At 38.0% G+C, this 72,089-nt stretch overlaps 1 protein-coding gene across 1 annotated transcript; it reads right to left on the bottom strand.

Moving 5' to 3' along the window:
* Nucleotides 1-43,768: 43,768 nt before the first annotated feature.
* Nucleotides 43,769-70,387, bottom strand: prodhb (proline dehydrogenase (oxidase) 1b). Its single transcript, XM_053229193.1, has 14 exons — nt 70,001-70,387; nt 66,399-66,607; nt 60,823-60,857; nt 57,066-57,215; nt 56,537-56,601; nt 56,309-56,425; nt 55,952-56,025; nt 55,275-55,356; nt 52,067-52,159; nt 51,011-51,161; nt 50,410-50,581; nt 50,069-50,167; nt 47,745-47,833; nt 43,769-44,762 (listed from the first exon to the last, which is right to left on the bottom strand). The coding sequence occupies exons 1-14, from the start codon at nt 70,271-70,273 to the stop codon at nt 44,572-44,574; spliced, it is 1,800 nt and encodes a 599-aa protein (XP_053085168.1). The 5' UTR covers nt 70,274-70,387; the 3' UTR covers nt 43,769-44,571.
* Between the last annotated feature and the right edge of the window lie 1,702 nt (nt 70,388-72,089).

Raw genomic sequence — 72,089 nt, 5'->3', positions numbered from 1 at the left:
CACTGCTTCTTCTGATACAGTCTATCAAGTAGTATGAGTAGCACCTGATTTTTTTCCCCATTAGATATGTTCATACTTTTATTCACTTTTGTTCGATGACTGCCTTTTCTTCTACTTGAGGAGGTTTCTTTTTTTTTCAGAAATAACAAAATACACCAAATACTGCTAAATAAGATCAATTAAACACATCTCAATTAATTGGTACATCTTTTTTCTTACTGGGTGATAGCCACTTCTATTCAGTCTGCATAAACAAAGCAACACTATAATTTCCATTTATGAATAAATTTACATAGGCTTAAGTCTGACTCTTTCCTTTAATGCATTCCAGGCATAAATATCTTAGGGCTAAATAAAACCATAGAATATTTCTCCACAATGCTGGAAGTTAGCACAGTGTGTGCTGGGTATGTGACAAACAACAAGCAGGCATCTGTGCAATATAGACCTTAATACGTGTTAGAATCATTTCACAATAAACCATTGATATATATGAGTTAGCATGTTCTCAGTAACAAAAAATAATATATTTATTATCTCCCTTTTTAAAACTTGTACTTATAATATTAATAGTGCTAGTGCCATGTTGTTCTGGATTTTTCCACAATCTAGAACCGCATATGGGCTAAAAAAAATCACCCCAAAGTGCATCCCAAAGTATTATATTCCTCTAATACCTTCAATCTGTGTGCATCTTTTTATTAACTAATGCATGTCAACTAATGCTTTGTTTTTATCCATTTATAACTATGCTCTTATGCTGTGAGATGTCTTTGAGACTAGTGAGTTCCTGTCATCACTTTTTTATAGCAGCTATAAAACATCATTCCCTTACCAGTCTCTTTTTCTCACTTGAAGTTTAATAAGACAAAAGGTTGCTTGTCATGTTACAGAGAAACCACAGATTCCTCCACCCTGAAGAAGTTTCTGTGTCAGAAATCCTAAAGTTACAGCTTTACCTCTGACAGCAATTCTAAGTGCTGACCCTGGAGAATCCTTTCGAGGATGCTAACTAAACGTCTCCTCACAGAAAACTTCACCATATCAATGTTTCAGCATGATTTTTTATTAGTAGTATTTTGTTTTATGGATAAGTATAAGTCTTACCTGATACTATAGAAACAATACCACAGCTGCTGTTAAAGAAAATGAATGAACACTTTCCGACCAATCAGGTTCCAGATTTCAGTAGAAATTAGTAGAAAATATATATATATATATATATATATATATATATATTTTTTTTTTTTTTTTTTTTACACCCTTGATGATAAAATTGTTATGTAGATTGAATGAAAAGTTTTGCCAAGGTTGGAGTGGAAGAACTGCTCTGCGCTGAAGTGGCCTGCACAGAGCCCTGACCTCAACCCCACTGAACACCTTAGGGATGAACTGGAGCACTGACTGCACCCCAGGACTTCTCACCCGACATCAGTGCCTGACCTCACTAATGCTCTTGTGGCTGAATGATCACAAATCCCCACAGCCACGCTCCAAAATCTAGCGGAAAGCTTCCCAGAAGAGCAAAAGGGGACTAAATCTGTAAAGGGATGTTTAACAAGCGCATACGTGTCTGATTGGTCAGGTGTCCACATACTTTTGGCTGCATACTGTATCTTACAGCTGATACTGACACTGTATAAAGAAAAACTAGGCTAACAATGACTTACGGTCTTACAGTAACCAAACAAATGCACTTTCCTTTAATAAAGCACTCACTGAAAGTCTTAGGGATGTGATGGAACTCATTTGTGTCCCTTATTTAATTGCCCATAGTGGCTAAACTGTAATAAAACATTTTTAAAAAACTTGATGTGTATATCATGTAAGTGCACTTATTAAGATATGAAACAAGCTGTCCTTTGCCCTACAGAAGGACAGACATTGGATTTCCATCCAAACTATTAATCTCTAGCATAATAGTATGCATGAGTCAGCATAGGACATGTAATAAGTCATGGCAGGTCACATTGAGCTGTGACAGGTCACCCTAAAGTGCTCTCTCTCACTCTCTCTCTCACTGATGTTCCTTTTTTTAAAAACCTTCATCTTTATGGATTATCTCTGTAAGCTGTTATAGCATCAACATTCTTTAAGGCTGTCGTTCCCCAGGGTCAATCTGATATCAGGCCAGTCGGCTTCTCTCTCTCTATCTCTCCCTCTCGCTGAGCCCGGAAAGAAAAATCTTAACAGTTTCAAACTGTCTCATTTTAAACCCGCCACCCTGGATTTTAACGAGGATAATAAAATCATGACTTATAATTACTCTTTCCCAAGGCTTTATTGAAATAGGAAGAGCCCTTGGCAGGAAGCAAGAGGTTTGTCAAGGTTTTTGCATGTTTTTTCATGCACAGTGCTGTAAAAACAGCCTAATTTGCACTGAAGGTGATGGCAAAAAACCTGAGCACCATCTCTGAAAATAGGCAATTACTGGTGATGGGGAGTGAATTATTCCAAATTTCCATTTATTTTATTTGCCCGGACGCATTTAGGTGAAATGCCTCATTCTGTCATAATAAATTGCATTTGGGAAGGGGGGAGGTGTCTTCTGTTAGCATTAGTACCATGAAGCAATTTACCACACACTGGAAAAAGTAATTATGTGCTGCTTTCGCTCCCAACAGCTAATGGACTGAGCAGATTCATATATGTTCAACGTCTATCCGCAGGCATCAGTCTGGAACCTCTGTACACAGACTATCTGACATCCATTTAAAAAAAATGTTGTTAGCATCTTAGGGACGTGTCTTGGGATTTTGGAAGCCCTTGGGTACACTTTGGATTAGGATTTGGGTTAGGAAAAAATGATTAGGTTTCCAATCAGCCATTCTAGATATCATTAGCTATAGATCTATAGAGCTAGAGTTCTATAGTGAGGACAAAACAGGCACATAAATTGTCACATAGTACTGCAGAGCAGGCAAAAGCTAACTAGTTGACTAGATACTAATCTCAGCCTCAGACACACACCGCCCACAAGCCACAGAGCATCTGATGTGTTGTGTGCACTTTTCTGTCCACAAACTTCATAATCTTAAAGGTTGCACTCTCATTGGCTCTTCACATTTGTGTATGTTGGTTTTCTTTGAAGCAGTTAGCAGTGAGTAAACAAGGGGGGAAACCCTCACTATTTTCACTATTAATCAACATCTTCTTGACCAATCAGCTTTGAGAATTCAACAGCACTGTGGTAAAAAAAAAAAAATCTTTAAAACTCTTGGAGTTTAAATTCTCCTATAGCTATTTTAGGACAGCCACAGAAAGAGAATGACAGCCAGACTTAGCACACAGCTGCACGGCCTGTTGAGTTCCCAAGGCTCTGTGTGAGAGGGGTTACAGATAGTGGGACACACAGTCACGTCTACTCTGACTTGCGAAACGTCCCTGCAATCCATACACAGGATTAGCCATGAGCATCCAGGGATCTGGGTTAATTAAAACTCTTTTGGAGGTGCCAGCCTCTGCAGGCAGCTGAAACACTTCCCACATCTGTTCAGGAAAAGATAAAAATGTACGTGTTGTTTTTCACAAGTCAGGAAACATGGATGGGTGTGTAGGTTAGTTCAGCATAAGAAAGGCTCAGTAATACAGGATGGCATTTATTTGAAGCTCATAGAATTATACTAAGCATATGAGTGCATTGTATAATTATGACTTACAACAGACAGGTATAATTGCAAGCGTTCAGTGTTTACCTACTAAGAAACCTGTTAGAAAAGCCTTGTTTGTTTGAATTATAGTCACAGTGATTCGTATTTCTACATTTGGTTACCATAGTAATGACATAGGTGTGCAAAGGTTGCAGTACAGCTGAGGCAAAAGTCAGCTACTTACTAATCTCCATCCCCAGCCCCAGAATTTTTGATGTGTTTTGTACACTTTTCTGGCCACAAGTCTCAGAATCTTGAAATTTGCAATCGGATTGCCTCTTCCTGTTTACATGGAAGCATTTCTGCGTGCTGGTTTCCAGCAGGAAAACAACTTTCAAACATCACAACACACACCACACAGAGACTCTAGCAAATGATAGAAGTCAGGCTTGAGAGACTAGCTAGCTACCAACATGAAGATTTCACCATGGATTGTATTTTTCATCAAGGCAACACCCAGTTATGGTTCTGAAACAACATAGAGAAAACTGAAAGGATTTTAAATAAAACAACAGCAAAAAGATAAATGTTTTCAAATAAAGAAAGGACATAGACAGCATTTTTGGGCTGCACCATTCCGAAGGCAGCCCTCCAAGGTTCCTAATTCGTACCATGCATCCATTTTGGACCAAACTGTCTCTCCAACTGAGGAGCATGAATCCAAATGGAAATGAATTTCTCATCTTGTAGTCAGCTAACAGAGAATGTTCTGTAACAAATTTGACAGATTGTAAGGCTGTGTCCCTCCAAAAATAACGTTCTTGCAATCTTCCACAAACATGGATGGATGAGGATGGTCTGCTCCATAATGTTATTACAACATCATGATATAAAACATCATGCTAAAAGTCCTACAATCAGAGTTTGCTATTCTAAAGAGAATCAAACAAATTTCCAGTACTTTCAAGATAACCAATGAGCATTATGTGCATTATTTTAGTTCAGTGTTGCTCTGAGAGCTAAATTACAAATCAGGATGCTTATGTGACCATTATGTTTGACCAATCAGTGGTCTGCACTTGGCTGTTTTTTTTTTTTTTTAAATGTCTCCCCTTATGCATATCAGCTTGACCCTATTGGCTGAAGCACCTGGCATACGCAAATGAACTCATGAATATTTATGCACGCAAGTTACGTTGCTTTGGTGCTCAAGCTGTGAGATTGACACATTAGAACTCAAAATATCTCTGAAAACTTTAGAAGTACTTCTGCCTTATCAGCCTTAAGTAGGAGGTAATAACTTAGCATCCAATGTCTAATGTCCTTTACACATTCTTCAACTTTAAGCTGTGCTGTGTCCATGTTGTGAAACCTATAGCTGTGTGTCATTAGCTTAGTAGTGGAAGCTAATACCATGTTTATGAATGATTGTACTTAGAGATAACACACACATTATATATATATATATATATATATATATATATATATATATATATATATATATATATATATATGTATGTATACAGTCAGGTCTGGAAGTATTTGGACAATGACAGAGTTTTTGTGATTTTGTTTTTATACACCACCACAATGGATTTGAAATAAAACAATCAAGATGTGTTCGAAGTATAGAGTTTCAGCTTTATTTTAAGAGGTTCCACAAAAATATGGCATTTACCATTTAGGAATTACAGCCAGTACCTCCATTTTCAGTGGTTCAAAGGTATTTGGACAAAGTGAAATAACTGTAAATATAACCATAATTTTAATACTTGGATCCTTTGCAGTCAGTGACTGCCTGAAGTCTGGAGCCCATGTTCTCAAAACTCAAATTCTGAGTTTCCTCCCTGGAGATGCTTGGCCAGGCCTTCACTGCAGCCGCCTTCAGTTGCTGCTTGTTTGTGGGTCTTTCTGCCTTCAGTCTTGTCTTCAGTAAGTGAAAAGCATGCTCTATTGGGTGGAGATCAGGCAAATCACTTGGCCATTGAAGAATATTCATTTCTTTGCCTTGAGTTTTGAGTTGCTTTCGCAGTATGTTTAGAGTCATTATCCACCCGCATTGAGAAGCAGCGTCCTGTCAGTTTTGTAGCATTCGGCTGAATGTGACCAATGTGACCTATCTTGCTACTTCTGTCAGCAGTCACATCATCAATAAACACCAGTGAGCCCGTTCTATTGGCAGCCATACATGCCCATGCCATAACACTGCCTCCACCATGTTTGACACATTATGTGGTATACTTTGGATCATGAGCTGTTCCTTTCTTTCGCCATACTTTTCTCTTCCCATCATTCTGGTTAATCTTGGTTTCATCAGTCCAAAGAATCTTATTCCAGAACATGGGAGGCTTTTTTAGATGTTTTCTGGCAAAGTCTAATCTGGCTTTCCTGTTCTTGAATGTTACCAGTGGTTTGCACCTTGTTGTAAACCCTCCGTATTTACATTCATTTTACGTTGTTTTTTCAGCCTAATGATGGCCTCCTTCACTTGCATTGAGATCTCCTTGGACTTCATATTGGTAGCTCCAGTCGAACAGCTGCCAAATGCCAACTCAATACCTGATATCAACTCCAGACCTTTTATCTGCTTCATTTGTCTTGAAGTAACAAGGGAATGGACCGCACCTGGTCAATTAACTTCTTGTCAGTCAATTGTCCAAATACCTTTGAGCCCCTGAAAATTGAAGTACTTTGCTTAAAATGGCTGTAATTCCTAAATGATAAATGGCATATTTTTGTGGAACCTCTTAAAATAAAGCTGAAAGTCTACACTTCGATCACATCTTTATCTTTATTGTTTTATTTCAAATCCATTGTGGTGGTGTATAAAGGCAAAATCACAAAAACTCCATCGTTGTCCAAATACTTCAGGACCTGACTGTATATATATATATATATATATATATATATATATATATATATATATATATATATGTGTGTGTGTGTGTGTAAATAATTTACATCTACAAACTGATAGCAATCAGACAAATAAGACCATACCCTTAACTCTAAAAACATTAGTCTATCTAGAAGAATATTATGATCTATGGTATCAAAAGCTGCACAAGTTCAAGCAACAAGAAAGAAAGGAGTCACAACCCTGATGGGAGGCCTGTAGTATATCATTTACCACTTTAACCACTGCTGTCCCAGTTCTGTAATTTAATCGAAAACATCTGATTTATATCATCATTAATTTCTGCTTATTCATTTCCATCTGTTACATTTTTCCATTTTCCTTTTTGCCCCTTCTTAATTTTTTGGGAGGAGCCTTTTTTTTCATCTAAAGACTGCAAACAGAGGCCATCTACCTTGAATCTGCCTAAAACCCTAAAAGCTAACCCTCCCTGGGTCCAGCTACATACACCACCCTCATCGAGATGGCAGAGGAGGAGGAGTAGCAGTTATTTATATAATGAAACATGTCCAGTTTTTTTCTCCTACATATACCTGTATCACCAGTGATCCCTGGTGATCCATCTACTCTGTTTACTCCTCATCTGGTGGCTTGGAGATGCATCAGATTTGTCAAGCAGATGTGTGCTTTTCTCGCTCTGTCTCTTGGTTCTCTGTCTCTTCTCTATTTATTCAGGAGGATTACAGCTGGTTGTCTGAGGAGCAAGTGTAATGGGGGATGCACCATGGCTGACAGGCAGTTTGAGGAGCAAACACACTCATAAGCCCTGCATCCTGGGAACTTACCTCCCTGATTTCTGCAACACACCTAGAGGGAAAGTACATGATGACTAAATCCAAGGTGCATGGTGACACTGCTGATGTCCTTCAAGGCTTGGCAGCAAACATTTAACCTGGGAATCCCAGCATAAGCCACCTGGAGTATTCTTTTTGAGAGTGATGTGGGATCAGATATCTTTTGGCCTGATGTTTTAACAAAGATGTCTTGTTTTGAAACTATTAATATGGAGAGTTTTGAAACAGTGTTAGCTGTTTCTCTTGGGCCGTGGGTTCTTAATTCATTGAATCATTAAGTATGCTTCAAAAAATCTATTACATTAAAAGGACAAATTGTACTGTATAGAATAAACTCCCTCTGTATACTGAGGCTTCTTTCACTTTCTGTGTCTGCAATCTTTCCATTCCATTATATTCCATTACAGATTTATTCCCCCTTTGCTGTTATAACAACCCCCCACTTCTGGGATGGCTTTCCACTAGAATTTGGAGCATGGCTGTGGCGATTTGCCCATTCAGCCACAAGAGCATTAGTGAGGTCAGGCACTGATGTTGGGTGAGGAGGCCTGGGGCACAGTTAGCATTTCATTTCATCCCAAAGAATCAGTGGGGTTGAGGCCAGGGCTGTGTGCAGGCCACACCAGTTGGCAAACCATGTGTATTGTCATGCTGGAACAGGTTTGGGCCTTTTAGTTCCAGTGAAGGGAATCTGTAATGCTACAGCATATAAAGACAGCCTGTGTGCTTCCAACTTTTTGGCAACAGTTTGGGGAAGGCCTATATATGAGTGAGATATACAGGTGTGCACAAACTTTTCACCATATAGTGTATGGCTGATTAAATTTAACTTAATTATGAAAAGTCGGTTCAGGAAAAACAAGTTGTATCCTGTCTTGCTTATGGAATTTCATCCATTTAAGCCATCCATGTGTTCTATTCTGAAGTGGTTTGCCTCCTACCTCAAAGACAATCTTCTGTGAAGATTGGTAATTTCTCATCTTCCTCAGCAGCAATTACCAGTGGTGTACCTCAGGGCCCTATGTAGTTCTCTTTGTGCATGCTTCCCCTTTTGTCTAGTTTTTGTAAATGCAACATTTCCTACCATTTCTGCGCTGATGACACAGTTGTATCTCCCATTGGAACCTGATGAAAATGGCTCTCTGCAAAATCTCTTTGACCGTGTGGCAGATATTTAATGGTGGCTGTGTAAAACTTTCTTCAGTTAATTAATGACAAGACAGAAGTCATTATATTTGGTTATCCAGACTCCACAACATCTGTAGCTGAAAAATTGGGGCCCTTGTCAAGTAAGCTATGTAAGCTATGCAAAAAATCTTGGTGTTATTTTCAACTCTGACCTAAACTTTGACAAGCAAGTAAAATTAATTGTAATAGGAAGCTTTTTTCAATTGAGAACTATTCCCAAATTAAAATGGGTCTTGTCATTTAATGATCTGGAGAACTGTTATTCACGCTTTTATTTCTTTTTTTTTATCTTTTAATGTTTTTATTTCTTCTTTGATTTACCGGTTTAGTTTTATTCTTTTTACTTAAAATTTTTTATCACATTTGATTTATCTTTTATTTCGTTGCTTAGATTTAGCCGAGATGATGTACATCACTTTGGCTGACACTCATTGTCTTTTAAATGTGCTATATAAATAAAGGTGACATCTTGACTTGACATCTTGTAATCTGCTGGAAGGTCATGTAGTCTTAATCAGGAAGAGCTTATCTTTTTGCTAAACCCAACAAAACACAGTAGAGCTGTGAAGATGTCACCAGCTGACCTTTATAGTGCTTTTTATGAGCATTTCATTTTCATAGAGAACTCTTTGTCTTGAATAAAGGCTCAGTGTGAATTCTTTCACTACAGGCTAAATGACTCCATGTGTGTTTGTATATATGTGTGTGTGTTTAAGTGTGACTCACACACATCTGCCTGTCGACTCACAGTTGGAGGCATAATAAGTAAAGCATCATTTCTTGTCCTTGAGGATTACCTTCATCGTACTCACACACACACACACAGAGCAGTGGTATGACCCTAGAGCTACTCACACTTCACACATGATCTCATTGTTATTTTGCATATGAAAAAACACAGACATGCTGTCTGAAATCCCAAACACGCCTACGCACACCAGTGCAAGGGCAAAGCGTGAAGTACACACAAACACACACACACACAAATATCACACTCCCACACATGCTGTGAAATGACTACCAGTGTATTACAGCAGTCCTTAAGCAAAGGTCTGTGAGGAAACTTTCACATGTCAGGCTTTAGCTGATTCACAAGCATCATATGTGCCAATATCACTTTGGCACAAGGCAGGAATACATCCTGGACAAGACACCAGTTCATCACAGGATATCAGTCACTATCCACCAGTCCATCTAACACCATGTTTTTAGGAGGTGGGAGCAAACTGGAGGAACACAGGAAGAACATGTGAAAGTCCACACAGAGAGTAACCTGAGCTCGGGATTGAACCGGGGACCCTGGAGTGTTTACGTTAAGAACGTTAACATAAACATTCCCTTAACGTTATTCTATCAAAATTGTGTGATATTTCTAATATTATTACAGCAGATGTTTTTAGAACATTGCAAGAATGTTATTTTGGAACATTATAGCCTAACAAACTTGTTGAATACTTACTGAACATTCGACTTCAAACTTCGCGATGTAAGTTATAGAGAACGGAATGACAGGAAACGGCATGTAAAAAAAGTGGTAGTCCAAAATGGCCACCCCATAACGTTCCAGCTGTCAGCTACATGGGGAAGATTTGTTCATATTTTAGCCTTTTATGCTTACAGTAATCTATGACTTAACATACTCCACTGGTGCAATTAGACTATCTGGCCAAAAGTTTGTACACACCTGACCATTACACCTATATGTGGTTCCTTCACAAACTGTTACCACAAATTTGGAGCCACACAATTGTATAGAAAGTCTTTGTATGCTGTAGCATTACAATTTCCCTTCACTGGAACTCAGAGGCCCAAACCTGTTCCAGCATGACAAAGCCCCTGTGCACAATGCGAGCTCCATGAAGACATGGTTTGCCAAGGTTAGTGTGGAAGAACGCAAGTGTCTTGCACAGAGCCCTGACCTCAACCCCACTGAACATGTCGATGGCACCCCAGGCCTCCTCCCCTGACATCAGTGCCTGACCTCACTAATGCTTTTGTGGCTGAATGAGCACAAATCCCCACAGGTTATTATAACAGCAAAGAAGGACTAAATATGGAATGGGATGTTCAAAACTCACATATGGGTGTGACGGTCAGGTGACATGACCACGGTCACATTACCAAGAATCCTCCATACTGAAGACCTGTAGTTTAAAAAAAAAAAAAAAAATGTATGTATGTAACTGTGGTTCTATAAACATCTGATAGGAGGGGTGAAATTTACGGTTTTACCTCTGACTGTTATAAAGCACCGACACTGGAGACTCCTTACACAAATGTTATATAAACACCTCTTCACGTGTTTAAACATCACCATATCAACAAATACACACATACTTTAATCTGTTTATGTGGAGCGTCTAACATACAAGTCCCTGTAAAAGTTGTGATTATAGAAACAATAACATATATGATTGCAGCTCCTTCTGCCCAGTGAGATTCGAGAATTCCTGGCTGCAGATAATGATTTTTAGTTTAATGTGAATTTGAATTTGCTATGTTAGCAAAAGAACCCAAAGAAACTGCTTCCAAGTGGAAATAGAAACTCGCATGCCAATATAACCATCAGAAACAATTTATTATTATATAAAATGCTTTAATGAAACCATTACATCCTAATGGGAAAACCATGAATGGAAACTCTTTGACCAAATCCCAAATTTTTGTTTCTCACTCCAGAACTGTAAATAAGTCCACACTCTGCTGCATAATTGCAATTTTGGGCTAAATGAGGTCAGGTTTTAAACAATGCCAAATTTGATCTATTCAGTGTAGAGATGTGAACATAAATGCAGCCTATGCATTTTATAACTAATGTTAAAGTCCACTTTTGGATTTTTGGCTCAAAGCATTTGGCAGCTTTTTGTCAGATGCACAAACTAATTACTACTACTACTACTACTATTATTATTATTATCATTATTATTATTATTATTATTTTACTTAAACTGTGGAAAAAAGGTGGGGAGCTAGGTGGGAACCCAACTTTGTTATTCAGATAATTAGAGCCAGCTGGAATACTTTGGACAGCACTAGCAATTTTTTTTTTTTTAATTATCCATGGCCTCTGAGACGAGAAACACCAATTCACTGCCCAGAGCTGTACTACCTAAATGGAGAAATATTTGAGATATAGTGAAGCATTTCAAACAAAGGTGTGCTGACAGCATCTCCCCAACATCAAGCTGTCATTCATGTAGAATCCAAAAATATCAGGATTTGAGTCCTCGTAAAGGTGCAGCCTAAAGCCGTGATTCAGGTTTGAGCTCCAGTTGCATCACTTGGCATCACTGCCACAGAATAAATTTGGTTGAATTTTAATTGGGCGTGAAAGACCGAAGGATCACTTGTCATGTCCTATCGCTATGTGACTTACCTGCTGTCATTATCACACAAAGACGTGATTATCATGAAATCATGGATGTCCGTTATTGGGCTTAGCGCTGTCTAAGTTAAATTGGCCCATAAAAAGACCAAACATCTTTGCACCAAAAGAAATCTTACATCAACAACAGAGAGCAATCAGAAAATATTTGACTTCTGTAGTATTCAATGCCAGAAAAGTGGCCACTTCATGTGGAATTTTATTGTAAACTTTGTGAACACAGTTCAATGTAGTATTTTTTACAATGCCATACACTGAAGATCTGCTGAATTTCACTATTTAGAGCAGGACACAGTGATAAATTTAAGGAAAAAAACCAATATAACGTGTCTTAGTAAGGTGTTGGATCACCATGAGCCACCAGAACAGCTTTCGCACTGATTCTACAGATCAAGTCTCTTGAACTGTTCTGGGGTGAAACACACAGTCTTCCAAAAGATTTTGCCTCACTTGGTGTTTCAATGATGGTGGTGGAGAGCACTGTCTAACATCACTCCAAATTCTCCCATAGTTGTTAGTCTCCTGACTATGACGGTTGTTGTTGTTCTTCTTTTGGCTGCTCCTGTTAGGGGACACCACAGCAGATCACTGGTCCGCATGTTTTGGCAGTTTTTAAGCCGGATGCCTTTCCTGACACAACCATTCCCAATTTTATCCGGCCTTGGGACCGACACTGGGAGTGCACTGTCATGCCCCTGGTGAATGAGGGCGGTTCCCTGGACGGGAATCGAACCTGGATCATGGCGGTGAGCGTGCCATGGCTTAACCACTAGTCCTCCAGGGACCAGATCTGGTGACTATGAAGGTCATTTACGCAGTTTTCATCAAAGCATTCAGTGAACCTGCTGTGCTCTGTGGATGGGGGTGGAGTAATCCTGGAGGAGACCACAGCCAACAGGATAGAAATGTTTCATAATAGGATAAAGGTGATCACTGAGAAGAACTTTGTATTGATTTACAGCAATGCTTTATTTCTACTTGGACCCAAACCATGCCAGCAAAATAAATAAATGAAACCCACACCAGAAAAACACAGCTACCATTTTACCTTTAATTTGTCATTTGCCATATTTTTTTATTTCTCCCCATGGTACATCTCTTTATTGTGTCTCTCTCAGTATAAGCACTGTCTTCCTGCATGTTACTAAATATGTGTGTTAGCATTTGCTAATATAAGACAGGATATGTATCTTCCATGGTTGGACTATAAACAGGGAACGAAAATGGGCAAAGTGGGAATTTTAAAAGGGTTCCACTCAAATTAAAGGGTTCAGTTCAAATCATTTATTGCTGCTAACTACATAGTGGTGTAACCACAGGGTAATGACTTCTTTTCTTTTTTTCACTTGAGGCCAGTCCCACTCATTTAGAGGCTAATTTGTAGTTGTAACATGTTAATTTAACGCCTGTCGTAATGGAAAAAAATGTACAAAGGAGACAAAAATCCCTCTTTAATCATCCCCAGTTTGGACATGGAAAACCAACAGGCACTGAGTGCATGCTGAGCGTGGATGAGGAGAAAGAACTGCCTCATGAGAGAGTTAAATAAACCATGCAGTAGCAGATTCTACAAGTCTTACACATACATTATTCACAAGTCACACACCCACACACACACACACACACACACACACACACCAAGGACAGCCAGTCTAGCCGGACCATATATTAGAACAACAGTCTAAATGCATGCATCAGTATACATCCATACATCACTGCACTGCAGCAAAACTGCAGCAGAAAGCAGAGAAATACAACACTGTTACATCCGTAGATGGTGTCTAGAAATGTTCTGGGTCTAAATGAAGTTGTTCTTCAGTGTTCTATTCAATAGATTCAAACATATATGATGTAGACCTGACAAAGAACAAGACTGAAAAAATTCAACCCCAGCAGCACAAACCACCCCTAGCAGAAGTTAGGTGAAGGCCAAGGTAAAGGAAAATATTCTTCCTTATCTCATCTGCTGCGCTATGCATGTGATCCAAAGCCGTGGTCTTTGGAAAGAACTATTTTTACCGGCTATATTAACGGATTCTAGACAGAATCTTTCCAGAATCAGGCATACAATGGGAAACAGCGAGAAAACAGTAAAGAGCAAAATCCAGTACAGCGTAGCACAAAAACTGTTGTTTAACTGCAATGCTAACACAAGGCTTCACTGAGCGAAAATGACAACGCTAATCAGACTCAAGTAAGGTTTTTACATGTGACTAGAGAATGCCACAACTCATAGACAAAATGTTGACTATGGCTGCATAAAGTTGCCCTTCTCAGGGTTCAAGTACTCACTTATTTTCCACAGTCTGTTGTAATGCACATGACTAGCTCATCATACTTTTAATTTAAATGATGCTAGCTGTCCATTTTTAGTTTAGTTAATTGGTTTTCCAAGCAAGCATCACATGGGACTGGGCAGCACATGACTTGCGAGCTTTGAGTTGCCCGGTAGACTGACTTGTTCTTCTCTGTGCTGTTGGAAGTAGCATGGTCTTGTAAATTGCATGTTAGCAACCCATGCATTATGCTAATTTTTACAGAATCATGCCAGTTGCCCAGAAGTGGCTGTGTGAATATGGATGTGCATTTGAAGATATGTTCCTTACCAATGTATTTTTCCAAAATGGTGTGCTGGGGAGACAGAGTAAGAGATGATTGCCTGGAAGGAAAAAGGCCAGTTGGCCAATTATGGCTTTGTGTGTGTGTGTGTGTGTGTGTATGAATATGTCCGTGTTCCTTACGAATTAAATTATCCGAGCTGTGTGGATGTACTTGTGTATGTGAGAGCTTGTGACCTTGCTTTTCTGTGACCTTTGGTCTGAACTCAGTTTCTTTATGTGTGTGTGTGCCTGTCTTGTTTTAGTGTGAACTCCCCTCCAGACTTTCTGAATTGATTCTTTGCTCTCTCAGGTCCTCCATGGTGCCAGCTGTGCCGCTCAAGCCACAGGAGCTGAAGCATTATGCTGCTTCTCTATTTTAATTAGCCTCTGTGGGTCATGTCATCACGTTCTCACACACACAAACTGCTTTAACTGCAGTTTAATTCAGATTTATTTTTCATAGTCTCCGTGAACCTGCATGGACACTATCTCTAAGGGCAAAAGAATGATGAATAAATATAACACTGTAGTCTTGCTGCCCTGGTTATCTGTGTATGTGAGTGTGTGAGTGTGTGTGAGTGATGTAGTTTCAGTGAAGTGTGGAAGCTATGTGTGAGCGGTAGCGTCACCTTTTAATTGCACGTTCACACCTTCCTGTTTGCGGTGTATTTAAAGCATCAGCGTCAGCACCCGACACTTCCCCTTTCGCACCCTTCCAGCTCTATTCCACATCATTTTGCTTTCCTCCACTGTGCTGCCGTGTATGTATGTGTGTATGTTCATTTGTATGTATTTGTTTGCAAGCAAGTGGGCCTCCCTTGTTTGATGATACACAGTTAGATCTCCGAGATAAATGAATGAATCAGTGCCATCGACTCACCGCCAAACTATGATTTATGCATCTCTCGGTCCCTAATCAGCTCGGCGCTGCATCTATAAAAAGTCCCAGGCTCCCTTTGTGGAGGCGTAAATCCTTCGGCTTTATGCTTTTTGAGGGCTAGCAGATTGGCAGCTGTTCGATAATCTAAGCATCATTAATCATTAGGCCACACTTGCTCCCAGGGTCCCTGGGAAGACACTGTCACACACCACACCTGGAAAGCTGCCTGGATGTTCTCCGTGGTGCATGTGTGCGCTCATTCTTTCACCATTGGCTGCCTGAAATCATTGGCCGCATTAACACTCCATACAGATTAAAAATGTTCCCCTTCTAAGGTGCCCGCTATCAGGGCATTCATGTTTCCGAAAAGGATCTATGGCAAGTAAAGTGAGGAGCCAAGAATCTCATTCCAGGCAAGAGTCAACCACAAGACTTTGGGAGCCAATACCAAATGAGTCTCCCATTCTCCATTAAAAACTAATCTAAAACTTTAGTGTTGATTCCATCCAGTGAAACAGATTTGAATGAATTTGAAATAAGGCCAGGGTTGCTCTGACAAATGCCTCTGATCACACCACAAACATCAGTAGTCCTGGCAAGTATTTTACTCCAGGGAGAAACCATAAAATGCAAAATTTGTCACAGTAATGGCTTACAATGAAACATTATACTGAACGTCCATTATACATTAAACATTATAATGGCTAAGACATCTAAGGAACACCCTCTCAGTAAAAATTTAGCCCTGCTGCATTGTTAAGCCTAATCCCAAGTAAAATTTGAACTTGAACAAAACAAGGCTGATTTCAAAGTAAGCCAATTACTTTTGCAGCATTTGGCAGATGATGATAGAACGGTCTCCATCAAAACCATATACACATGCTAGTACAAACAGGTCATGGTCTAGGTATTCCACTAAACTAAATACCTGTTAAAGAGGAGTTAGTGCAATGAGGTAATACAGCAACAAAATGGTACAAGTCAAGGTTTTTTATTGGTGCTCGTTTAAATGTTTAATGAAGCAGTGGGTAATTAGTCTTCATTTAAAGACAGCCAGTGACTCAGCTGTTTCGACAGCCAGGGGACGTTCATTCCACCACCTGGGTGCAGGACAGCGAAGAGACTTGATGCATGTCTTCCTTGTCAGCCATGCCAGAGGCTCAAAAGGGAATGTGGTACAGAACGTTTGACAGGTGTCTTAAGCTAGGGGACTGTTTTTGGCTTTGTAGGAGCACATCAGTGTTTTGAATCTGATGCAAGCAGCTACAGAAAGCTAATGGACGAAGAGCAGCAATGGGGTGATGGGACAGAACTTGGAGAATTGAAAACAAGTCATTCTTGGAATTGGCTTCATCAATTCCCAGAATTTGGAATCGGATTTATAGTCAATTGACAAGATTTCTGGAATCAAAGTTTCCGGATGGCAAAGCAAATAAATCAAAGCAATATCATGTCGTCTTCAGGGAATCTTGTGAAACAGCAAGTGAGTCTCATGCAACTCCATGGTTTGAGTCACAATAAGCTAGCAACACTTGCTTAAATATCTGGGCAATCTGCAGGCAGGCTAAACTGCCAGACTACAAGTCAAGCAGACTGTGACCCCTGTGTGTTTTTTTGCTCTGCTAGAGTGTAGAGAATGACTTTGGATATTGAATGTGTTGAAGAATTATAGAAATGCAGAATGTGTTAAGTGGCAAGTCGAAAGAGTGAAGCATCTGCGTACTTTGAAGTAAACTATGCAGGTCTGGATACCAAACAGAGACAAAACAAAATAAATCAGAAAACTTGGGTTTAAATGTCTTTCATGCTCTACCAGGGCAGTAGCTTGCATGTCATCATTTTGCCAAATGGAAGGCATCCCTGGGTCAGCAAAGTTAAATTTGTTGCACTTAGCCTTTGTTTGATCAGCATTCTTTTTTTTAAAAATTTCTTCCACATGACAAACGGCTTAGCATTTATTCTGTCTTCAGGTGCTTCTCGTCTTATTTCCTACTGGGAAAGTCTTAATTACGAGGTTCAAATGCACTGCAAATGCTAGCTAGCCTGATCTGATTTGGTATCTTTCTGACATTCAGGTGTCAAAATGAACATAATGCAACCAATGTATAAACATGTGAGCCAGTGTCTATTTCATAATTAGTGTAAAATTATTTATTTAAATTATTAAAATTATTAAAATAAAGTTATGAGTTGAAGAAGACATTTGTATGTAACTTTTAGGTCAGGATCTTGGATTTACGATAATTTTGGAGTTATGTGTAAGTATAACTTAGCTGATGTTAATGTTGCCTCACAAGAATGTATTCCTGCCTTGCACCTAATATTTCTGGGACAGGCTTAGGGTCCACCACCACCATGACCAGGATACAGCATTTCCTACAAAAATGAATGAAGAATTTTATGCTAAATAGTACAGGCAAAAGAAGTTGTTGTGCTTGGTCAGTCTGTCTGCCCCTTGTGGTGTGTGTGTTTGTCTTTTAAGCAAATAGTGCTGTAATTGGTAGATTGCGTGCGCCTGATGATGGCCTATATAAATGTCCCAGTTGGTGAGTGTTCCTCCATTTGCTGTTGTCCATGGGAAAAACTTTTTTTTTCGGTAGTACACTGGCAGCACTTGTGTTCTTTTTCTTAGTTATGTTTTGTTGTTTTCATTGGTTAGGAAGGAAGGATCCTAGGTCTGGCCTCCAGTTGCTGGGAGGCCTAGACCTTCTTTTTTAATAAGTTTATGATTTGTTGGTAAGTCTACCTGTTGCATTGAGATTGTTTTGTTTGGTTAGTTCTAGATTTGTGAAAAGCTTGAATCTGGTATTTTTTTACCAGACCAAACAACAAAACAACAATACAAAACAACAATAATTAAAAGCCAAATTTTTGGTTTTGCCATCATGTGCCTTTGAAAAACAGATTTTGTGAGATTTACTGAAATGAAATGGCATAAATACAACAAACCATTACAATACACTAATTATTAATGGAACAACAGTCTAAAATGTGTATTCCCCCATGTATGTTGACCAGATTCTATTTCCAGGCTTTCAACTATGCCAAATATTACAATATTTTTAGTCTTGCAGTTTTCACAACATACTGTACCAGCCAAGAATTCAAACAGTAACATTTGCCAGGAACACTCTCTACTTATTCACTGCTCAGCTTCTTAACAGATGGAAACACACTGTTATGCTTTACTTTGTTTTTGTCTCTGTGATCGCGGGTATTGAGTGTGTGTATGTGTGTGTGTGCGTTGTCCTTCCAGTATGTATCCACAAATCTAAAAACTGACAGGAGAATAAAAATGCTCATCTGAAAGACTTTTTAAAAGTGGAAACTTTCTGGAAGAAGAGGCTCCGTCTTCCGCCGTCACTAAACTGTTCGTATTTTCTCACCTCACCAGTACGTGCATTCTCACCAGTCTTGCAATATGATTGTGAGCTCTGAGAGCCTGTCGAGTGTTTGCAAGACATTTTTGCAGCTTCCTTTCATTACATCTGTTCTCTCATTCTTCTTCCTACTGCAAATCACAGGAGAGTGTTCTGCTAATAAAGGCTCAAACACTGTTGCTGGGAAAGGCATCTTTTTAGAAATTATTCTACTTGGCAAAAATGTAACATTTTGTGTCCCTAACCCACTCCACCCCCAGTTTTCTATTGGTCACTTACCAATTCCCACGCACCAGACAGCTACCAGTTAGGGAGGGTGACGGCTAAGACATGCTTCCTTCAAGACATGTGAAGCCAGCCAACTGTATCTTTTTGAACTGTTGCTCATGCTGCATCACAGGGTAGTGTAACACATTCAGAGAAGTGCTATCTACCCTCTTTTACGTACATATGATGCTCACAGATACCCATGATTGGCTAGTGTGACCGTGATTGACAGGAGAGAAAGTATGCCATCCCTCCCACCCCAAGAGCACAGCCAATTTTAGTCCCTTGGCTTCTGGCTGTGGCATGGTCTGGATTCAAACCCACAATGTTCCAACGATGAGTCGAACACACTTCTTTTTTATATGTTGATAGTTTGATTTTTTTTTTTAACTGAAAAAAATATATATATCCTGAATTTAATTGATTATGTGTTCAATCATAATCATAAACATGAGATTATTAACAGAAACAGTGTTGTGTAGAAATAGTACTGGGTTCAGCCGTCTGGGTTGAAAGATTGGCCTGAATGGAAAATTTATGACAGCTGACACTAACCTACATAAATATTTACAAAGGTCTCAACTGTCGGGCTGTTATAAAGGCTGTATTTGTCAGTTTTTATGGCTTAGCATGCCCTGCAGAGTTATCTGCACCCTTCATAAAAATGAGCAAAAATGAGCATTAAACACAAAAATTCTAATTTTCCTCTCAACAATAGGAGAAATGATTCGTTTTCAGTCTAACAAAAATTATTGTTATTAGGACTGATAATATAATATATGGAGGTGAATCAGTGATGCTGACTGTTTTGTGGATGGTGATCCAGTGGTGGTCCAATGGTGGTCCAATGGTGGACCTTGTTGCTTCTGCCAGGAGGTTAAGACTTGGCCAAATATAGAGCTTTCAATAAGATAATAAGCCAAATATATGTTGTGTCATTCAAATTTCATTGAAACTCACAATGTTCCGATGATGGGTCGAACACATTTATTTTTTTTTATATTGATAGTTTGTTTTTTTTTAAATTTCATACATTTAAAAAATGTCCTGAATTTAATTATCCATGTGTTCAATCTAAATTATAAACATGAGATTATAAACATAAACAAAAATCATCATCAGAGTGGTAACAGTAACTCTGCATCACCTCAACATGTCATTGATTATTTTCCTATGACAGCTATGATTATTGCTATGATCATTTCCTATCACAGCACACCCCAAACAAGTGAAAGACTGGAGCAACATATAATACAGAATAGCTTTCCCTTGATTGTTTTTTCAATTAATGAAGACTTTGGGGTAAATTTTAAGACATCCTTTTAGACATGGATCTGTCAATGTTGTTCTATTCAGCTTTAATAACCTCCCACAGCTGGTAGACTGGTTGTGCAGAAGCTGTATTTGATATGATATCATGAAATGGGTCCTAAGTTTTGGCACCACTTTTGTGCCAAAACAAACTTTGGCCCATTTTCCCCCACAGAGTGTCAGGGTCATATTTTATGTAATGAACCCATGTACATAAAGTGTCTAAGCTGAGGAATCCTCACCATATGGCCAGGATATATAAATCAGTGTTGGCTGAAAGAGGTAAAGGTGTTTTAATCAACAACAGATGGTACACCATCAATAGAATCTGGCTCTAGGTGGGAATCCTCATCTCACACAGCTACAGCCAGCATTAACTCCCTTGAGTCCACCACCCACAGCCGGATTTTCAATATCAATGCTCAACATCTAAATACATACAGAAAGCTTTTTTTAGCTGATGAAGGTGCTTTAAAACATTGCTATCTAAAGAAAGCACTCCCAAATTATACTGAATGTATTGTTGTGCTGACAATAGGGAAAAATCTCCAGGAAGACTCCTTGTTTCTATTTTACTATCTGCATTGCTTGCAAGTCTTTTGTAAGTCAGACCCTTTGGCACTCGTGTCAGCACTCGAAGTTCAAGCAAAAAGATATGTTAGAAGAAATAAATTGTGCAATATGGAGTTAGCTGCCAAAATTTGCCCGGAAATCATCTGAGTATGTGTTGAAGCTTTGTGCATGTGATGCGCACAGATGGTTTATAGCAGCAGAGTGAGAATTCACAACGTGACAGGGTGTAAATATCCTCACCAGTTGCAGCTCAGCAGTTAAGCTTCTGTGCTCGTGCCTCAAAGGGTGTGAGTTCAAATCCCAGGATTTAGAACCAACTGTTGGCTCATTGAGCACAGCATTTAACCCTTAAATGCTCAGCTTTGTGCTTGAATTGGATTCTGCCTCACCTGTTATAGTGCATGTCTGGAAATTGCAGTATTCATTGAAAACGCTAGACTTTGAAAATATGTTGTCTTTATGGACGACTTTATGCAACAATCCTTAGAAATGCACAAGAATAATGCTCCATTGTTTGTGAACTGTTGACAGAGCATACTATGATGTGACTCTTCATCATCCAGTAGGAGAAGGTCAGTGCTTCAGTCATTCAGATTGATGTTAAGCAAGATGGAGGACAAACTAATCCTGGTTGTCATCTCAAATCCAGGGCTCTTCAGCCCGACTCTCAAAATCTATAAGGACGAGTCTGGGCTTGGTAAACTGTCTGTGAGTTTGCATGCAGGAATACATCCATTTTACCTTGCAATGGCATTATCTATATCTGTGTCTACTTCGAGCTCCAAATAACTCACAATTTACTATTTTCCCAGAAAGAACAAAGCACAGCCCACTCTTTTGTTTACTACTGGCTCACATTTCCAAAAGTTTGCAAATTAATGAACTTAAATAGATTAAATTAACCACTACCCAGATAGCACTTGCACACACATACATCTAACCAATGTTGGCACAATGTGTCTAAATTATGTCTCAATAATATTGCATGCAGCTTGTTTGCTAATTGGAAAGACTTTGGCACAAAGTTATGGATCACTAATGCATTGTTATTAATATTCCGTTTTTTTACAGCTTGAGACACATTTGGAGCATTCAGTTGCTGGTGGTGAGTCATATTACACCCCAAAAAAGTAGATTATGTCGATTAATCATGAGAGGAAAGTTGTATGAAGGGAACTTGAGCTGAATGTGTTTATCACGTAGCGAGAGTGTGGAGATTAAATAAATCATCACCAAGAAGGGGTGCTATCTTACACCACTGATGGGTTTCAATCACACATTACACTCAAGGATGAAAGTAGCAGATGATCAAAAAACTGACAATGTGCCAACGATTAGCATACGAAGTTGAGCCATAAATTGTGAATGTTGTGCCAATGTTTGTGTGTTAGCTGGATAAATGCAAATTTCTTTCCCACTCACAAATTTCAGTAAATAGTTTTTTCACCAGGCATATATTATTCGAGTTTAGTCTAGTCTAGCTCCTGTTTGGCTCCTTTGGCTCTGGTTTGTTTCATTAGTGTTCATGAGAGCCATTAAAGGTTCATGGGTTAAGATCCTGAATTGCCAGAGACCCACTGCTAAGACCTTTGAGCCAGATCCTTAACACTCAACTCATGGGTGCTGTAAAACAACTGAAGTAATTTTTTAAAAAAATGCCCCCATTTGGGATAAAAACATTAAGGAATTCTAGATAGGGAAGTCTGGACTGACCTTCTCAGCCTGTTGATCCCCACCAGGAAAAGTGGAAGGAGAATGAATGAATAAATGAATATAGAATTACAATGATGAATCTGACAGTGGTGAGATTTACAAGTTAGTTTACAAGTTAGTCTATTTACAATGTTTACTGATAGGCAGTTTCCTAGGTCTTGGCCTACATTCTGTGCTCCTAAGAAAATAAACAGATCATAGCAAGGATGTACATTATTCAGCCTTAACATCCTTGGTTTTCAGCAATCTCAAACTAATCACCACTAATGCAGGCATCATCAATTCCAGTCCTGGAGGGCCAGAGTCCAGTACAGTTTGGTGAATTGCCTGTTCTATGGGACATGCTAAGCCTGGTAATCAACTGAGTTAAATCCAGTGTCTGTAAAAGGGCAAATCAACAAACTATACTGAACTCTGGCCCTACAGGACTGGAATTGATAACTCCTTCATTAATGAAAAAGCGACTCACATCTATTCAGATCTAACCTTCCAAAGAAGTCCAGATCACTGGAATCAGATCTTAATACCAATTCTGAGCAGGGTGACTGAGACACATCTGTATTTAACATTGTCCAGTTGATCACCTGAGACAGATAATACCAGGTCTGAATGGTGTAACTTGACAATAGGTCAATGCTAACCATGGTGCATTTACAGTTTTCTCTGATGTCGCTGTGGCATTGCAATATTTGATAGCTTTATTTTCTAGGTTTAACAGACAATCAGTAACGTGGCCAGTTACTGTAAATTTGTTGACCCAGTTTATGAATTTTATGGCCGATGTATTTAAAATGGACCTGTTAACTGATGGAGGGTAAAATGCATAATTGATCCCAGCTAATAGATTGCTTTCAGTGAAGTATCTGCAGCTGTGAATAGCCCTGGAGTATCTATCTGAGACCAGGAGTCTTCAAATGGTCCAGATGCAAACCCAGGAAACTAATTCTGTAGACCAAACTTAACAATCGAAACATACCTTAGCAGAAACATGAACCATCACGACTTGTGTAGCTGATCCTCTGTTCTGGTTTATCCAATCACATGTATTTATGTAAATTATTTAGCTGAAGGCAGCTAAAGAGTTTTCACAGACGTTCAGAGATTTATTTTACTTACCCTCTCTGATATGGCTGGTTATAAAAAAAAACAAAAAAAAAAAACAGAATGTTTAACGACAAATGGACAGAGAAGTATGTATTTATTCTTTCCATATCAAACTGATATTATATGTCATCTGTTCAGAGTCTGTGCCTCAGTCAAAAGTGGTAACATGAAGCATTACTATGAAAAAAAAATTAACAACTTCAAATTGATGTCTTATTTATAGTTTTGGATAAGCATTAAAAAGTAACTGTCATTATCATTCAATCATGTTTAGCTGGACCTTTAAATGTTTGAGTTGGAAAAATCTGATCTAGACAACCGAAGTGAAAATCCTGATATTTTTCTTGGATTGAATTTTTTTCTTTGTTTCCTAACCAAAGCTAGCAATAATTCTAGGAATAAAAATGAACTAAAAATGACATGAAAATGTTACTTCCCAGAAATCAGCAGGTCTTCTCTTGTCTGAAGGCATTGAAAGTCCTCATGAGTCCTTCTTGTGTACTTCCTGCAGTTCACAAACACTAATGAAAGCGCTCCCATGGTGATATTAAAATCTTATTCAGAATAAAAATGTAATAATAAAGTCTTACGAGGGGTTGTAGCGTTTACATGCATAAAACATCTTCAGGCTTGTACAAATTGTACCTTCATTTCGAGGAAAGCACTACTACGTGTTTTTTTTTTGTTTTGTTTTTTTGAGAAATCAAATGATGTTCAAAATCTATGGCTGTGCTTTCACCATGGTGACTGTTAAGTGTGTGGAAAAAACAGGTGAAGTGACAAAAACAGAAGAGTCTCAGCTCTTTGCCTGCTGGTCTAATGGACTACTAAATGATACTTTTCCTTGAGACACCACAGCTGTGTAGCAGGCTATATGATGCTTACAGCTTGGCATTTACCGTCGTTATGACCTGTGAAATTGAACGAGATCTGGGATTTTATGGTCTAACTTGCTTGTGGATGTTAGATTTTGATTATATAATGTGTCCATAATGTGTGCTCTGTCAGAGTGATATCTAACTCTGAAAATGTCAAAATTCAAAATCTGATAAATAATCAAAATTAAAGGAAAAATCCACTCTGAACGATTTGCTTACTAATCTTTATAATTAATGTGTTTCTCAATGCCATCCATTTATTTTGTACTGAAATTCTTCCATCATCATTATTTTCACTTTGGTGAACAGTTTCCTACATTACCCACAATGCTGTTTGAATACCTGATATCTGATATTGGTGCCAGTGGGATTTAGAGCTCACATCATCTCTAATTAAGCGCTACTGCATCACTCATCACACTTGTCATCTCGTAGATCACTAACTAGCCAATCCAAGCCTCTGCTATAACGTCATATAGCATATAGTCTGTGTCTTTGTGTCCAATGTTTGCACCAATGTCTCCACTATTCATATATATGCTGGATTATTCATTAATATGATGTTGAATGTCACTGGAAAATGGTGAGTGAGAAAAGAAACTCTTAACAATGTCCTTCAGTGACTTCAGCACAGCACACAACCTTTAACTTTTTAACGACAAGGACAACACCAACGAACAAATTAGCATCAGAATCACTAAACAGAAATATTTCCATATAAACATATTTAATGAGTTTCAGGACAGCAGGATGGATTTCTTTTAATGTAAACCATCAGTGATCAGATTTTACGTTTCTCTGGATGCACAATTCCATCCATGATTGGACTTCAGATTCTGGAACATGTCAGTGATTTGGAGATTTTTGGGACTGTGACACTACTGCACTTATTTTAATCTCAGACATATCCTGCCGCTACACCCTTCTTTATTTTAGCCAGTGCAAATGTCAGTCTTCTTTGCGGCTTTCTATTGCCAAGCAGATTATATTTTTAGTCAAGGCTGCACAACTACCGTATTTCTCATATTGCATATTTATACTGTCTGACTGTAGTGCAGGTTGAGTTTATGCAATTTCCACAAAAAAGTACTGTTTTAACCAAACTATGTTATAATAGTCTTTCATTTTACAAGTATCTTATAGTATAACCTTTCATTTCAGTAGTTGTAATTAATAAATTTTCATTTTAATAGTTATTGTGTAATTTTGTGGGATGTATGTATTCTTATATGAATTGAAATGAATTAAATACTTTAATAAACACAGTTTTTTTTATCAGATTCTTTTGTAGAACTCTTTCATATGTATTTAACCCTTTCATGTTGTCCGCATTTAAGGTTGTTCTTTGTGAAATATAAGATGTAAATCTCCTCCAACTCACTCAAGATCATTACTGTAATTTAAAATAGATAATTATCCTGATTTTTTTGCTCTGAATTTCTCATGTCTCTGGTGTATCTTTACAAAACTTCTACACAAAATCTCAATTAAATGTAAAAATACTGGGCCTGATTTTAATGAACGTCATAGCTTTTCTCCAAAATCAGCTGTATCATGCAATAGTCTTAAACTGTGTAAATCTTGTACATCAAGATTATTGCTATTTTTTAACCCTAATTGTGAACAATTTTTGTGTATAAACACATTGGAAGATTTTTTGTGATATTTAAACAAAAATCAAATTCATATGACATGCAATTTTAAGCAAAGTATCTAGATTTTTTTATAATTTAGGCGAGAAAGGGTTAAAATATATATTTAGCAATGAAGGAGTTAAAACAATATATAAAAAAATAATGGACGCAGTATAATACTAAGGTCACCAACTGTAAATTTACAGTGGTAGTTTTCACTGTAATATACTGCTACACGTGTATCCCTGAAGAAATATTTTGTCACTGTTGATGCTGTAAAATATTAAATACAGTAACTACTTGACACTTGTAATTTTTTTAAGTGTATGATTAAGTAGTACATTTATTTTCATAAGTTAGCTGACTATAGCATGGTTTGTATTGCAATGCTGTCTCCAGTGTATGCCTGAATATTTATATCGCTCTACACCGTCATCTCTATTGATTGACTGCAGATTCACGGAATGATCCTTGTTCTGCGTCCATGTAGGACATAAAGCCTGAAAGCTGATTTGTAAGCTGGCATTACGGCATGACAGTTATTAGCTTCTCATCTAGCTTTCTATTTGTCAGTCACATGTTATTGATCAGCAGCTCACTGTGCTCCAGGCTGGACTGTTCTACGTTATCAATGTGGTCAATGAGACATCACACTGATCTACTAATTCCTGTTTGCACAATAACATGTGCATGCAATGAATATGCTACAGTTTCACTTCTATCACAGGGGGTATTAGTGTTCATGACAGCTTGGCAGTGAATAAATAATCCAAAAATATTTCAGATACATCTACAGTTCTTGCATGGTGCAGTTGTAACTCTTAATGTAATGCTGCCATTTTATGTATCATCACTTATTCACGTTTATCATATTTTTCACATTACAAGTCACTCCTATTATCTATCTAACTAACTATCTATCTATCTATCTATCTATCTATATATATATATATATATATATATATATATATATATATATATATATATATATATATATATATATACATATATATATATATATATATATGTATATATACATATATATATATATATATATGTATATATATATAAATGGCAGGTTTCGTAATGAAAAAAAATGAAGATAAATCATGTCAGAACTTTTTCCACCCTCAATCTGAAATTACAGTGTATAAAAGTGAATAACAATCAGAAACACTTTAGGGAAAAAAAAAAAAAACTTATGCCTAGTTGCATAAGTGTGCACACCCTTTTATAATCGGGGGTGTGGCTATTCTCCGAATGAACCAATCATGTTCAATCTCATGTTCAATTGTAATTATCATACAGCTGCCATCAGTGAAATTATTCTGATTAACCCCAAATAAAGATCAGCTATTTCTGTAGGATTGTCTTCACATCGTCTTGGTTTCATCCGACTGCTGAGGCCGTGGTCCAGAAAAAGCATACAAAGCATGTACAGTATCTCACTTGTTGAAAGATGTTGATCAGGAGAGAGATATAAAAGAATTTCCAAAACGTTAGATGGACCATGGAACACCGTAAAGGCCATCATCAACAAGTGGAAAAAATGGAACCAAAAGAAGACCATACCCACGGTGAAGCATGGTGGTTATAGCACTGCTTATTAGCAAATTGCTTCATTACACAACAGGCATTTTTGTATTACTATTTTCTTTGCTAGAGTGAAGCACAAAATTTTGTTTATATGGTTAGACTATGGAGTGCCCTGACACTGTAATTAACTCTTCTGATTTCTGGTTTTAATTAATTTTCATAAAGCAAATCAATGCACTCATTCTAATACGTTGTCATTTCTATGGTACAACTTGTATGGTGGGTGCACCACATAAACAAATTAACAAACGTGTCAACATCGACATGTTGAAACCATCGCTTTCAGTTTTCTGCCACGGGGAAATCTTCAAGATGGTGGATATTTCATAGATGCAAATCTGTTTCGAAGACGTTCTACAACATTAAATGGATAGAAGGATAAAACCTATGATATGTCTTCCTTTAAATTAGTAAAACATTATTAGCGTTGGCAAATTGCTCTGGTATAAGAGTAATAACACATTTTGGAACGTGTTGTTATTGGAAAATAGTCAACTTTGTGTTAACTTTGCCTTCACAATGGGTCAAATCACACCATCTCCTCACTGATTAATTTCTTGTAACAGCACTCCTAAGTGCTTTATTCCTTACATATTTAATATCAGATTACTGTCAATATAATAATGCTAATAATAATTGATTGTCTATAACTAACAGAGTAGAAAACCATAAAACAGTAACAAATGCCCATGACAAATGTGGATTATGGCAGTATTGTTGTGACAACTTAGTGGAAATGTTAGCTAGCTAGTTTGTTTCTTGCAACCATGAAAATAGAGAGCTATGTATATGATAGAGTGGCAGGCTGATGGTATTGATGAGATTAGAGATGTGGGAGGTTGCCTGTGGAGAGAGACAAAACAGTCTCGGTTTTTCTCTTTCTGCTTTTCTCACATTCACCTGTTCTATCATGCCCAAGGTCAATGCTGAGAGAGAAAAAAAAAAAGCCTTTAAATCTTCCAGAGCCAGAAACAGAAAAATTTTATTGTGTCTACATTAGACCTACAGTATATGTGAGCGTTTTTATGTAATGATATATTGCCACTGTGAAATCATAAGTCCATGTTATCCAGTACAGTGCCAGGAGACCAAGCTGTCCAAGTTTAGTTTAGTGGTCAACAAGAAGTGGATTATGGCTGACAGTGGTTGATCTTCCAGATTAATTGATTGCAACAAATCAAGCCATGGTCATGCAGCTTTGTTTTTTTTTCAGTAGGCTGCTTATCCCACTGGAAGCAGCCGCAAGCTGGGTACAATTGAACTGCTTTTAAAAAGCAATTCTGGCTGCAGCAGAGCTTACAAATGTTTCTGAAAATTCAAAATGTTCAGAAAAGCATCCAGTAACATCAAATGCTTTTTTACCTACAGAACAATCAGGTTACACATTTTGGGGAAAGCAAGAAAAACAAACATATTTTGTAATTTTTTGCATATTTTAGGAAAATTATGATGTTGACTCAAAAATATTTTATTTCCAACATTGCAATGTAACAAAAAATAACTGATTTTTTTGGGGGGGAAATTCCCCAGTACATAATGTGACGTTCCACTTGTGGCTGTCACTCTTGATTTTCTGCCTCTAAAGCTACAGTAAAGGCGAATAACCTCCTCATCACCAGAATTCTTTATTTCATCTGCATTACAGATAATACTGAATCTAATCTCGAGAGCAAGCTAGGTTAGTTAGTTAACCAATACTAGCTATGACTGGCCCAGATGTTGCCAGCTATATCCGCGATCAAAGGTGGTCATAATGTAAGATTGTCCATGTCATGGTGAAGTTGTGGTCCTATTAAAGCGGATACTGACTGTGTTCTGGTGGCCAGATTGGGAGAAGTCCATCGTTATCATTTCACTGTGATCTGTTGGCCTGATGACAGTGTTAATTGTGGGCTGACTCTGGGCCATCACTCATCTGCTATCTGGGCACCCACACAACCAATTTGTACAGACATTATCAAGCTCTACATAGAGAATTTAATTGAGTTGCTTGCATATTCACATACATATGCTTCACTAAGTATACAAAACCTGGAGGCTTCCAAACCACATGTGATTTGATAATACTCTGCACTTGCCTTATTAGACTGTTCATTAAAGCAGCTTTTCTTCAGTGCCACAACATGGCCCACCTTCAACCCTTCCATAGTCATGAACGTGATCCAATCTTTATTGGTTTCCTTAGTTAAATAAACAGGTTTCAGTATGCTCCATCAGTCATTCTGTATCTGTTCAATGCTCCATATATACATATACAGCATATCTGCATCTGTAGTTGGACCCAAAGTGGACTTGGCCTACACAATATATTTTTTTAAAATTAAATATTAACTCTATCCCTATGCCCATGGAAACCATGAAAAACATCAGAAAATCCCCAGAGGTATAAAAAAAAATTTAAAAAAAGCCAGTGCTGTCAGCATGGTGTGTGAATTCTGGCTCTGACAGTTCCTCAGCTACATCTCTCGAGTTCATAATTGGTCTCAACTAGAGATGTGCATCAGGCTGTTTTTTTTTAAATGCCACTCATGCAGTTATTATTTTCGTTTGTACCTGCCGATAATATTCTCATAATATATTATGGTTTCCCAAATTATAAAAAAAAACGAATAGCCTAACTCAAACTACAACCCTGACCAGGCAGTTACTAAGGATGCTGTAAATGCATTGCATGTTCACATTAATGAATGTGGTGTTTAACCAGCAAGCTTCATATCTGACTGCTCACTCGTTCCCGCATGAAAGTAAAAACTTCTCATGCAACTTTTTTCTTGCATCCCATGGGATCCTTATGCACACCTCTAGTCTCAACCAGATGCCCTGTGAACCTTTCTGGCAAACTTGCAAAAACAAACCCTGCTGAAGTATTTGTATATGTTACTGAACACTATGTATTCATTCCGAATAATGTATTTGTATTCAGTTATGTCCCTACTGGTGTTGCTCCAAGTGTTTCTCCATCCTTTGCTCACTTCTGTCATGGGAAGACACACAGGGAAGTTGTCCCAGGCCAAGGCTTGATGGGGGTTTAGGAGATCTATTGATGTGGAATCAATGTATTTGATGAAAATATCTCCTTGGTGGTGCAGATCATCATTTTATGCTCTCTTCCAACAGGCTTCTAAAGCCTTGCAAAAGGTCAGCAAAGCACTTTGCAGAAGGCACTTTGCAGAAACGCCCACTCACTTCTGCAGAGACTGATCATTAGTGACGTATGAAGGAATCTGGATTTGGCAAGAGCTTCAACTCTGCAGCTAAGACAAAGTTTTTGAGGAGACGTCTAAAGGTCATTGATTGCCTGTTTATTACACTTCCTCAGATGAGGTGACACCAAAAATCTACACATTGAAGAGTGTTTTCATTCAGTCTGCACAGACACATTTCACCTGCTTATTACCCCGCCCACTTGATGGATGACTTCAAAAGTTCATTTGAGGTGGTTCACCAAGGCACTTCAGACAAAACTTCTCTCAATCCCAAATGAAAACGTCCCTTCTATTCCAAGCTTTCCTTTTTCTTTCCTTCATTCGATTACAGAATAATCTTGAGAAAGTCACTGCATACATAGTCAAATTAAAAAATTTATTAGAAATACTATTAGTAATTACTAATTGCTAAACCAACTCACAAGTTAGCATGTCTTTTGCTTGAAGCTATAAATGCTGTTTGACATTTTGACATAGACACACGCGCACAGGCGCACAGATACATGGCTCCTATAATCCCATTTTCAGACTACAACCCTGTTCCTGTCATCTATTTTTTTTTTTTTTGTATAGAGTGGTAGGCCGATGGTAGTGATAAGATTATAGATGACTGTGGAGACAGATGAGATGAGAGTCTCAGTCCCTCTCTGTCTCATACATGTTCCATTATACTGAAGATTAATGCTGAGAAAACAACTTTGAATCTTTCATAGCTCTGAAAAAAATATGCTTTTATTGCATCTACACTGGACACTGAACAGGTAATATGTTTTACCAAAGTGTACCAAATACTGGCAAACAATGGTGATGAACTCATTTGCTTACCAGAACACGTGATATGGACCAAAATTTACAGTTCGGACACTTTCAACCCAAGCCTAAGTTATGTATGGTTGTGTTTGGACTCGTTTTGTCCCACAATACACCACAATTGAGGGGACATATGTGACCCTCATGTGCATAAACACAACCATATTTGTATGGGAATGATCTGATACCTGAGCATTTTCCTGAATCCCAAAAGTGATGGTGAATTCACAACCCCATGTTATAAAATAAAGTACTTTTGATTGCAGTCTATAGTCAGTGGTCAAAGTGAGAGATAAACGAGGACCCACCAGTCTTACCATGGCATACTTGAAAATCTAGCTCAGGGCTGGTGAACTCATTGGGGTTTTGGGCCACATTGGATAAAAACTGACAATAAAGGGGGTGCACCATTAAATCCAATTACTTATTATTAATAATATGTACCTTATTAGATTAATAAAGTTGGTATCAGTGACTAGCCAATTCATATAGACAGTTCAGGTTATTAATACTCACTATAACCTCTTGTTGATATTTGCTAGCCTTCACAGCAGCACTGTTCATCTCACATCTTTGATTGAAAACAGGTAGCAAATATCTTGTATACCTGGGACCTTATTTATCAACGGTGCGCATGCGTAGTTTTGTCCGTAAACCGTGCGTATGCACACTTCTATGCATGAGATTTGTCAAGTTTTGCTTATGCGTGAGGATGTGCGTATATTTCTGAACACTCCTGACCATGCATATGCAAGACCCTAGTGGTAGAAAAGTGTAATAGCAAACTGACTATTTATGTGGTAAACTGAGTATGTAGAGCTTACTGTCTATTATATCAGCATATCTGAGAGAGTAATTACTGATTTCAGTAATTTCTCACAAGATGTGGACAGATGACACAGATGGAATGTAAAGTAAAATCCTATAAAAGGAACATTTAAAGATCGATTGGGGTTATGTCTCATTTGAAGATCCAGTGCAGTTTTATTTGATATCTATTCTGGGGGTTTTAGCTATGGGTACATTTCAAAGAGAAATTGGAGAGGTTGCTGCACCTTATGTTTCTTTGATAAAGACATTTTTTCAATATGTTGCACAGTGCTAGGCTTTAGGTACTACATTAGTCTTTATGCACCACTGGGAAACTGAGTGAATAGCAGATAAACTAGTAATAATAGCAGATAAATTTGGAACTGCATCTAGGCATCAATAAATGCTAAAAGACAACAACTAGTTGGTAAATCAGGAACTGAATGAGTTTTTCTCCATATTTGACTCAGTATCCCGTGGGCCTTGCTCGAATGTTTTGCTAATCTTTCTATATTAGAAAAACCCATATGAACAAGTTGGCTAGCTAGACATAGTGTTCTTATCATTTCTTACAAATTAATTCATACGAAATTGGTCCACATTTAATGACATCACCTTCATTCAATCAAACCTGTAAAAGATCTTTTGAAATCTGATTTTTTGAAATGCCTGATACAGTGAGATGTAGTGTTTAAAAATTTCATGGATTAGAATATCTATATTAGACAACGTAAGTGATAAGATGTCATTAACTAGTGCTGTGTTCAAGTGGTGTTGCAAACTGGAATTGCCAGTTGGCAGTGAAAACTGGTGAACTTGCTGGTTATGAATGCTTTAGAGATAATATTTCGCAGTTGTATTTTATTACAGTTGATTCTAAATGACTCTTCAATAAGAATTTACTGAAAAGGCAACTGAATGGAATGAAGTTATATTGACTAGTTCTAATTGATCTAATATGGACAATCTTGCAATTAGCACCTGAACGCAGCACTGAAGAGTATGAGGAAAAAAGGTTACAAGCTTCTAAGGGGATTATTTTTGTCTTTTTTTTCTTCTTTTGCATCACCCCTCACACTCAGCCCTGTCCGCGGTGCATCTAATGGAGTCTCTGTTCTGGCCTGATTCACCTTCTTGTGCAGAAACACGGAGCTGAGTGATGGTAGCAGTAAGCCGAAGGAGAGTGCAGCGTACGCCCACAGCCCTGACCCGGGGTCAGGTAAACATGCAGTACACCTGCATTTCTATTCCATCAATTTCTCCACCACCAATCGCAGTCTCGACCAAAGGCACGACTGTTCTCGCTCCTGGGCTATTACTGTGTCTGCTTATCTAGAAGAGTTCACATGGAGCCTGCGAACATAGGATGCAGGAATGGAGAACGCTTCCGGCTTATGAAGCTGTTTGAGCTGCCTTTAACAGACTGAGCTCCTGAGAGAAGGATGTGTGCGACTGTTGAAGTTTTTTTTTCTATTCTCGTCAAAGATAACAAGAAGAAAAGCTTACTCCCATGCGTCAGATGTCTGTCCTTTTAAATAAGCTCGAACTCCATCACCTCAAAGACAGAAAGAAAGACTTGCAGGAATGTGGGAAGAATTTGGATGCATCATATTTGCCCCTGTACATGCATATACTATGTATACACAGACACAAATACACACACAATCTTGTATTGTTACTTACTGGGGTAGTTCCACCTACACCAAACTTTTCAAACAGCAACTGCATTTTTCTTAATGGGAACCCAACAACTGTTCACACAATGTTAAAAATGTCATGTATTGTTATTATCATGAGAACATTTGGCCAGATATTAGGACACAGTACATATAATGTAAAGACTGTAATAGTTCTATTTCCATTTAAGGCACAAATGTACCTTAGTGGTGTAACACTAATATTGCTACTAACACTAATATTACCTGCTTTAGTCTAAAATCTAAAATCAAAAAGAGAAAACTTAAAAGTTTTATCATATTTCTTACAACTCAGTTTTGTAAATATGTAATATGCCAGTATGTCACCCTACAATATTATAAAATATTAACGAAATACAACAAACTGTGTTATTTTGTCTATATACCACAGCACTGTTGAATTCTCAAATCTGATTGGTGAGAAGGTGTTGATTAATTTTCTATAACATCACATGGCTGCAAGGCAAATCGCAGGTTTATATTAATGTGCTCGCTCTAACACTTTCTAATGCACTCTAATACTTATTATCCATTTCTAGTAACAACTTACACAGAGGCTTGAACATAAACAAATGAAAATGTATAATTTTTGAAGAGACGTTTATTTAGCATTCATGGAAGGAGTCTCCAGTGTCAGCGCTTTGTAACAATCAGAGGTAAAGCAGCAATTTTAAGCTTTCCAAAAACCTTGGTAACATGACAATCTGCATTTTTCTCTTAGTAACCTCAAGAGAGAGAAACAAAGAGCAGTTGGTGAGGGAATGACTTCTTATAGCTGCTCTAATGTAACTTGTTTTGTGGATGTTCCATAACATTAACTATCTATAGCATGCTAAAAAAAATTGTGTCATTCTGTAATAAATAAAACATTGTTAGTGTCGGAAAATTGCTGAGGTATAATACATGTGGTTGATTGGCTAGTTTAATAGCACATCTAACCACACCTCTTGATAATGAAAATTGTAACCCCGCCCATTTTTTTTTACAATGATGTTGCTCTTTGCCAGGTTACTGCCTCTAGCGATAATAGAGAAAATACCAATATTTATGTCTTTATATTTTTGTATTTGTGTTAGCGAAACGAAAATATGGCCATAGCTTGTGTGCATAAGACAGAGAATATGAGGGAAGGCTGAGAAACAGAGAGACATCTGTGTTACACATAGCATGTGACAGATTTTTGCTCATCTAGCCATGTGACAGCCATGTTTATTTCTGTGTTGTGTGTTAGGATTACAGCGCTGTGACATCGAATTGCTGTGTGCTACATTTCTCCTATTCATCCTACAAACTTAATCCCGATCACCCGATGTAACACATGCCCAGTCCTGCCAGAACTGGACTATATTATTTCAGTAAAAAGCAGGAAAAGCTGGAGTGCCCTCTACTGGCACACTGCTGTAGTGCATCCATGTTTACTGCGATTTCCTACTCTCTGGTGCGGGCCGGGTCGGTGCGTGTGTAAGACCACACGTATGTGGTATGAGTAAGGGGGATTCAGCTGTTTGAGTGACTCTCATGGTCATGATATGTGTGTGTTTGTTTTTGTGTGTGTGTGTGTGTGTGTGTGTGCAGATGTATCTAGAGTACTTGAAAATAGAGATTATATACGATCAATGAAGATTTAGAGAGCATTAAATCACTACTTTTATGATTATGGATTTCACTTAAGCCATAAGCCATAAGTCCTGTGAGAACACACACACACACAGACACACACACCATATGTATGTATGTGGTACAACCTAATGAAGTTACATTTGAGGATTAAAGAAATACTCCTGTGTTTTTCAATCTGATCTCTATCCACTGCATCTGTAGTGTAGTGTATGTCTGATTACTATGGATATGAATTTCAACATTTTCCCATACTAAGAATAAAAAGAAAGAAAAGAATCTGATCACTTGACATCCCCTGTATAGTGGAAGTCTAAGAGCAGTTGTTGAATTCTGTCGACACATGTTCAAAATCCATATCTAGACAACAAAATTCAAAAGTACATTTTATTATGGGGACATATTTATGAACATTTTCAAGATAACGTTTGAATAGAATCTCATTACAGCAAAAAATAACATGTATATGTTTAATAAATTATATAAAACTATTAATTATTAAATAATTTATTTTTAAAAATTATGAATTATTAATTTTGTTAAATATAAAACATTTCTGTCATAAATAAAACTTTCAGTCTTTCAGAAAATGTAGTCCCATTACAGAAAAGGGTGAATTATACTGATTTAGAGATTTGTTTGCAAATAATTTTGACTGAAGAATGCATAAAACGTCTTCAAAAATCTATTTTGCATAAACCTTCATCAAGTGCACCTAGACTTCCATTACAAGTGAGCTGGGAGTAAACAGATTATCGGTTCTTTTCTTGGCACATGGAAACATGTCGAAATTCTTGTCTCTTTTAATCACACATACTGTACAATACAGATGCAAGAGCTAGAGATTAAGTTTTAAAAAAAAAAGAGCTGGTGTAAAGGCTCTGTTACAGATTTGTTTGATGGATTTAGTTGTTCCTTTTTTAAGAGTCACACACCCAGTTTGTTTCAATTTGTCAAAAGCCCCCATAAGAGTGTGTTAGAGCATGGGGTCCTGGTGCTGGCTTTCTATCGACATGGCTCACTGCGGGTGAAACAGCATTAGATCAGTCGATAATAAAGGCTGCAGTTACAAAAGCCTGACCTGTTTTAGCCAATTCACTGTTCACTGCTGAATGAGAGAAGGCTGGAGCAAAGCAGGTTAAAAAATGGGGCCATGCAAAAAAAACAAGTCATTTTCCACATCAACAAGAGATTAGCTGCCTCAGAGACTGTGGTGTACAGCAGGTTCTCTGCCCTCAGCCTCTGCTATGCTAACAATGACAATTTATTTGGCTAATCATAATCAATTTCTAAAGACTGACAGAAAAGCACTTCTCGTGAAGCAAAGATTATGAAGGAAAAGCACTTCTCCTGAAGCAAAAATGTGAAGGTTATGATGGGACTAGCACTTCTTGTGAAGAAAAATGTAAAAGATATAAAAGACAAGTGCTTCTCATGAAGAAAAATGTAATTGTTTATGACAGACTCTGACAGCAGTATCATATTCAGTATCAGCAGTTTATTTCGCTGTCTTTCAAACAGAGCTAGCACTAGCCTGACAGAACATGATAGCATCCAAGGTCCAATGAAACAAAACAAAAAGACCTTACAGTGAGACAAATAATGAAAATATATTGTTACTGTATTAAAATCCCTGGCTAAAGTTTTTCTCAGTGTTCCAAAAATATAATTGAATGTGCAAGCTCACTTGCTAGTTGCTGCTAAGTTTAGCACTGGTACAGTAGCAGACAGTGTTTGCTTGTTAGTCAGCTAACTTAGCAATGACATTTATGTAGCTAAACAAACATTCACTAGTCTGTATATACTTTATAATCGAGGTGGTTTGTGGTAGCCAAACATATTATGGCTACAGTGCTTCAGGAAGATTAGGAGCTGCTTCAAAAGTGCTAAATTTTCTCTGTTAGCATCTCTGTCACATAGCCATGTCCACACACATGCTGTGTTTTCTCTCTCTTTCTCTAAACACGTTACCTGTTCTGCACTGGCTCATCTCTTTTAAAGTGAAAAAAAAAAAAAGAACCCATCGAGGCACACAGTCGAAAACTCTCCATGATGAATAATAAATGAAAAAGAACACAGGAGTGTAGGGAAAAAACAGATTTTCACACTCACTGTTTGAGCGTTCTTATCAGAAATGGCTGAGGTGGCCAGTGAGCAAAATCGAATTATAGGAGTAGCCTCAAGTCTCTGTCGAAACTTGAAAGAAAAAAAAAGGTAATTAATTCTTGAGAATTCCTTTTAAAACCCTTCTGTCAATGCTAGTCAGAAGGAAGGCTGTTGAGTGTTACTTTGTCAGCAGGGTTTGCTACGATTTTCACACTCACACATCAATCTGGCAATCATGGAGTTAGGGGTGTTATTTTACTGCACAGAAAGTTTAATACTTTCATCTGTGAGCCAGATTCATTTTAGCTCAGATTTTCCTTTCTTTGATTACAGATATTTACTGCAAAAGCACTAATTCGTTAACCAGTCAAAACTGTTACAGATTTAACAACCTCATTTTTTGATTGAAATACCAGCCCAAATGGAGATCAAATCTAGGAGGCGTGTAACTCTGACACACCTTTCACTGATTGGCTGTACGAATCTGCAGTCTGAGCTAGCAAGAAATCAGCGCCAGTTTAGCTTCTTCATACCATTCTGTGTATTTTTTTGTTTGAAAAATTGGTTTCACTGTTGCACTTGGTTCCACAAAAGTCCAAAATAATCTGCCTTACAACATTTGTTACTAATACGTTATGTATAGTAGGTAAGAGTAATATGCGGTATAATCAATCTACTTAGCAGTGCTCCTTGAATGGTGATTTAAGTCACATGGACAAACTGTTATGCACTTTAGCCAAATATACTGGTTTCAATATGTGAAGAGAGTGTGATGAACAGCTAGCTAACATCTCCCAATAAGTAGATATGGTTGCTCTTTAACGTTCTTCGTCTACACCAATAAATATGGCTACCTGTAAAGCTTACTAACAAAATTGGCAGTGTAATTAGTTAACTTAGTTCATATTAAATTGGCTAAATGTAACCATAGGTACAAGTTATGTCAATCTAGAAAACATGTACAGTACATAGGCAAGATAACTAACCTAGTAGGTTTTACGGTAGTGAAGTCGCAAGACTTTCAAAAACATGCACTTAGACTATAATTTGGATGCAATTGGTGCAATTTAGACAACATTGCTAACAAGAAAATCCACACATCCGCCACGCTACTTCATAATTAGCAGCTCTAAATGGCTCACAATACAGAGTCTTGTGACTTCACAGGTCAAAGTTCATTTAGATAAAGTTGGCATGAAGCAAAATAACTGCTGCCAGAAGCAAAGGTGCAAAATTCTTTCACGTCTCACGTCCTTTCCCCTTCAGTGATTTAACTTTTGTGCTGGGCGAATTTTATTCACATTTAATTTGGCCATTAAAAGCAGAAATGCATTGTTTCCAGGTGTCTCCCATACCAAGGAGTCAAAAATCTTAAATGCTATGTGTAAACCATAAATGTTGGCACCCCTTTGATTTTGCAAGTATGTTGACAAAGTTTGTTAGTAGGATAAATTTATGAACATATTCAAGTAAGAGCAGTGTAATTTTGAGTTTGCACATACAAAAGAAAATATGTGCAAGAACAAGATGTTGCATTTGAACATCTCTTTTTTTCCTGAGAACAAAAGAAATCTAGCGAGAGCAAACAGAATTTTTCTCAGAGATTAAACTGTTGGCAGCACTTTTGGCAGTGAAACAGTGCCAGGCTGAAGGGTAATTCATTGAAGTAATACATCAGATATGTGAGAGTCTCTGTATGTGTATATGTGTGTGTGTGTGAGAGAGAGAGAGAGAGAGAAATGTACATTGAACATTTTCTTCTGATAGCATCCTGCGCCTGACATCTGTTCCTGAGGTACGTGTGATTAGTGTACTTCAAGTGTGATGTCAGGAGGATGACGCTCAGGCCATGGGGAATTCTGATGATGACAAACTGATACAATCACATCATTCCTACAAAAATACACACATTCAGGGTTGATAAGCGGTCCGGAGCATTTACCTATATCAATCAGGGCACCAAACAGGCAGAATTGGTATTACTGTGATTTGTAATACAGCCTAGGTTTTATAATTACATAATTAAATACCCAGGGGAAAAGGAGATAATTGGTGTTTTGTATTTGTGTATTGGTGTATTGTTGTCCTGTATGTATTGGAGTCATGGGCATGATGTAAGCAGAGAGAAGGCGACTCATAAAGGTCTTCCTCATGCTGGACAGCTCAGTCATGGAGGCGGGAGACATATTTAGCTTTTCCGCCTACACCAAACCGAACATGCGTGCATACTGGTAGGGAATGTTACCAGGACACATATGACATTATAAAATTCATAATATTGCAACACGGATTCATTTTTTCTAAAGGTTATTATATTATTATTTTAGTATTCCATTTATATAATGACTACCAATTTCTCTGTACCTGGTGAAATTGGTTAATATTTTAACCAGTTGATCAAAACACCTGGTTAAAACACCCTAACACTCCAGGTTAAAAGTTAGCAATTCTCAGACCTTTCATGTAAAATGGACTTTGAAAAAAAAATGATATATTAGCATAATTATCATGCTCTTATGTGGAAATGCTAAAAATAAATTCTCCATTACATTCCATGCATCATGTGATTACAGATGAAAAACAGATATCTAGTAAAATATCAAATCTTTTAAAGATCTTAGTCCATGTCATGGTTATGTATAAATGTATAAATGACAGCATGTTAACTAACTTTTGCCAACATTTTGTGCAAATTTATCCACCACTATCTAACAATTATGAGACAGTATCAATGCTCATAGATGAATATTAAACCAAGGTAGCTATGTGTCCACTGTTCTGTGCACTCTTCAAATCTTCAAGATGGACTACTCAAGACAACCTGATTTTTTGTTTTTTTTTTGTCTTATTAACTTCAGTAGAGGCTGGTGAGGGAATGAGTCAATTAAAAAAAATCAAATTGTTAGCACTGACAAATTGCTGTTGTATAAGAGGAATAAAACACTTTGTTGTGCGCGATTATAGGAAAGAATCAATTTTGAGGTGGTAACACGGTAACAGCATGGCCCCACGAGTTTTATTTCTTACATAACATAATTAATCATTACAAGGCTGCAAAGAAACTAGAGAAAATAATTACAGTGGCAAAAGAGCACAAAGGAAAAACTTGAAAAGAAGTTTGTCTTGGTGACGTACAAATATCACATTCGCCCACTTTGACCACCGCATCCATTACAACAACCCACCAATACACTGAGCTCATTCCGACACACTCGCAGTGCCCGCTAAGCACATCTTGGCATGAGAGACGTAACAGCCTGTGAAAGAGATAAAAAAAAAAAGTACATCCCTTACATAAAACAATGCTGTTTACTGCAGGCCAGAGCCTCTCATCCTGCTGCTGATAACAGACCAGGCTTTATTCCAACCAAACTTCTGCAAGTTTTTTTTTAATCTTTTAAACACGCACACACATTTTATATATATATATATATATATATATATATATATATATATATATATATATATATATATATATATATATTTTTTTTTCAAGCTCTTTATGTCTGGAATATTAATGAAGCTCTGCACTCTGAATACAGTCCACTATAATAAGATAATAAATATGCCACTTTATTGTCGCACAAACCAAAGCGGAGACACTTTTAGTACTTTCTTGATTTAAAAAGTCTTTTACTCAGAGAATATATAAACAGGGGTTGTAAAGTTTCATCGATTTGAAAAAGGTGAAGAAGGCATGGCCTTTAGTATCTGTCAGTCTCAACAAAAATGCATGGTCTAGGTCCCTGTCAGGTCCCATAAAAGTAAAGTGTCCTCTTTGCTTGACCCAGGGATAAAGGCGTGGCCTCTGTAACTATTATTACAGTGAAGATGTTGTCTCCCTACCTTTCAGTCAACTGAAAGGGGTGTGGCCTCCATGTTAGTGGGACCTGTAATTGTCTATCCCAATGGAGAAGATGTAGCCTCTGTCACTCCCTCTGAAGGAGGTGTGGCCTCTCTGCTTGTCTCAGTGAAGGAGGTGTGGCCTATATAACTATCTGTCCTTAGTGGAGGTGTAAAATCTCTACCTTTCAGTCCCAGTGAAGGAGGCACGGCCTCTGTGTCTACCAGTCCCAGTAAAGCGGATATGTCCCCTGAGATGGCCTCGGTGAAGGAGCCGTGGCCTCTACACCCAGAAGAGGTGTGGCTTCTTTATCAGTCTCAGAGAAGAAGGTGTGGCCTCTGCAACTGTCAGTCTCAGTAGTGGAGGTGTGGACTCTGTGTCGGTCCCAGTGAAGTAGGTGTGACCTTTGTGCTTGTCTCAGTGAAGGAGGTGTCGCCTCTGTAACAGTCAGTCCCAGTGAAGGGGGCGTGGTTTGTGAGCGGTCACTCTCTCTATAGAATGTCCTCACACTCCTCAAAAAATTTCTAATTAAAATCTGTGCATGATTTGAATCACATTGTATCAAATGGTATTCAATCATTGGTTCAATAATCAGAACATTAAGAATTGATCAAGCTGTGCATCATATAGTCTTGGAGAGAACAGATAAACATGTCAATCATAAGTCCATTTACACCATAGAACACATCTTTTGGAGCAAAAGTAAATGTATAAATATGATTAAAAAAAAGATAAACAGTAATGCAGGTTTTAATTAGACATCTACGACAACAGTGTGTTTAAAATGTACGATTTTGCAGCCCTAATCATTAATCTGGTCAAACCTCCTATACAATACAAAGGAAAAGGAGATACACAATTATGTATATGATTTTCATATAATCAGCAATATGTTAGAGAAGATTACTGAACACCAAAGGAATATTCTGGAACAAATGTCTTTAGTTAAAGTGGATGTCAATAAACTTGCTGTTTGGCTGTTGGATGTTGACAAAGTGCCTTAATTGTAAAATACTTCCATCTGTTTGGCCTGTAGTGTAGATCAATACAGTACTGAACCTCAGTGCGCTGTTATCCTTGAATTGAAACCACCATTAACAGCATAATATTGACAGGCTTCTTCATTGCCGTCGAGGTCGTGCTGATTTTTTTTTTTTTTTTGTATTATTGTTGTCGCAATTGATGAATGATGGCAGCATATAAAAGTTAGCTGCAAAACTCGTTCGGGCGCTCTGACATTTTAGGGAGCCCTCTCAGCGTCATAAAGGTGCCGGAGAGATGGATGAGGGAGAGGGAGTGGAGCAGGAAAGAGTAATGAGGCAGAAACGAGGAGAGAAGAGGATAGAAGAAGGAAGGAGGGAAAGCGGGAGATAATGAGATTGGGAAAGATGGGAAGAACAAGAACTCACTTGAGGGAAGATGGAGGATGATGAGAGGGAGCAACTGAGAAGTGTATATCTTCTAAAACTGTACTTAATTGGTTTTTTTTTTGTTTGTTGTGTTTTTTATAAGTCTCCAATACCATATTTTCTGGAATTTTCCCACTAGTAGCTCAACAAATCCAATTACAGTGTATGTTTTGGCCAAATTGTAAAGAGTTTGTTAGAGTGCTTATGGTAGCTTATGGTAGACGTGCTACTCCAGGACTTGCGGCAGCCTTAGAGACAGATGTTCTACCATGATCATCTCCTCTCCATCTCTGCACCATTTGGAAATATGTTTACATTACTTTACATCACAGCGCTGGCGAATTCTCAATTCTGATTGGTTAGAAGTTGCTTATTAAATTCTGTAACAGCAGCTCTGACAGTAATTTCATTATTTTAACATTCTGATATGTTATTGTTTGTATAGTAACAACTATATGGTGCAGTTTTCTGTAAGGAGATGTTTATTGAACATTTCTTGGAAGGAGTCTCCAGTGTCAGTGCATAGTAACATGACATGCTCCATGTGACTATGCTGATGAGGTAATAACTGTTTTTTAACGGCTGTAACATAAGTGATAACAGGAAGTAACTTGTTTCATGGACATTCCATAACATAAAATATAACTATATATGGATAAAATATGTCATTATTTTATAAATAATAAAATGCAATCGTTGACAAATTGTTGTGGTGTGAGAAAACACTTCAGGATATTTTTGGAAAATATCAGTGACTGCGCTTCATAACACAACTCTTCTTGATTATTTTCCTACAACAGCACAACCCCAAAACAACAATTCCTAGTGCCAAGTAGGGTACTAGTATATCGTTAAATGTAGTTTGACAAGATCAACAACATGACAGAGGGATTAATATCAAAAGAAAAAACAAGAACTAAATCAAAAAAACAATATACACAAACCACAATAATGTATCAGGCATTTTTAGTTTTCATAATTTTTTATTTCCGTAAGTCCTAAAAATTATGAAAACTAAAAATGCCTGATACATTATTGTGGTTTGTGTATACTGTTTTTATTTTTTCCTTAGACAGAATTTATGGTCTTCTTGTCTGTAAAGTGGAGAAAATAAGTCAGGATAGAGAGGAGGTAAAGAAAAACAGACATGTCTAAATCCCCTGAGATGCTGAAGTTTATTCAGTAGCTCTGTAGGTGTCTAACTTGGAAAGGCAAAGACAGAGGAAGTCTCCTGTGTAAAGTGCAACAAGAGTGTATGTCTTTTACAGAGAGGGTGTGTGGAACAGTTCTCCACTGGTGAGTCTGCGTACAAGCTCTTTCCACAGTAGATCTCGCTCCATCATTGCTCCCTTCATCATGCCTCGGTTCTCTTGAGCACGCCGAGACAGGTACGGGATCACCTCGTTCACCGGGCCGTACGGTACGTACTTGTACACCGGGAAGCCTGCTTGACCTAAAAACACACACACACACATTTTATATTTTATATATATATATACAGTCAGGTCCATAAATATTGGGACAGTGACACAGTTTTGGTAATTTTGCCTCTGTACACCACCACAGTGGATTTGAAATGAAGCAGTCAAGATGTGACTGAAGCGTAGACTTTCAGCTTTAATTCAAGGGGTTTAACAAAAATATTGCATTAACCGTTTAGGAATTACAGCCATTTTTTACAGAGTTCCTCCATTTTCACAGGCTCAAAAGTAATGGGACAATTGACTGATAAGCAGTTTCATGGCCAGCTGTGGCCTGTTTCCTCCTTATATCATGATAAATTAAAAAGATAAAAGGTCTGGAGCTGATTCCAAGTGTTGAATTTGCATTTGGTAGCTGTTCATGGGAACTCTCAATATGCCGTCCAAAGAGGCGTTGATGCAAGTGAAGGAGGCCATCATTAGGCTGAAAAACCAAAACAGACCTATCAGAGAGATAGCAGAAACTTTAGGAGGGCCAAATCAACAATTTGGTACATTCTTAAAAAGAAGGAATGCACTGGTGAGCTCAGCAACACCAAAAGGCCTGGGAGACCACAGAAAACAACTAAAGTGGATGATTGCAGAATTCTTTTCTTATTGAAGAACAACTCCTTCACAACATCTAGCCAAGTCAGGAACACTCTGGAGGAGGTAGGCCTATAATTGTCAAAGTCTACAATCAAGAGCCACCTTCATGAATGTAAATACAGACGGTTTACCTCAAGATGCAAACCGCTGGTAACACTCAAGAACACAAAGGCCAGATTAGACTTTGCTAAAAAACCTCTAAAAAAAGCCTGACCAGTTCTGATGCAAGATTAACTTGTACCAGAATGATGGGAAGAGAAAAGTATGGAGAAGGAAAGGAAGGGCTCATGATCGAAAGCATACCACATCATCCGTCAAACATGTGGAGGCAGTGTTATGGCATGGGCATGTTTGGCTGCCAATGGAACTGGGTCACTGGGGTTTATTGATAATGTGACTGTTGATAGAAGTAGCAGGATGAATTCTGAAGTGTACAGAGCTATACTTTCTGCTCAGATTCAGTCAAATGCTGCAAAACTGATAGGACAGCTCTTCACAGTACAGATGGATAACACCCCAAAACATACTGTGAAAGCAGCCCAAGAGCTTGGAAATTAAATGTTCTTAAATGGCCGAGTCAGTCACCTGACCTCAACCCAACTGAGCTGCTTTTCACTTACTGAAGACAAATCTGAAGGCAGAATGACCCACAAACAAGCAGCAACTGAAGATGGCTGCAGTAAAGACCTGGCAAATCATCTCAAGGGAGGAAACTCAGCATTTGGTGATGTCCGTGGGGTCCAGACTTCAGGTAGTCATTGACTGCAAAGGATTTACCTCCAAGTAATAAAAATAATCCTAATATTTATGATTATATTAGTTTGTCCCATTACTTTTGAGCCTGTGAAAAGTGGAGGAACTCTGTAAAAAATGGCTGTAATTCCTAAACAGTTAATGCAATATTTTTGTTAAACCCCTTGAATTAAAGCTGAAAGTCTACGCTTCAGTCACATCTTGACTGCTTCATTTCAAATCCACTGTGGTGGTGTACAGAGGCAAAATTACCAAAACTGTGTCACTGTCCCAATATTTATGGACCTGACTGTATATATATATATGTATATATATATATATATATATATATATATATATATATATATATATATATATATATATATATATATATATATGTACACACACATATATACACGCACATCTATCTATCTATATATATATATATATATATATATATATATATATATATATATATATACATACATATACATATACATACACACACATACACATACGCGCGCGCACACAAACATGAAAGAAAAGAAAAACAAACCTGTAGAACCAGCCCAGATACACGCTCAAACTCAGAATATGCAATTTCAAAAAAAAAAAAATCTTTTAGTCGATTGTCCAAAACTTTTCCAAATTAACCTTCAAAGTCAACAGCATGTGTGTGAAGTCTGGATTTAGAGTTACACTTAAAGGAGACTTCCACCCTAAAAGACATTAAACATCTTTATATTAAAATATTTGTGATGTTTTTGGTGATTCTGTAAATTAGAGGTTGTGTGATGTGCTGATGTCACAGGAAGGCATTGTTATTGCTAGTGCAGTTCCAATGACATTTAAAGAATTTTAATCTCAAACACAAGTGATAACGATCATTTTTGCTGTTTTGCTGTTAACTCAAAAACACAAAAGGGCACGAGCTTCTATTCTTTTTTGTTATCCAGAGAAATTCAACCAGCATCATATTAATGAGAAATCCAGCGTAGACGTAGTGGGGAAGTTGGTCAGCTAGTTAGCGATCTAGCAGATGAAGAGCGATTGCTTTGGCGGTATGAAAAGCATGAAAGCTGAAGCTTTGGAAGCAAAGTGTACAGACTAAAGGACTCCACTGCCTCCATTGCATCCCATTGCACCACTATCAGCGGTCATACGGCATTGTGGCTAATGTAGGGAATCGCCTGGGGTTTAAAGTAAAAATGGGCCACCATGATGATGAAAGTTTAAGGCCTACAAACTTCCATAATATATTAGACATGATATATAATCCAAATAATATGGACCTTGTGTCTATGGTATATTCAGACATTTAACTTAAAGGCTTAAATGCTACACAATTAAAGGCTGTATACATGTATATATTAACTGTCTAACTATTTGTATACATTATTTATTATATTGTGTATATACATATTATGCACTACTACCACAACACTTAAGAAGACTCTGATCTTCCTGAAGCACTTAGTTGTACATCAAACATGTCTTGGTTGATCGAATACAATTGGAGTAAATAGAAAATTGTGTAGATTAGATTTCTGCTGAACTATCCCTTTTAAATTGATGATGTAAACCGTGATTAAAGTTGCCATACTCATAAAGAGTGTGTGTTTGTGTGTATATACCTAATGGAAAGCTGATCTGGTCACACATCCCAAGCAGCTGACCAAAATACACCTTCTTGTCAGTTGGTGCAAGTCCCATTTCATTCATCCTATAAAAAAATAATCAGCATGTAATAGAATTAGGGAGCAAAAACAAACAGTGGAATGAGCTTATTACACGTATTAACACTGCCGGACTCACGAGACGTCATCTGTTCTCGTAACCTAAATGACTAATGCCCATTTTACCGCACACACGAGTGGCAGCCTTTATCAGGTTTTTGTAAACACTTCTGACTTTGTCATTGACATGTGCTCTGGTAAATGGAGTGGAACCCTAAAGGAATGATGGCGCCACGTTTAATAAGATTACTTGGCAGCATTTTTTCCTACGGACTATAACTCCCTCACCGGGGAGCATCAATCACTGGCCTTATTTTGGAAATTGTTTGATCTAATAGCTGCTGCGGGTGATGGATTGTCGGATCTGATTGCTAAGACTCGGGCTTAACTACTTCGCCCTGAGTGAGAGAGAGAGAGTGTTAGAGAGGAGTGTAGGAGTGTGTGTGTGTGTGTGTGAGAGAGAGTGTGCGTGTGTAGTGGAGCGCATCATTCTGTACTGAGGTCAGGTCAACATTCCATTTATTACGTTTCCACCCCATTACAAATCCGGTGCTAAGTCAACGTGAGTGTGAGTGTGTGTGTGTGTATATGTGTGTGTGTGGGTCCTACTTCCAGAGCATGCGTTCCACCATATCTACAGTATATTACGTGTAAAGGAAATGACTGCATACTCTTTGGTCCTACTTGCTCACCAGGACGAGGAAAACTTCCTGAATTTTCAAAAGAAAGACCGTGGGAAGAATGCACAGATGCTCATGATTTCACTGTGTGGTCGGATCGGCCAGATTTGAGCAATCTGTGCAGGCACGGCGTTAAAATGGACTAAACAGCACACAGGATATCTCTGATGTAGTGTTGAAATATCTATAGTAGTGATAGTGAGATGACGCTTTATGAAGTGTTCAAGTGTTCCAACCAACTGTTGGATATTTCTGGAAGCTTCAAGTGAAAAAATGTACATAACAGCACTGTGTGTGTAAAACTCTAGACCCTTCAAGGTCACAAAAGAAAAGAACGTCTGTATATAAGCCACGTCTAATAAAGGACTTAAAGTGCATTATGTTTTTATTGTAGCCTAGACATGGCACAGGCAGAGATATCTTTGTGTGTGTTGATAGAGATTTCCGTTCCATTCACTACCATTGGAAATTATTCGTTATATGTTAGATCTGACACCTCCTTCTAGGCCTATTTAATCTAAAAACTTCTGCTGATCACCATTTTCAGCCGAGATTATTCGCTGGCGTCCATAATAAATATGGATAACTGATGTTAACTAGATGCGTGTCTAATGTTAGCCATTTCGATAGATTTTATTTCATTCTTTTACATTATATACATTATATTTCATTAAAATATTCTCTATTTACTTTGACAGAACGCAAAGGCGCGGTGTCAGCAAATATTTCAAGCCGGAAAATTGAGAGGAGACGAGAGATTACTAATGTGAGGTTGGGGGAAGGGAAGGGGCGTCCAAGGGGTCAGTTAATATCAGAGAGCTCAAAGCACCTACGCAACTGTCAATCCTTCTAGACTCACATGTCAGTTGGCTCATCTATCCTTTTTTATTAGGGGGAAAAAATGAAGACAGGTCGAGTGATAACTCGTAGCAGCGTACTCCGATGGTAAAATGCGCAATTCCTGCGCAAAATGCGTCAAGGTTTGTGGGGTCATTGATGTAATCATGCCTGTAAGATTAAAGTCTGGACAGTAGCTATGTTTACATACAGCGTAATAATCTGTTAATAATCATACTGATCGTTCAGTCAGAGAATAAAAAAACGCTCAGATATACATCTCAATTAAACCGACTATCCAAATCCAATCCAAATGAAATTCCCATCTGATTGAATGAAGTGTACAATCTTTTTAATAATCCATTAAATACTGTATAAGACTAACAGGCATGTAAATCCTTTGTATCTTTTGTATTACGAGCATTTTTGTTTGAGTCACAATGCGTTCCTTGTGGAAGGAAGCCATGCTTTATGGAACACGGTTCATTTTACGGATTTTAATCTATGTCAAATAACCGTGGGGTGGGTGGTGATATCATGGCTGTCAATCTAGGTGAGCGTTATATAAACATGCTGGGCCTACTTGTCTAACTGTGAATGAAAAGCTAATAGCTTGCATACATAATCCGCTTGCCCCAGGTGCTTGGGCTAATGATTTGTCCATCCCTGATATACCAATGTGTGCACGAGAGATTGCATTCCTACCTCCGGATTGTGTGTTTCACAGTGTCTATATTGTGTGACGCCACCATGACACTAGCTTTCCTGTTCCTGTTGATCTCCTCCAGCACATAGTCCAAACACCTGCAGAAATGTAGCATGTCTGGTAAACTACTTACCACTTTAAACTTTAACAGTTTAATATCATTCTACACAGTGTGATGTTTACTAGTTAACTCATTTTCAATATAATCTGCAATAAGAAACATTTAAAAAGCTCATTAAACAGTCATTTTTTTTATCCAACACATGCATTGACTGTTTTTAATACAAAGACCAGATCTTATTGGGCAAAACATATTTCAGAAATGATGCTAATATGACACCTGTGGTACATCCGGCTTGTGGCTTCGTAGTCCGGGTTGATGGGATCTTCATAGCCGATTTCCTGAGCTCGGCTCCTCTCTTGGTGCATGTACGCCCCCCGTACCAGCTTAGCGCCGAAACACCAGCCCTCTCTCCTCGACAGCTCTACATCCACACACACGTTCTCGTAGGCTTCCTGCAAAGACAAACAGCTGTGCTCATATTTAATACAACAGCTGGTTTGTCATCATCAAGTCGAGACAATTTTTCATTCCATTTATATAAATAAACAAAACACTAAAAAAACAAAATACTATGCCTTAAATACCACAATTCAAAGCTACATGAAGTGTGTCAAGTGTGAGACAAGAGCTGTGTACAAAACTTCAGTTTCTGTAGAACAAGTGCAATGATGCAAAGTGGAGTTACAGTAACTACATCGAAGCTAGACAACAGCAGCTGCTCATTAACTAATGAACCACATAATTGCCTGTGTCTGTATGCACCATTTCATTTAAAGCAGTTCAGGTGAAATTGAAGAATGATCCGTGCGCATTCATGCTTGAATGTGTGCTTGTTTATGCATATATGTGTGTGTGTGTGTGTGTGTGTCACTGTGACTTGCCTTCAGGTAGCACTGGTAGGTGTTGAAGATGACTGGTTTGTCTCGGTTAAATATGCGCTGCATCTCCAACGTCAGGCGGCTGATGGCGGGTTGGAAATACGTCTGTTCTGCATCCACCATCAGCCTCACGCCATTCTCCACCGCATGCTACACACACACACACACACAAGCTCAGCATTACCCTCTGCTGAAGACACTTCAACACTGAAGCACTTTAAACAATGCATGTTTAAAACATGTTAATAAATTAAATTATAAACTAACTTGGGGTGTGAATGTGAACAGAACATAGATTTTAACCAAAACCAATAAGAACCAAGAAGCAAAATTACTGTATATGCCAAAATAATGAGCCAATTCCAAAATTGAAATGAGTAAAATTGGCAGAATTAGGCTTAAAAATAATATATTTACTATAAATTCAGCTGTATTATTTTTTTTGTAAAAATATTTAGTATATTGCAAAAATATTTATTGCAATTTTTTCTTCATATTTGCCAGTTCAAATTTTTCAAACTGCACAATTTTTTTAAAAAAATGGCTCAATCTGACTCTAACACTGTATAAGTGTTAAGTAAGTAGATGAAAAGTGTTAATATTTATTGACTCCCTGAAGCTAAGTTTGGAGACGAGCTCGGGGTCAATTCCATATCGGCTTATTCGGTTCAGCTGCAATTCATCTGCTACTGACTTTTACATTTTTAATCATTTTTAAATTATTTAATTTCATCTTGTGAATTGAATTTAGCTCCAGTGCTGAACTGACTGCAGTCTTGTTTAGAGAAGCCCCTCTGTCTTTCTGTATACACAGAGGCAGAGAGGTGACTAAAGCTGACCCCAGTTTGACCTTTAAAGACAGCGCACCTTGAAACTGTGACCTTCTGGTGGAAGCCTGTCACTGTTTATAAACGTGATGCACAATTTGAACATTACGCATTAACTTATCAGAAAAGAAGTCAGGCTCTGAATGTGGAACTATCACCAGACCTGCTGACCCACAGCGAGCATGGAGGAAGTGTGTATCTTTGAGTGGTGCTTTCATCAAGACTCACTTTAGCAAGTACATCGAGTCTCTGAAGCATCCTCTTCATCTGCTTCTCCTCTTCCTCAGTGAATTTCTTTAGCAGAGGCTCCAGGTGGCCCGTCTATTCAAAAAACAAAATGGGTTCAATATGAGGCTGAGTCACGATTATTTAAAAATGACAGCACAATGTAGTCAATGTAGCATTTGGGATACGTGGACAATAATGTCTTGGCTACATTTGGAGTAAGTGGATAGCCGTGTCTTGGCTACGTTTTGGGTAAGTGGACAATCCTTTCTCGGCTACATTTGGGAGAAGTGGACGATCGGGTCTTGGCAACATTTGGGGGAAGTGGACAATCATATATTGACGATGGCTGGGGTGGGTGGACAATCACATCTTGGCTATGTTCGCAGCAAGTAACAATCAGATCCTGGCTACACTGGGGGAGAATGGCAGATCATGTCTTGGGTACATGTAGGAGAAGTGACCAGTCATGTCTTGGCTACATTTGTGAGAAGTGACCAATAGTGTCTTGGCTACCTTTAGGAGAGTATGGATAATCATGCTACATTTAGATGTAGTGACCAAGTGTGTCTTGGCTACATGTGGGGTAAGTGACTGATCGTGTCTTGGCTACATGTGGAGTAAGTGACTGATCGTGTCTTGGCTACATTTGGGGTAAGTGACTGATCGTGTCTTGGCTACATTTGGGGTAAGTGACTGATCGTGTCTAGGCTACATTGGGGAGAATGGCTGATCATGTCTTGGCTACATGTGGGGGAAGTGACAAGTCATGTCTTGGCTACATTTGCAAGAAGTGACCAATAGTGTCTTGGCTACATTTGGGGTGAGTGACTGATCGTGTCTTGGCTACATTTGGGGTAAGTGACTGATCGTGTCTTGGCTACATTTGGGGTAAGTGACTGATCGTGTCTTGGCTACATTTGGGGTAAGTGACTGATCGTGTCTTGGCTACATTTGGGGTAAGTGACTGATCGTGTCTAGGCTACATTGGGGAGAATGGCTGATCATGTCTTGGCTACATGTGGGGGAAGTGACAAGTCATGTCTTGGCTACATTTGCGAGAAGTGACCAATAGTGTCTTGGCTACATTTGGGGTGAGTGACTGATCATGTCTTGGCTACATTTGGGATAAGTGACTGATCATGTCTTGGCTACATTTGGGGTAAGTGACTGATCGTGTCTTGGCTACATTTGGGGTAAGTGACTGATCGTGTCTTGGCTACATTTGGGGTAAGTGACTGATCGTGTCTTGGCTACATTTGGGGTAAGTGACTGATCGTGTCTTGGCTACATTTGGGGTAAGTGACTGATCGTGTCTAGGCTACATTGGGGAGAATGGCTGATCATGTCTTGGCTACATGTGGGGGAAGTGACAAGTCATGTCTTGGCTACATTTGCGAGAAGTGACCAATAGTGTCTTGGCTACATTTGGGGTGAGTGACTGATCATGTCTTGGCTACATTTGGGATAAGTGACTGATCATGTCTTGGCTACATTTGGGGTAAGTGACTGATCATGTCTTGGCTACATTTGGGGTAAGTGACTGATCGTGTCTTGGCTACATTTGGGGTAAGTGACTGATCGTGTCTTGGCTACATTTGGGATAAGTGACTGATCATGACTTGGCTACATTTGGGGTAAGTGACTGATCATGTCTTGGCTACATTTGGGGTGAGTGACTGATCATGTCTTGGCTACATTTGGGGTAAGTGACTGATCATGTCTTGGCTACATTTGGGGTAAGTGACTGATCGTGTCTTGGCTACATTTGGGGTAAGTGACTGATCGTGTCTTGGCTACATTTGGGATAAGTGACTGATCGTGTCTTGACTACATTTGGGATAAGTGACTGATCGTGTCTTGACTACATTTGGGGTAAGTGACTGATCGTGTCTTGGCTACATTTGGGATAAGTGACTGATCGTGTCTTGGCTACATTTGGGGTAAGTGACTGATCGTGTCTTGGCTACATTTGGGGTAAGTGACTGATCGTGTCTTGGCTACATTTGGGGTAAGTGACTGATCGTGTCTTGGCTACATTTGGGATAAGTGACTGATCGTGTCTTGGCTACATTTGGGATAAGTGACTGATCGTGTCTTGGCTACATTTCGGATGAGTGACTGATCGTGTCTTGGCTACATTTGGGGTAAGTGACCAGTTGTGTCTTAACTACCTGTGGAGGAAGTGACCACTCATGTTTTGCCTACGTCCTTGGTATGCTGTAGACTGTTGTGTGAATTCAACTTTCACTAGTACTCTGGAACCAACAAGAGCAATTGGTTTGAGGACTGAAGAGACCTTGTTGTGGAATTGCTGTCAAATGCAGAGCTCTAAATTGCAGAGATAAAACCTTAAAACTGTGTATTTAACAAAAGAAAAGAGGCCACTCTGAGGAAGACTCTGTCCCTGGCTGTGATCTGTGGGTGTCCTTTAGAAAGGAAATATTTTTGTGATGAATGAAAGATGTCAAGGTCTGCTTACTCATGTAGGGTTATGCAATGTAAAAGCGAGGGTTGTTACTCATTCAAACTTGAATACCTTACAAAAAAAAAAATGGACCTTGTGTTAAACACATACAACGTGACCTTCACTCAAGGACAATTTGATTCAGTAAATATTCAGTGAAGTGGATTTCCACTGCGATGCTTCATCTACTGACTGCTAACAGTTAAACTCACAGATACATGATGTCCGAAACCCTTTTTACTTTGTATTGCTGCATTAATCTGGATATATCTAGAATTATTGGCACTCTTCATTAAAATTAGCAATTGTCAATTTTAACACATCCAATAAAATGCAGTTTGAGCTTAAATATATAGGGATGCTGCAGTTTTATTTTGGTATGTTATATTTCTTAAGTAGTGCATTTGGAACACTTCAATCTTTTAATGTGAACATTAAAAGGCATTTTAACCCTTGTGTTTCGCTTGTAGCACTACAAATAGATTCTCACACCTGTTCTTTTTTAAATGCAAATAAAAATCACAAATGTGCATACTGATGAAACCGGAAGACAGCAATTTCAGTTTCAGAAATAAAAGAGAACAAAACTGGGGACTCACCGTATCAGTAATTAGACCGTAACAGTGTAATTACTTCAAACTGTCAAATGGCTTCTCTGAGGTTTCTGAAGGCCATTAGATCACAAAACAAAATCGATGATTCTCTTCATTTCTACCCCACTTAAGATATCAGTGTTGCTCGTACCTCAAGGTTGGGCACCACGAGAAGATCGGATATCTTGGTCCTCTCGTCGATCAGACTGTTCCAGTCCAGCATGTCGATGGTGCTGATGTGAGAAAGAAGGTACATAGATACACTGCACGTTCTGAACAGCATTTTTGTTTGAAAATGCAATGTTTGTTATGTAGTGAATTGAAACAAAAATGTTAGAAATGATTTTATTGTGTTGGAACAATATAGATCCCCCCCCCCCCCCCCCCCAAAAAAAAACAAATCCAAAATCTTTATAATGCTAATTAGGCACTTTCAGCACAGCAGATATTCTATAACCTTGATTATCATTTCAATCATCATCATTATCAAAGTCCTATATCCACACTTCTGAAAAGGCTAGACTATTAAAGAACATACCAGTCTGACTTTAAATGCTCAGAACATATACAGTACGCATGGATATTTTTAATACGCATGAAATTAGAAGCTGACTAAAAAAGGGCTCTACATTGTGACATCTTAAACTTTTTTTTTTTTTTAATTAACACTCTTGTACTTCTCACTTTAGGTGTACTTGTTAGCAGTCCGATGTGCCTGAGCTCGTTAAACACTCTTAGGAGTGATGAGTTGAGAATGTGCGTACAAGGCTGACCCTTTTTTTATGGTTGTAATGACGGATGCTTGAGATTTGGAGAGACGTTGCTCACCCTGATGAGCACAGCTTCTCGTTTGTGAACCAGCCATGAATGTCACCTTTGGCTCCCAGCTTTGTCAGAAAAGTCTGCAAGAGAAAACAGTGTTTACTGATACAAAAACACCTTACACAAGCTTACCAGACACTGAGTATTAATTTGTATTTAAACATGCACTGCTAAAAAAAAAGAAAAGAAAAGAAAAAAAAAAAAAAGATGCATGCTGGATCAGGTGAAATGAACTCAGTGACAAATGTCTGATTTGGTCTTTATTTACCATATTCCCTGGATTATACACTCACTGTCCACTCTGTGGATGCATTCACCTGTATTCTGATCTACACTCAGCATGAGCCGTGTCTGCATGTTTACCTGCAGCTGCTCGAGGTCCAGCTTCTGCTCCAGCACCTCTCGGCCGTCTTTCCCCTGCTGCGTCGCCAGGAAACTGAAGAAACGTTTCCATTTCACCAGCACCTCGGAAAATTGCAGCTAGATGACAGGAGAGAAAAACGAGGACACTCAGATTCACGGAAAATCTTCCCAGGTAAAACTTTTTTTTTTTTTTTTTTTTTTTTTAGAATATATGGATCTCCATCTTACCAGGAACTGTGGGCGTCCCAGTGCAGTCATCTTAATTGCGGAGAAACCATCTTCAGAACTTCCACCTGAGCACATACAAGTGTAGAGCTGGTGTTTCCTATTTTCAGCTCAATTTCATATTGTTAGCCAGCATTAAAAATCAGAAAGTCCACCATCAGGAAGAGCAGAAATGGAAACGGATACCATATACCGAAGTATTTACAGATATTTCACCCTGATTCACACTGAAACTCACATTCATACTAAAACCTCAGGTGCTTTTAGAATTATTAGTATTTCCTTGGGTCAAGTGTCCACATACTTTTGGCTGTATAGTGTATGTGGAAATGCAACATTAGATTAGAATTCCAGAATTCATACGACTTTTACATTAAAGTCGACGTTTGTCATCTTGCCTTCATTTTGTTTTGGGTGTGTTACGTGAAGGTCGTTCATTTCAGCATGTAGGTCAGATGAGGCGACAGAAAACAGTGACAGAAAACGATAACAAACTAACGACTTTTTACTAATCATTTAGTTAATTTCTCACCTGACGCCTTGATGCACCTAAGAAAAGTTTCCATGTGCTGGTCACATTTGACTTCATCGGCGTAGAAATACGTGCGAGCGCTCGTTACACCGTCCCTGCGATCACCAAACTTCCGATGGGCTGTGAACTTCCTCTCTCGATGATCCACTCCTAAAATCCCAAAACAGACACACAATCCACAATTAATGTAGAGCTTAACAATATGAATTAAATACTACATAGCATGTATATCCGAACATCATATTAGAAAATATTATTGCAGAAAATCACTGCCATTTCTTTTTCCAGAGCGATTCAGTGATTACTATATTGGAACAATCGTTGATCTGCACTATTTTAAGCCCCGTCCACATATCCCAGTTTGATTTGCATGATATCTTATCAAATACCTAAGTATCTATTTGGGTTATGACTCACACAGTGGTGAAAATATCAGCCAAATGAGGGATCTTGGGTAATTTCCCGATCTGAGAAAGCACTGCAAAGGCTTGAGTTTAATTCATGGTTGAATCTTTGAATTAGATTGGAGGCTCTCAATCACAATATGGTGTGTTTACTACTTTTGAGAGAAAGCAGTGTTGTGCTGTGTATCACGTCTCTCACTCGCTCTGATTCACTTTCCCGCCTCCGCTCATCTTTTATTACAAGTTGTGTCAACAAACTGTGGATGAACAGCTGTGAGTACAAAAGTATCTTCTCTCTCAGTATCGCTAAATCAATAACGGCATATTGTGCGTACACGTGCTTGTGTGTGTGTGTGTGTGTGTGTGTGTGTATCTTGGTGAGGCTCAGATGTCGGGACAAGGATTGTGTAAGCGTAAGCACAGCATTAATTAGCTGCATTTAAATAATTATGTGCTTGGAATAATTATGTCAATAAATATGCTGTCCTTACAAGGAAAGCAAAATGTGTGTGTGTGTGTGTGTGTGTTTGTTTTTGTGAACTGTTAGGACCAAATTGTCCTGACGATCAAGGAAAACGATCCAGAAAAACACAGGCGTGTACTCATTCGCACTCTCTCTCACACACACACACACACACACACACACACACACACACACCACACACACACACACACAGGCTACGTTGTCACGACCGGCAAGATAATCCTGAGCACATAAACTGTTTTTTCTATAAGAGCTATGTGCTTCTTTTTTCAAAACTGAAAGCACAAAACAATTTCTTTGTGGTTACTGAGGTCAAGGTTAGCGTTAGATTTAGAATTAGGTGGAGAAAAATTCTTATTACACAAGTAAGGAATAATAATAAAAAAAACTCTTGGGGATGTACCGTTATAGAAAATAATCAATGATTGAAGTGAAGTTAAAGGAACTTGACTATTTTCTTTAACAGCATGTTAACAGCAAGTGTTTTATTCCTCTACCACAACATGAACAACACATCATGCTTTTTATCCAATTTTAGTTACATTTAATGTTGTGGCACAACCACAAAACTAGTTAGTTCCTGTTATCGCTTATGTTCTAGCAGCTATGAACAGTCATTCCCTCACCAGCCTCTCTGTATTCTTGATAAGCTCATAAGACAGAAAAAGTCATGTGCCAGAAAATAGTTACAGCTTTACTGTTACAAAGCACTGAGACTGGAGACTCCTTCCATTAATGTTAAAGTTGTTGTCATAGAAACGATAATGTATTAGATCGAATGTGTTAATATAAACCTATTCACTACTGTCAGTACTGTCAGTATTACTGTCTACTAGAGCATTAATCAACACCTTCTGACCAATCAGATTGGAGAATTCACTAGTGTTGTGGTACAAATGGAGTTACGCACATACATACATACATACATACGCACATCAAATATATACGTTTGTATTATCCTGTGTACTGAAATGCCACGTTGTGTTAGTGCCTTATATCTGAAAATAATGTTCATTAAATTATTTCAATACTGTCTAAAAATCTTCAGGCTTTTGAGCAATTTTTTATCTAAATAACGATGATGACTGTCAACATTTAAATAAAACATTTCTTATATTTGAAAAAAAAAAAACAATGCTTCTAGACAGCTGAAACTTTTCTCTTTCCAACGCTGTAAAAAACTGAACTCTCAATGATTAATAGCATTATTTCTATCAGAATTATTTTATTCGATGGAGCGAAGAGTTTTATTCATTTATTCTTTCTAATCCATGATGGCATGATCACAGCACTGAATAAAAGCCTCAGAGACTGACAGAGGGCTCTTTTGAATATTGTGGCTGTGTGTGATATCAGTATCAGGCTGTGTTCACGCTGAGCTGTAAGAAAACACAGCACTCACTGGATAAACTCAGTAATCGTCTAATTTAGTGCCAAACTGCGACATTACAATATCTCTGATTTAACATGTTGTAAAGTGCCTCACACTCACTCACTAACATGATTCATTTTCCCATCAGCACTCTGCTCTCCATCTCTGTGGGGTTAATTTACCCCGAGTGGGTTTTTTTTTTAAAGCTTTTCTGAAAATGCTGAGTTTTTTTTCGAATTTTGAAAGCTTTTTGAAAGCTTTCTGCACTGAAAAAAATGGAAGGAAGGAAGGAAATGAAAGTTTTAATTTTAGATTTAATTTACCCCTCAGCTTTTGTTTTTAGAGCTTTTCTGAAATTGCTGCACCTTTTTCTACATTTTAAAGCTTTCTGCTCTGAAAAGAAAATGTTAGCAAGTAAATAAACGCATAAATAAATAAATAACAAATAAATATTTTTAAAAGGTTAATTTTAGGTTTAGGTTAGCTTTTTGTAGATTTTCTGAAATTGCTGAACCTTTCCTTTTTTCTTTTTTAATTTGTTTTAATTCAGTTTTTTTGGGGGGTGTTTTTTCTTGGACGCATTCTGAACGTTTAGTCCTAGGCCCTATGTTACTTCAGGTTTGCGTGTTTAAGGAAACTATGCAAGCTTAGCTTTGCTTTAGTTTTGTATAGCACAGAATGTCCCTGGTATCACTCACTGCTTGCTAGCTAATGGTAGCTAGATTGAAATTTGGCTAGCTAGACTTTTTGCACATGCGCATTTCAAAAAAGGGAGTCAGTCAGTCAGTCAGTCAGTCAGTCAGTCAGTCAGTCAGTCAGTCAGTGAGCGATAATGCGTCTTCTAGGCTGGTCTGCTAGGCTTTCCAGCAAATAATTCAATTGCATACACTGGCTCCACGTTAATGAATTGCGATAAATTAACACAATCTGTTTTACATTCAACATGATCTGATTGTGCATTTTCAGAACCCTGAATAAAACTACTCCCCAGCGCAGACTGAACCCAGATCACTGGGGTACTGAGGCAGTGACGTTTACCGCTGCACTATTTTACTGCACGTGCTTTATTCACATTAATGCAAACTTGTTTTTAACACGCACGGCTAAATATGCAAGCGAAGTCTTTCTCACACATAAAATAGCAAATCTTATCCATTTTGAACATACACTGATTTAAAAAAAAAAAACAACGTTTTTTTTTACAGTGTTACAATCTGTGATGCACACTTCTGTACATACTGTATGTGGCAAGGTTCAGTTTCAGTTTCTGGGATTTTCTTTGAGATCCAAACTGACTGCTGCTATTGAGAACAATTAGCAGATGAAAAAAACTTCATTTTAAACTTCATTACTCTTTGTAAATAAGAAGTTAATTAAGAAATTAAGTGCCCTTCATTTGGAATCTTAGTAAATTAGGACACATCCTTACAACCTTAAAAATACTCTAGTAAGCTTATATTATCACCTTATCTAGGTCACATAAGGAGACATACTCACCAGGGTTTTCTTTTTCTGACACTGACACGCATGATCTGACAAAAGAAAGACAAAGAAAGAAAATAATTACATCGTCTTGCTAGTTCTAACAATATCAGAAAGAAAATGACCAAAGAAATGATAATAGCACAAAACCTCAGGATAAAGCGACTTTATAGTGAGTTTTGGTGTTAATAATGGCCAGTAATTAACTTTTGGATTGTGAAAAGATTGCGAAACGTTAATCGGTGCTCTGGCAATCTAACACCTACTGCACCAAACGATCAGTGCAGCCATTTCCATTTCATTTGTATTTCACAGAGCTAATGGGCTCCATGCCAAAAACTAATGCAGCACAATTTCCCTGACACTCACCGCCAATGTTCTGAAATGTTCCAAAAATTTTGACTATAATATAGAATTTTTTATTATTATTATTATTAAATCTAGTGAGGCAGTCAGACCTATCAGACACCCTGCATTCTACATTTTACTGTGTGATGATCCAACACGGATCAATGGGGTGGGGCGATATAAGAATAATTCTAATGCTATCTTTTGAGAAAATATTTGTACAAATAACAGAATCCATCACTCCCTGCCTCACAAAACACCCTGCTGCCCCTATGGGTAATTCGTTTTGAAGCAGGGTTGTCATGGTAACCTGTTTCTCACCTGTTTGATCACGCTGGTTTTCTATTTCTTCCTGCCCCGCTCTCATTCTCGTCCCATTTCAAAACCTGTGCCTGAACATAAATCACTATTTCGAAGCTTCCTCCGTTCAAGCAGGGCTTAAAAACTACAAAACCCACAAGTCCACGATCATATCACATCATCCCCTACCGACACGAGGTGCCGTGATCGATCGTAGTTGGTGGAAATACCCGACCAAAGCAGAACGAAGAGAAGACGACGTCGGTAATGAAGTGTACATCTGTACGTTTGATCTGTTTAGAGCTATATTTAATGTTGTGAAACTTCTGCGAAACAGGTTAGCTCTTGTTATCACTTACATTATAGCAGCTATAAACACTATAGCACAAAAAACTTTGGATGAGTGTTACAAAGTTCTAACACTGGAGACTCCTTCCATAAATTTCCATTAAAAAAAAAACTCACTGTATCCACAATTATACATTTGTTAAATAACACCACGTCTATTAATTCTTTTATTATTAGGTTTAGATTGCGGGAGCGTCCTCCATACAAGTATGCTGTTACTATAGAAACTACACGTATTCGGATATTACATAAACATGACAAAATTAATCAACAGTTTCTGACCAATCAGATTCGAGAATTCAACAGCGCTGTGGTATGACATTTTATAATCAATCAAAAACTAAAACTAAAAAAAATGGCAGCATTAAAAGCAGTTAAAAGAGCAATATTTTGATTTAATATTTTGATTTAATATGATTGAATTGTCATTTAAAGCAAGAATATGATGATTATATGGAAAAATATCTGAAGCGAAACTCACATTATTGTTGTTAGCTGCAAAACTAAAGCAATAAACACGTCTTGGCTGATTGACTACACTGACTACAAGTGGAACATTGAGTAAATGTGATTTTCTGTAGTATCATTAGTACAAAAAGAACAAGCTCCTGAGTTCTCATCATAGCATGATTTCTAATCATATTTATAAGAGAAATCCTAAAAAAAAAGCAGGCCCGTAATTCATAATATTGCAAGGCAGGGGTGGAATTTCCACCTCCTCTCAGAATGACCAGCACAAACGCCTGCATACTGGATGCCAACTCATTCTCTGATGCCACATCCTCCATCCTCTGGATATTGCACTCTTGGTAATGCTGAAAAGCTGAGCACTCACTTCCGTGTAACATCGTTACCCAGTCCGCCGGGGTGGACAGTAATGCAATACTGATAGAGGCAGAGACTCTAAAACACACACACATGATGAACATAAATTAGCTTTTATTAGCCAATGGCCAGCTTGGGTCTTCTGTGGTCGTAAAAAGCATTTCCAATAAACGCTCCATTTCAAGCGGCTGACGAGACGGCACGATGGCGGAAGAGCGCCTTCTACAGGTCTGCTCCGGTTAATGTCACACCATGACTTCACACAATGTCTAATTCAGCTGTTCCTGCATATCCCTAGGGATACATTTTCTCTCGCAGTGTGTTTCCAGAAGACCTTGAAAAATTTTATTACCATAATTTTTAAATTAAAAAAAGAAAGAAATTACAGCTGGAATGGGATGTTATAACATTTATACACCATTACATGATGGCATCGTTAAGTATGATATGGCTGTACATTATATATTGTTATCTCTGCTCTATAACCTTCAAGGGCTGTCAAATTCAATCAATTTAGAGATCTAGTATTCAGATGTGTCTGAATATTAATGTGCCGATAATGTTATAGGAATGTTAGGAATAGTGCTGTGTTCTTGTGGCAGAAGGAACAGCGGGAAGGAGACGGAAACTTCTCAGAAATGAAAGCAGATACTGAACCCCTTTTCACTCAGAGGCTCCCTTGTGCACGCCATGTTACAGAATTTCTGAAGTGTGTGTGTCAGTCAAGAGAGCATATTACAGCCAATCAAGCACAAAGGGCCTTGACTAGCCTGACCAATCAGGTGTCAGTTCTTTATTTACTCCTCCGGCTCTCCAGCTGTTGAGTCCTAATTTGTAAGCCTGTCTGTTTTTGTTCTGAGGATAGTGTTACAGCTTGTCCGATAGCCTCAGATCATCTGAGACACGCTCCAAGCACCCACACATCCCTCTGCAGATCATCCTTCTGCACTTCCAGCCTTATTGGTGTGTAATGGTGTTTGGGTGCACTTGAAAACATTGAGGAAACTTCATAATGGCCCATAACTGCTGTCTGCTGCTATAAGGGCTTTCACCCCCCCACACATATGCTGCGAATTACCATACAGTGAAGTGTTAGAACATTTGGAGGAGATGTGCGCTTTGGAGGTAGTGTTTCTTAACACTTGAACAAACTGCACCCCGATTCTCAGACGCAATTTTCGCACTCTGGTTTCATTGCTTCTGAGACGTGAGTGCTACTCCAGTATGAAAACTGTTCAGTGGGACACCTGCGGGATGTTGGTGAATTATGTAAAGCCGTAAATCGTATATCGAACCTGAACTGCTCATAAAGCTTTTGTGTGCTGCAGGCTGTGACCAGAACTAACCTCAATCTCTCTCACTCAAAGCCCTCAAAAATGATGTGATGGAACATGATGGACATGTGACTGAGGTTAACAAGGCAAATAAAAAGAGCACAATATACACGATATCTCAGAAAAGCGTACTGTGACATCATTTATCACGATATCGATATTATATTATAAACTCGCCCAGTCCTATTCAATTTTTAATTATACACAAGCACAAATGATAGTTAATACCTGACTTTTAAAAAAAATTTCAAATATTTTAAAATTATTTGTCACTACTACCTTAGCAAGGGGACAATAAGTACTTTGTTAGCAGTGTGTACGAAGACACATTTTTATGCACTATTATAGACCTAAATTTAATAGAATGAGAGAAGAAAAGAGAAGGAAAAAAAGAAAGTGAAAAAATAAATAAATAAATAAATAAAAACAGAAAAGAAAATGCCAATATCAAAAACAAGACCATTCAACAGCAAAAAATGGAACAAAAACATGGGAGTGAAAAAAAAATACCTCACAGTTTAACAAATTTTGTTTTCTCTACACTTTTTTTGAGAGTGTTGCTGGGATCAGTAGTACTTTTACAACACTAGTCAACTCCGTTTATGACATTTATATTTTTAATAATGTTCCCAGGTGTTCCATGTTTGCTCTTTTGCCTTGTTAAATTATATAATGTAACTTGTATTTCCACTGTTTATGGAGTAATAGCTGAGGCATACTGGGTGTGTTTCTGAAGTGCTTTTGCAAGTCAAATGTAGCAGACAAGCATGTTTCAATTCACTCCAAATCCGTTGTGTCCTGTTGTGCTTGTCCCTGTTTATTTTTACTTGAGCATGAAAGTACACGGTGTCCCAAAAGTTTCCGAACATAGGGGAAATTAACGCTTTTTAGCAAAATGTAACTTTATGTACAAAACCTCCGCTACATGATTGCCATTTCTTTGTAAACTCACATGCAGTCATCTCTCCCACTCATGATGAACTTGTATTAACACATCTGGTATTATGCAAGGAATCACATGTCCATCACAACCTTGTGACAGCTTCCTGATCCAGCCATGATTTCAATATGCTCCTCAATATGCTATATATAAATACAAAACTTTTCATACTTTGTTTATATTATATATAAACAACTAAATATGACACATATTTTATTTAACAACTAAGTATGAAAAATTTTGGAAGACATTTTGCTAAAAAGTGTTAATTTCCCCTATGTACGGACACTATTGAGACACTAGATTATGACTTTAAATAAAATCCGCAGTCCCTATTGAGATTGATTTAAATCTCACACTTTGAACTTTATTTAAAAAGCATAATCTACTATGACGTCATGATTGTGAAAGCTGTAGCTGCATAGCAGCGTGTTTGTACACCGATGACACCGATGTATAATTGATATAAAGCTGTCTGTTCTAGAAATATCCATGTTGCACTCAGAAATCCTATCGTGACGTGATTGTAGCTGATTCTACGAGTGCAGATGACTCAGATGAGTGCTTGATCAGCTTATCCTTCAAACCATCAAGCACAAAGAATTAACAAAAACTGGTGCTATTTGATTAATTTGACAACTCAATCATGAATTAAAAGCATGATGAAATTATTTATATCTGACACACACATTACGATTTCACATTACGATGATTTCATCCTCGATTTAGTATCTCATGGCTTCATTAAGTTATGTGCACAATTAGCTATAAAAAATTTTATGCAAAATAATAAAGTGTGCTGAATCAAGTGCTATTTTATAGGCTGGCAAATAATGAAGCCATATTGTTAAATGGCTCTGTGCCACTGACAAACCTCTCAGTCAATTAAAACCTTTCTATTCAAGAAAAAATCTGGCAACCTCAGAGTGCACACAGGTGATTTTAATTTGACTAGAGGTCAGAACCTGTAATTCCCAACCTCCAACCAGGGAAAAGCTAAAGAAAAAGGCCCCTCAACTCAAAGCTCCTACTTGTGAACTTGGGGTAGACTTCTCAACTACGAGTTCCTCTCTGTTCAGGGAATGACGTCAAATCAACATGGCCGCTCACAGCGTCAGAAATAAACAAAGAGTGATGCTGTATACACAAATCTTTGCTTTAGGTCAATCAACCTTGAGATATTTGCTTGTTAAATCTATAACATTGACCCTACAGTTCACTGTTCGAGGAGGAAAATATACATCACTCATCACAGTTAGATGGCTAGATTATTACTAACAAAAGACAAACATGGAGGTGTCCATCTTTTTTCCCCCTCTTTGTATCTCAAATGCACAGACGTCAAAAATGACGTCATTCCGTTCGCCGATTGACTAATTCCAAGGTAAGTCGAATGCAACATAATGATCCGAAAAGCTTGCGCATAACCCGATTCTGAATACGTGTAACTTTCCCTGCATAGATATTAATGTAACTATGGGACTTCAGTCACTTACTCCATTTCTTTTGTCTCAGCCTCTTCCTTCGTGAGGTCTTCCTCCACGCTGTAGTCCAGCACAGCTCCCACTCCGAAGGCCCTGTTCTTCTGAATCAGGGGTTTGATGGACTGGTGATCCTCTCCTGCCACAAACTGACCGTAGAATGTCATTTTCATCAGCTTCTCAAACACTGCCTGACCCAGCAGCTTCTTACTCAGGTCCATTATCTGCGAAGAAGGAATCATGAGATATTTAGGGATGGTAATGTATGGCTTGGTTTCGTAAAATGGAGGATGGCGATATTGGAAGGTCTGCAGTTTTAGTGCAGAATTGGTCTTAAATGTTTTAATACACATCAAAATCTATATTTAGATGAAATTAAAAAAAAATTGTTTCCACAAGCATTACAAACACATATTGCCATGGAATCGTTCAAAACTCATCACTCATCTAAATTGCAGTATAGGTCAGTAAACCGCTGTACGTATTCCCGTAGGCAACTTTATATATAACTGCATGTGTAATAATTCAGAACTGATAGAAACCTACTTAAAACTTTTATGAAGGATTATTCCAACTGTCATAAAGATTGTTGTTCATCTATATTGATGTCAGGTTGATGTAACACCTCTGTCCAGATTGTTGTCGACATAAGGTTGCGTCATGATAGAGCAAGTCATGACAACAGAAACAAAAGATCAATTTTTTTCTTCAATTTTCTAGTTACCATCCCTGAGCAAGCTACACTATATTACCAAAAGTATTCGGTCACCTGCCTTGACTCACATATGAACTTAAGTGCCATCCCATTCCTAACCCATAGGGTTCAATACGATGTCGGTCCACCTTTTGCAGCTATTACAGCTTCAACTCTTCTGGGAAGGCTGTCCACAAGGTTGAGGAGTGTGTTTATAGGAATTTTTGACCATTCTTCCAAAAGCGCATTGGTGAGGTCACACACTGATGTTGGTCGAGAAGGCCTTGCTCTCAGTCTCCGCTCTAATTCATCCCAAAGGTGTTCTATCGGGTTCAGGTCAGGACTCTGTGCAGGTCAGTCAAGTTCATCCACACCAGACTCTGTCATCCATGTCTTTATGGACCTTGCTTTGTGCACTGGTGCGCAGTCATGTTGGAAGAGGAAGGGGCCCGCTCCAAACTGTTCCCACAAGGTTGGGAGCATGGAATTGTCCAAAATGTTTTGGTATCCTGAAGCATTCAAAGTTCCTTTCACTGGAACTAAGGGGCCAAGCCCAACTCCTGAAAAACAACCCCACGCCATAATTCCTCCTCCACCAAATTTCACACTCGGCACAATGCAGTCCGAAATGTACCGTTCTCCTGGCAACCTCCAAACCCAGACTCGTCCATCAGATTGCCAGATGGAAAAGCATGATTCATCACTCCAGAGAACGCGTCTCCACTGCTCTAGAGTCCAGTGGCGGCGTGCTTTACACCACTGCATCCGACGCTTTGCATTGCACTTGGTGATGTGTGGCTTGGATGCAGCTGCTCGGCCATGGAAACCCATTCCACTGCACTGATTCCACTGCAAATAATAATATTTTAATGAGCAAAAATGTCTTAAATATAGACATATTTACTTAATAGATTATTATCAGATTTATATTTAAAGTCATTTGAGTTCAGGAAAATTCTCCAACATTACATCAAAACAAATTTAAAATGAGTAAAATATGTCTAGTAATACGCTTTATAGTCTTATTATTTCATACAAATAATTATGTCCCAGCACTGGTGAATTCTCTAACGTGATTGGTCAGACGTTTACATTAATAGACTCATTCTAATATGTCATTGTTTCTATAGTGGGACTTATAATGTGAAGAAAATGAATCTTTAGTGACATGCTGAAGCTCATGTATAGTTTTGTATGCCGGATTTTGTTATCCAGCTGGACATCGTTTGGTGCTCTATAATCCCCAAGAACATTTTCAGAAACATTTCTGAATACCTTCCATGCAAGTCTCTCCGACTCCACTAGAAGTTCTTCAAACTGCCTGTCGTCAATAACCTATTTTATTTCTGGACCAAAAAAAATCCTTCTTTCATCTTAGCATCAGTTACTTTGGAAAACATCTGTCTCAAGTATTGAAATTCTTCACTTTTCTTGTTCATTGAAAATTTTATGAAGCAATTGACCCACGTTTTATAGGAAGAGGAGGCAAAAATATCTTTGTTGGGTTGACAAGTGCTTTATGCGCTGCACTTTTCTGTCCTGGAACCATGTCCTTACAGCACGGCCAGTCTTTAGCACAGCTGCTCTACTCACAAATGAATCAGTAGTAGAAACTCAGCTTACTCAAGCTGCATACCAAGCATGTGTCATGTGATTTACATGCTCGGTCATGTGCCAAAAATGTTTCTTTACTTGCAGTGTGGGCAACATTGAAATTAAGGATTGAAAACTAAAATTTTTACTAAAATAGGTAATTTCAGAAAAAAAAAAAAGTTATGTGACATGGACGTTTCAACACGTCTTTTGAGCTCAGCAGCCTAAAATTCATAAGAAAGACCCAAAACTTCTCTGGTAGCAAAATATCTTAGATAAATATGTCTATACAGTGTGTAAGATGTTCTATAACTTTATTGCATGATGCTACTTTGTATAAAAGACACAAATATTTGACTATACTTTGCTTCTTGTGTCTCTGTCCACGTGAGGTTCCTGTGTTATCACAGCACACCAGCCGGCTTTGTGTGCTAATTCAACATACTGATATCACATGACATTTCTATTCCTGCACGAAGAGCGATCTGGGACAGAAACAAAGCCTCCATAAAGCAAGCAGTTCCTAACAGAAACACACAGGAGTGTAAAAGAAGTGCACTCCGTTTGTTCAGGAGGGTGACAACAGTAGCAAAGTCACTGTGTTAACATTAACCTTTGCTTTGGTGTTGATAAATGTGTTAATGTAGACGTGATTAGCTCATATCATGTTAACATGCTGATAAAATGTGTCACATTGCACTTTTTTTTAAACTATACTTACTGCTGACGTTTGTTACCTTGTTAAATAAGATAGATTTTTTGCAAAGCTGTAAACCTGTGCACAAGAAATGTATTTAAATATATATTTCAAAAATGCATATCTGGTTATATATTTCGATTTAGATTGCATGTTAAGTAAGCACGTAAGAACATTTTATTTAAAAAGCCCATAATTAATTAATTAATTAACTATGAATATATTATACGTAATATTTTATATTTAAAACATTATAATATTATTGTGCAATATTTACAATATTATATAACGTTATATAATATTGTAAATACTACACAATAATATTATAATATTTTAAATATAAATTATTACATATAATATATTCATAATTATTCGTTTTATTTCAGTGCCAATATATAGGATATAAGAAAACTTAGATAGAGAAAAGATAAAACATAATATTTAAAATATTTTATACATAATGTTTATTATTTGAGAATATTATTATATTATATTATGTTATAATATATAGTAAATATTTTAGATATTTCAGTGCCAGGACATGACACAGGTTACACCCACATGCTATAAAGAGGAAATGAGGAAACCTCAAAGAGCTTAAAATCACTGAATACTGTCAGTGAATCACTTTACCTCTCGATTCTTATCCACCAGGAAGTCATAGGAGCAGAGTTTAAAGACCAGGAGACCTCTGAGCAGCTCTGCAGTGCCTTTGCTCTTGTAGGCCTCTTTAGTCTGCTCAAAGTCAACCTGGATCTCACCGCCAGCCCGCGCGTGCTCCACGCCGCCGAAATGCGCGAGCGCTTTTTGGTGGAGGACAGCTTCCGCCCGGCTCGAGCGCGACACCGGCAGTCTCCGGAAGCCGCCATTAAACCCCGACTGGAGGATACTTTTCCGGTAGGACATTACTCACCGACGTGTGTACTGATGCTAAAGAAAAAAATAAATAAATAAATACACACACGCGTACACACACACCTCCCAGTGTCACTTGTCTCTGGCTAGTGCAAGTTTGTAACCCCGCCCTCTGTTTACACACCCCTCAGAGTAAAGCCGCGCTGATTGGTTCAAAACCCGTGACGCTAATGTTTACTGACGTCACTCCCACGTGTTGTGGATGCAGTCCTACAACGGCTAGAATAAGCATGAATTAGCTCCAAAGCGATAAATTAGTATTGATATTGCTGTTTATAGCAAAGCATAATTTATAATTTAGCAACATTATGCAAGTGAGGACTCCTAATCAAGTGTTTTACCCAGAAAATAAAGTGTTTTACCCAGAAAAAAAAAAAAAAAAACAGGGAGAAATAAGGGTCGAATAAAAGTAAGTAGCTGGTAAAGTCATAATAATAATAATAATAATAATAATAATAATAATACATTTGAGTGAATAATACATGACAAAACCATCATAAACATAACCTGAGCCTAATTAAATGTCCTTTAATTGAGCTCATATATACTTGGGAAAAGCTGATATTCATTTATGTTTTGTTGTACATGTGTATTTATTTATAGCATATTAAATTATCCTTTGTTTCCATGTCTTATAGTACACTATATGTCCAAATATAAGTGGACACCTGACCATCACACCCATATGTCCTTTCTGAATATCCCATTCCAGATTTAGTTCCCCTTAGCTGTTATAATAAGCTCCACTCTTCTGGGAAGGCTTTCCACTAGATGTTGGAGTGTGGCTGTGGGGATTTGTGTTCATTCAGCTAGGTCAGGCAGTGATGTTGGTGAGGAGGTCTGGGGTTCAGTCGGTGTTCCAGTTCATCCCAAAGGTGTTCAGTGGGGTTGAGGTCAGGGCTCTGTGCAGGACACTTGAGTTCTTCCACTCCAACCTTCATACACCATGTCTTCATGGAGCTCGCTTTGTGCACAGTTGTATTGTCATGATGGAACAGGTTTGGGCCTGTAAGTTCCAGTGAAGGGAAATTGTAATTCTACAGCACGCAAAGACTTTCTATACAATTGTGTGTTTCCAACTTTGTGGCAACATTTTGGGGAAGAACCACATATGGGTGTGATGGTCAGGTGTCCACATACTTTTGGCCATATAGCGTAATTGCATAATTGCATTACAGTCTTGTAAATTAACAACACAGCAGTATGCAAACAAAACGTATAAAGCCTTATTACCCCCAAAACTGCATAATCAGTTCTACATAGTAAATTAGTCTACATAGTGTAAATTCAAGTTTCAGGTTTATTTATCATGTGCACCAAATGTCAGAGACAGCTGTACATTGAAATGCTTGTTGTGAGTCGCAGGTACTCCACAGTTCTGCAATACAAAATATATACATAAGAAGATGAGGGGGAAGGAGAGGAAATGAGGGGGAAGGAGGAGAAAGTTTGTTCAATAGTATCTGGAACCATAGTAGCCTAATCATTAGAAAGTAGGCAAAAAAATACTTGCATACTTCAATTCAATCTGAAGTCTCTGAACACTGGACATTAATAATGATAATTCATTTAGATGGGGCGAATGACATGCAGCAAAATTATTTATTTATTTGTTTGTTTGTTTGTTTGTTTAACAAGCAAGCAAATAAATAAATAAATAAATAAATAAATAAATATGGCCCCTGGTCTAGTATGAGCCATGTAAAGAAGGCTACAAATTATGAAAAATCCAAAAATAAAATCCTTTATTTTTTTGTTCATGGGACTGAAATGTGTTGTCATTTTGTCTAAATGTGTACGTTTCTTG

This window comes from Pangasianodon hypophthalmus, chromosome 24 (assembly GCF_027358585.1).
Source record: "Pangasianodon hypophthalmus isolate fPanHyp1 chromosome 24, fPanHyp1.pri, whole genome shotgun sequence".
Taxonomy (NCBI): Eukaryota; Metazoa; Chordata; class Actinopteri; order Siluriformes; family Pangasiidae; genus Pangasianodon; species Pangasianodon hypophthalmus.
This window is presented reverse-complemented; position numbering and strand designations above follow the sequence as displayed.

Bases quoted from the DNA above. Each gene is read 5' to 3' on its own strand.
- prodhb (XM_053229193.1), bottom strand. From the start codon at position 70,273: ATGTCCTACCGGAAAAGTATCCTCCAGTCGGGGTTTAATGGCGGCTTC. The intron at 66,608-70,000 runs GTAAAGTGATTC...CCTTCTTCGCAG, and splicing joins TGGTGGATAAGAATCGAGAG to ATAATGGACCTGAGTAAGAA. The intron at 56,602-57,065 runs GTGAGAAATTAA...GTATGTGCTCAG, and splicing joins TAGGTGCATCAAGGCGTCAG to GTGGAAGTTCTGAAGATGGT.